Source organism: Rhododendron vialii, chromosome 7a (assembly GCF_030253575.1).
Source record: "Rhododendron vialii isolate Sample 1 chromosome 7a, ASM3025357v1".
NCBI classification, from domain to species: domain Eukaryota; kingdom Viridiplantae; phylum Streptophyta; class Magnoliopsida; order Ericales; family Ericaceae; genus Rhododendron; species Rhododendron vialii.
In genome coordinates, this window is record NC_080563.1 from 36,218,678 (window position 1) to 36,290,766 (window position 72,089).

The 72,089-nt window shown below is 42.0% G+C and overlaps 4 protein-coding genes and 1 non-coding gene across 5 annotated transcripts; 3 read left to right on the plus strand and 2 right to left on the minus strand.

Annotated features, from left to right (window-relative positions):
• Positions 1-4,685: 4,685 nt before the first annotated feature.
• LOC131333444 (RING-H2 finger protein ATL38-like) lies at positions 4,686-5,978 on the plus strand. The gene has a single exon (XM_058367973.1). The coding sequence runs from the start codon at positions 4,755-4,757 to the stop codon at positions 5,832-5,834; it is 1,080 nt and encodes a 359-aa protein (XP_058223956.1). The 5' UTR covers positions 4,686-4,754; the 3' UTR covers positions 5,835-5,978.
• Positions 5,979-8,978: 3,000 nt separating this feature from the next.
• On the minus strand, positions 8,979-47,924 carry LOC131333875 (uncharacterized). The gene is made up of 11 exons (XM_058368675.1): positions 47,845-47,924; positions 47,457-47,631; positions 21,906-21,962; positions 20,494-21,269; positions 17,037-17,210; positions 14,589-14,848; positions 14,262-14,489; positions 14,101-14,193; positions 13,770-13,958; positions 13,193-13,666; positions 8,979-9,127 (listed from the first exon to the last, which is right to left on the minus strand). The coding sequence occupies exons 4-9, from the start codon at positions 21,257-21,259 to the stop codon at positions 13,860-13,862; spliced, it is 1,620 nt and encodes a 539-aa protein (XP_058224658.1). The 5' UTR covers positions 21,260-21,269; positions 21,906-21,962; positions 47,457-47,631; positions 47,845-47,924; the 3' UTR covers positions 8,979-9,127; positions 13,193-13,666; positions 13,770-13,859.
• Positions 47,925-50,644: 2,720 nt separating this feature from the next.
• On the plus strand, positions 50,645-51,319 carry LOC131332969 (RING-H2 finger protein ATL39-like). Its single transcript, XM_058367274.1, has one exon. The coding sequence runs from the start codon at positions 50,645-50,647 to the stop codon at positions 51,317-51,319; it is 675 nt and encodes a 224-aa protein (XP_058223257.1).
• Positions 51,320-57,010: 5,691 nt separating this feature from the next.
• Positions 57,011-62,475, minus strand: LOC131333177 (3-methyl-2-oxobutanoate hydroxymethyltransferase 1, mitochondrial-like). Its single transcript, XM_058367545.1, has 5 exons — positions 60,959-62,475; positions 59,458-59,664; positions 59,182-59,328; positions 57,967-58,020; positions 57,011-57,556 (listed from the first exon to the last, which is right to left on the minus strand). Exons 1-5 carry the CDS (start codon positions 61,373-61,375, stop codon positions 57,293-57,295), a joined length of 1,089 nt encoding a protein of 362 aa, XP_058223528.1. The 5' UTR covers positions 61,376-62,475; the 3' UTR covers positions 57,011-57,292.
• Positions 57,830-57,932, plus strand: LOC131334980 (U6 spliceosomal RNA). The gene has a single exon (XR_009202376.1). It is a non-coding gene; the product is annotated as a U6 spliceosomal RNA (small nuclear RNA).
• Positions 62,476-72,089: the final 9,614 nt, after the last annotated feature.

The window sequence follows — 72,089 nt, forward strand, 5'->3', positions numbered from 1 at the left end:
ATTAATTAGATTGAATAATTAAAGTATATTATTATGTATACAATTGATATTATTTGTACTATTGTATAAGATATGTATTTAAACTTTAGATATACAAGAAATCAGGAATTCATATTCATCTCTTAGCTTTCCTATCTAAATCCTAGGTAGAACTCTATTCAAACTAACTCTCAACTTCTCTCTCTCTCTCATCCTATACATACACGCTTCCAGATACATTCTTACCTGTACATACGGGCGTCCACATACATTAGAATTGAAAACTCCCCAAATGTGGCCCTTGTCCCCTATCCTTTTATCATTATCAGTATCCCTCTCCTTCACTCTCCTTCCCATTCCACCACTTCTATACTTATCCTATCATCTTCTTATTACCTTATTCTCTCTCATTATACATATCCACATAAATCCGAAAATTGAACACCGGTATATTATTTCACTCCAAATCATATTATTGAGTCTAGAATAGATATATATATATATATATATATAGAGAGAGAGAGAGAGAGAGAGAGAGAGAGAGAGAGAGTTGTGGCCGGAGGTGTGTGCACACCGTGAGTTTCGTTGCCACACCGCCGCTGCGGGCCCTGTCGAAGTGCCGCCGGACGCTGCCTCAAGATTTCAAAACCACCACAGTGATCTACGGACACCGTACAACACTTATTCGGACTTAGAATCGCGTTTGAGGTAGATTTCTGAAAACCCGAAACTTTAATCTGCATTTTAATGGAGTTAAGATTTAGATTTAAAGTTTATTGAAGATGACGACCTGCTGTTAAATTGTTAATTTATTTTTAGCCCTGTTTGTTTTAAAATTCTGTCCGATTGTGCTGGAATGATTAGTGTTATACCCTGTGAAAATTTATGATCATTTAACAAGTGTTTGATTGTGAAATTATTATTGATGATGCATTGTTGATTTATATTTGAGTGGATGTTTACATGTTTAATAAAATTATTGGAGTAGATAAATGTTTATGAAATTAATATTAACAAGAATATTTTACTAATAAAAATTTATTTAGATTGTAAACAAGAAATATTTCAGATTATATATTAGTTAATCTTTAACTCTAATAAATATTGACTAGAATAGTCTCTCATAATTTTGTTGTTATAAAAATCTCATATTAATATTTAATATAGTTAGTAAATACTAAATTAGCAATAAGTATTTTCCAATAAAAATTAGTTTGTAAAATCTATGAATAATATGAGAGTTAAAGAAAATGTGTAAATAGTAGAAATGTTTTATAAAATTTCTAAACGAGAGAAATAGACTAAATTTTAAGTGTAGTAGAGTAATTAATTGTTTGACTGAATATTATTTTGTTACTCGCATGATTAATTCTATGGCATGATAAATTTTATCGCATGGTTATGTGTTGTTAGCATGTTAGTACATTTAGTTGAAATGTTGAACCATGTGGTATTTTGTTTTGGTTGTAGATTGGACAAATAGGCTCCCGAGGTGGTTACGAGTAGTGACTCATGTAGACGATGATAAGTAAATGAAAAATGATAAAGTGTTGAAAGTGTAAGTACTGTGTTGAAATGGGTTACCTGCGGGGCCCGGACTTGAGTCATTGTGATGGTAAGGGTAACCTATGGGATCCTGTGTTGAAATAGGTTACCTGCGGGGCCCGGTGTTGTGACACTAACGTATAATATGTCATGAAAAGTTTCTCTTTGAGGAAGGGAATGGGTCACATGAGACGGTTATAGTTAGTGAGACGCTAACGTATGATACGTCATGAGAAGTTTCTCTTTGGGGAAGAGAATGGGTCCCATGAGACGGTTATAGTTAGCGTGGGATAGTGGATATCCGACTCTAATGTACGATACGTCATGGGATGACTCGATCCTTCTGTTATGGTCTTAAGTGAGAACATGCTCGATACATAACTTAGGTGCGCTCACCTAGGACCCTGGTGCAGGATAAACAAGAGGAAATGTGGACCCATGAAACGATTGTAGTTAGTGGATGTGGGAGGAAAGGATCTCACGGAGAGGATCCTTAGATTACATGTAGGATGATGGATAGTAAAGAAAAAGACGATGTGTTATTATTCTGTATCTTCTATGTATTATGAATTATTATATTATTAATCTGCATATTATGGTATTGGGTTTTAAGATTTCTACTTGGTGAATTATCACTCAAGATACGTTTGTATCCTGGCAAATCGTTTGTTTTGGCGTTCAATTTGCCAGAGTGTGCAGGATTTCACAGTGGAGTAGTTGATACAGGTGGGACCCTTGAAACAGAGTCTGAACCAACGTTGCTTGGAATTCGTGTCAAAACTAGAGTCGCTCTGAAGTTGCTTTTGTTAAATAAATGTACATAGATTTTTGTATTATTTTGAAATTGTAATTTTTGCATAAGGATAAATAAGGGCCTAATAGTTTGTAATATTTAGTGTATTTTAGGGTTAATGCTTTCGAAATTTCTTGAAATATCAAGGCGTTACAAGTCATGCAAATCTCCCATTTAAATTGACATTCTCTGATAATCAACCGTACAAATGAAGTTTAAAAAATAAGTAGATGATAACTAAATGAATAAATATTAAACAACCGTGCTTGATTAGTTGCGGATGCAAAAACTCACTGGAAATTAGTTAGTACAAAACAAAATTGAAGAACAATGACAAGATAAATAAATACTTTCAAAAAAAATAAACTACCAATCTTTTCCAAAACAATTATCTCAGAAAGCATCATAATAATCGAAATTGTTACTCACGTAAATCTCAAAGTGTCTTTCTAAGAACCTAATTCGTATTTTTTGGTATTGGCGTCATTCACTTTTATTCTTACCCGTCAATTATTTTGACCTCACAATGGAGAAAACTTTTCCCATGACGCAAAATCGTATGATTTTGGCCGGATCACTTTTGAAGAAAGTAAATCTTACAAGAAAATTTAAAAATAAGTTTCTCACTACTTTCCTGCCAATTGAATACTACAAAAGTTATGAAAAAGTTAATTTTCCTATCATTTCCTGTATTTTCCTGACAGGTGCACAAACAAGAACGTGAGGCCCCCACTTTGGGTCCCACATGAACAATCAGAATTGTTTAATAATTTTAAAATAGTTTTTTAAACGACATTAATTAATTTAGCTGAATAAGTGTAGGTGCTTGATCTAATTTTTTAATTTTTTATTTAGATTGCAATATTAGAAACATAATCTTAAAACACAACTACGAATACAACTGCGTTTAAAACCGTTCGATGCACATGGTTTCACTCACATCGGACGACTCTGAGTACAACTGTGTATCTAAACTTTTTGAATTATTAATGGGAATTGATAATGCCAAAACTCAATTATGGGCAGTTCATTTAGGAGAGTGATTTTGTCACTTTCTTTTTTGTTACTGTCACTCCCTTTTGTGTCTTTATTGATGATTTGTTTTGTAAGAAAAGGAGAATGAAGGGGAGTGACAAAATCAATTACCTTCATTTATAACCAAAACAAAGAATTTTTTCTGTTACGTATCAGTCCATTTTTATTCATAGGCCGGTTCATGGTTGTGGAAGCCAATCATTCGTAGGCCGGTTTACGGTGGTTGTAGACGATCGATACTCGACTGGTTGTTCGGACAAATAAGTCAAAGTGGCTTATTTTTTGTCTTTATTCAAATTTTTTTCGTATCACTTGACTTATTGTCATTTTTTTTTGGGATTATTGCATCCTCACGACAAGAGAAATCTAAAAAGTAAAATTTTTTGACTGAAATTCAATTTTTTTTGAATAAAGATGAAAAAATTGGCTTATTGATTTATTTTCGTCTTTATTCAAAAAAAATTGAATTTCGGTCAAAATTTTTTACTTTTTAGATTACTCTTATCGTGAGGATGCAATAATTCTCAAAAAATTGACAATAAGTAAAGTGATACGAAAAAAAATTAAATAAAAATAAAAAATAAACCACTTTGACTTATTTGTCCAAACACCCGAGATCATCAAAAGTCTTTTAGAAAGAGTCAATTTCCACCACGTATCATTCGGTCCTTCCGATATCATCACGTCTTCTGATATCCTTACCTCAAAACCTTGAGCACATAATACTCTTACCATACGGGCCACCCGAACAACAACATGGCAAACTTCAAATGTACGTATTTAGTATTTACATACTGCCCCACTCCTCATCCCCCAGTCAAAACAACTACGCAATCACTGTGTCTTAAAACCGACTCATCCCCACAGCCACTTTTTTTTCCTTTTTCCCCTTTTAAGGCGCATACCAATAGAGGTGGAAATTTTTGATACAACAAGAATTTGACAGGAAGTTAGCGGGTTAAGATTAGCTATTTTTAACACAGAACACGAATATAACACGATATGATAACACAAAAAGTTAAACAAGTTGGGTTAGAGTTGAGAAAATTTTAAGACGAATACGAGATGACACAACACGAACACGACATGACACACCGCAGGGTGGAAATTTATGAAAGTATATGATAGCACGACACGAACCAGACATGAAGTTAATTAGCGGGTTAAGATTAACTATTTTTGACACAATACGAAAACACAAATATGACAATAATAGGAAAAGCTAAACAGATCTAATTAGATTTGAGAAAATTCTAACACGAACACGAGATAATATGATACAAACACGACTTGACACTATGTCCACCCTATTTACCAACCATTGGCCCCCCATTCCGTTTTAAATTTCTGCCCACAACCTCACCTTCAGTTAGTCCCACTCACTGTCTCACTCTTAACACAAATGAGCAAAAATAGTCTCCACCGTTGCATCCTTCAACTCTTCACCTCCAACCACCACCTCATTTGCGCCGCCCTCCTCGTCACGCTGGCCCTCTATCCGCTGCGCACCGCCGCACAAACTGACTCACCGCCGCCAAACCATATTTCCAACTCCAAGATCATGGCAACTCCAACTATGGCAGTCATAATCGCCTGCTTCATAGCCGCCTCCTTCATCACGGGCTGCCTCTCCATCTTCATGACCCTATACTGCATGGACTTCCGGCAAAGACTCACCCTCGAGTCCCACGGCGTCTCCGCCCCCCACCGCCGTCGCCGCCGCTTCCGCCACCTCATGTCCTGCGGGCTCGACCCGTGGATAATCGACACGTTCCCGACCTTGGTCTACTCCGAAGTCAAAACAGACGGCATCTCCCTAGAATGCGCCGTGTGCTTAAGCGAGTTCGAAAACACGGACACGCTCCGGCTGCTTCCCATCTGCTGCCACGTGTTCCACCACGACTGCATCGACGCGTGGCTGTCCACCCACGTCACGTGCCCCGTCTGCCGTTCCAACCTCGCCCTCGAACCCGACGACGGTTTCACTTTACCGAGTCATGAACCCAAACCAGTTGACTCGGTTGGGGTAGACAATTCGATCGTAGACGTCCGAACTAGTGAACTGAGAAGCACAGTTCGGACGTCTAGAAAGGAGCGAATGAGAATTGGCGGGAAGCTTTGGAGGTGGTACTCGGTGGTACAAGAGGGGGAGAATTGCGAAAGATTTACGCTAAGGCTACCGGAGGAGGTGCGGAGTCGGTTGGTCATGAACTCGTCGAGTTTGAGTAGGACGAGGAGTTGTGTGAATTTTCAAAGGGCGAGGAGTTCGAGGAAGGGGTATAGGAGTGGGAGTGGGGGGATTAGTAAGTTGGGGTTTATGGTGGCGACGCCGCCACAGAAGGTGGTGGTTGTGGGCGGCGGGGAGGAGGTGATTGCGACGCCGAAGGTGGTGTTGAAGTCCGTTAGGGCGCCGTTACATCGGCTGATTTGGGGGAGTGAGAGTTACAAGGAGAGAGTTAACGTTCGAGGAGCGATTGTTTAATCGGCTTATATTAGATGGCGAAGTTTAGGCGGATAAGCTTGTTACTGCTTGTTTTGATTGATTTGTTGGGCGACCTGCTATGGATTAGATAAACCAAAGGCCCTATTCGGTTTGGGTTTTAAAGTCGTCTTCAAAGATTTTGATACTCCGAAACGAACGAGGCCCAAGAGATCCTCACAAGTGCAAAAGTCCATGAGATCCTCAGAAGTGCAAAAGTCCATGCGTAGTGCTAAAGGATGGAAACTTAAAATATTCGAGGTTAGCAATCAATAAAACATTCTTGATTCTACCAATCAAAACGGGTAGCCAATGAGTTAAATTTCATGCGATATTCAAGCAATAATTTTACGAATTTAGTAGAATAATTAAAGACTGTGTCATGAAATTAGCACACGCCTTAAATTATGTCCGAATTTGAATTTTAATGTTTGAACGAGTAATTCAATCTTTACCTTATGGAGTGTCTTCTGCGCTTCCCATAATAATAATTTAGTATTCAGATCCATTAATGATTTTTTATTTTATGTTTTCTTAGTCCAAAATTGATGCCCTCAGTCGTTCTCAAAGCTCTCTAAACAAACATTAAGCTCGTAAGATAAATGGAGGGTAATTAAATAAATTTTGATATTTTATTAAGTTGCGTAAAATTGATTTGTGGTATAATCAATAAGAGATAAGAAATAAATGAGCTAATTCTTCGTACTTATCTGAAGAATCCTTATGTTGCCTAACTACCAATAGATGAGCTACCAGAACAACTACTCCATGTTTTATAAATATAAAGTCAATGAGAGATATGGAATTGTTAATTTCAAGACTTTTGCATCTCATTAGTGATCAGAAGTTTGAATTTTGCCTCCGGCGGTGTGTAGAACGTGTTCTTGCCTTCGTATTTGTTGTGATTATTTTTTTCTTCCTAATGGGGCTAGTATAGTTGGATTGGGTTGATAGTAACTCTATACTTGTGCAGTCCTGCTACACAAACAGCAAATTTGTGCACAGTGCACAAATTTCGTTGTGGGGCCCACCATGGGTTCTACACAAATCATCCAAGCCGTTTATTAAATGTAAAATATTTTTTCAAGGGTCTCCATAAAAAATAAACTCAATCCAATACCTATAGGTGTTTTATTCAACCATCTAACTTTTCATTCAGATTTTTGAATAATGAAAAGTTATATGATTGGATCGAGCACCTACGGCATTTGATGGACAAACAGCCGGGGGGGGGGGGGGGGTGTTGTGTGCGTGTGTGTGTGGGGGCAACGTTTAAATGGATAACGAATAACGGGATATCCGTTAGTTGTCGTTCAACACTGACATCCCACTAGAGAACTATTATTCAGTAGTTCGGGAGCACCGTCATATATTGCTTCGGACTATTTTTTAATCACATATTTATGTGAAAACCTTATACTTATTCCTGAATCCCACGAGGATGTGTTCTCCATCAATCTCAAAATGTTTGTCTGATCTGCAAAACGAGAACTTAAAAATAATTTTGCAATTTATTCAAAAAAAAATCACACTTTTTAAAACAATTTACTAAATATCAATGAGTACTTTTAATCTATGAAAAAAGTTCAAAAATTTTTCATGAAGAAAATGAATTATTTTAAGTCTTCGTTTTGCGGACCAGATAAATATTTTGAGACGAAAGTAGTAGTACTATATTACTTCCCCCACCTCCGGTCAAAACAACTATGTAATCACGAGTCTCAATAGTTACAACCAATTCTGATTACGTATCGTTGGATACACCATATACTATACTATGATTCTAACTATTCCGTGTACATATACTGTTATTCAACCGATTCTGATTACATATCGTTAGATACACCATATACTATACTATGATTCTAACTATTCCGTGTACATATACTGTTATTCATAACCTTCAACAACATAATAAACTTAAAAGTTACGTATGTGTATATGGTACTACGCATCGACTAGTTGGCTGTTACAACTAGGAGTTGGATGACCATCTAGCTCCAAGACAGGAACTCTTATGCCGCCGACTTTTAGAAACTGGTATCACTACAAGAAAAAACACCATTCCCGACTAAACCTTTAGTCGGCAATTGTAGGCATTTTAGTCGGCAAAAATTATTTCCGACTAAAAATTTTGGTCGGCACATTAGTCGATGGAAGAGAGTCGGCAAAGGTCGTTGCCGACTAAAAAATGTTTAGTCGGCTAAAGTATATACCTTTTACCGACTAACACATCCCGACTAAAATACTTAGTCGGTAATTTATATTTAGTCGGCAAAGATTATACTATTTGGAGACTAATTCTTTAGTCGGAGAATGTACATATTTTGCCGACTAACTGTTTAGTCGGGAACTATTTCACTATTCACCGACTAAATGTTTAGTCGGGAAATGTATTTTTATTATCACCGACTAATTGTTTAGTCGGCAAATGTCATCCGAATTTAGTTATTTTGCAGCCCATCTGGCGACCAAAGTTTAGTCGGGAGATTAATTTTCTATTGGCCGACTAATTGTTTAGTCGGCAAATGTCATCTGAATTAAGTTATTTTGGCAGCCCATTTGGCGACCAAAGTTTAGTCGAGAGATTATTTTTCTATTGGCCGACTAATTGTTTAGTCGGCAAATGTCATCCGAATTAAGTTATTTTTGCAGCCCATTTGGCGACCAAAGTTTAGTCGGGAGATATTTTCATACCAATTTATCATTCCAAAATATTCTACAAATTATTTAGTAGGCAAAACAAATCATCATTTGTGGCTGTTGGCAACTAATGTTGGCAACTAAACTGTAATCGGAAAATATTTCATACCAATTTATCATTCCAAAATATTCTACAAATTTTTTCCATATTATTATTCGCTGTAAATTTCAGCCAACAATCATTAATTCCACAAAATTGCCAACCTAATGCAATTAATACAAAATAAAAATTCCAAGAAATAAATACAAACTTTCATAAATAGGTATCCACCAAATAGTTAACAAACAACTTGCATGTATCCAAATTCCTAGAGTGCAAAATAGCAACACATCCACCATAAGAGAATATATATGTATGTATGTATGTGTGTGTATATATATATATATATATATATATATATATATATATATATATATATATATATATATATATATATATATATATATATCCAAGCTCAGAGACAATTTATCCAAACCTCGTGGACGAGTACTTGAACAAACGGATAACCAAAAAAAATCCAAGCACGACCACAACCAAAATCTTCATAGTCAATAACCAACATCCTGCACGATACTCCATTAAAACGCCGTCCCTGTAAAAAACCAAAAAAAAAAGAACAATCTATCATTAGTATTTAGAGTTTTTTATGAAAACATCTCTCAAACTATCACTCATTTTTCTACTTCATTCTTGAACTATCAAAATCACCTATTTCGTCCTCGAACTATCCATATCCCATCCTACTTGGTCCATAACCTAACGCCATCCAATATTTTGGACGGCAAACCCAACAAAAAACTACACTCTCCACCAATGTAAGGCCAGAACTGAAATTCCACCTTCCCAACACAACATATCTGTGATAGATTAACAGCAAGTAATATAAACCATTTACGCTTAAGCAACAAAACAATTACACGAAACTAACATCACCTAGTGAGCCCTGGTTGCAAAATTCATCCTGAAAACATTACAACAAAGACCACGGGAATTCATGCAAACCAGAAAAATTGACTAGTGGAATTGCAACAGAAAAGTGATCATTTAAATGCAAACATTGGAAAGTATGCAATGCCAAGACTATCGAATTGTTAAATTACGCTTAGCTTGGTTTCTGATATCAGTACTTGCAATTATCATGCACGATTGGGCACCTCTAGCCCTTACACCGCAAATTTGTCACGCATTGGCACCTCGACCAAAATCAGAATAGGCACCTCAGGCTTTTACCCAGCGAATCTAGCTCACATACGAGTATATAAAAACTGTACGGAATAAATTTTTTGCGTCTTATTGGCGACACCACGTAGACAACAGTTGTTCGCCATAAGATATCAATGTTACTCCACAGCGTTGCGTAACACATGTATCTGAATTTCTCTACACAAGTCACCACATACATATTATCATGCGACAAAAGCTTCTCCAAATAGGCAAATGCCACATATGCAACGCTACCCAACCATTGCCACTGCAGAAAAAGAACACTACAAAAAAACGACCCCACTATAAGGCAATAAAATTCAACCCATTAAGGCAACAATTCCGCGCCACTAAGGCTATGCCATTAAGGCAACAATATTCATCACAATCCTTCCAAACTAAAATAGCAATGGATACACAAAATACTAAAACTTTTCAGATTAATCGGATGCCTTTTCCCTTATAAAGAGTTCGCAGAAAACTCAACTCAAAACCCTTTTTGTTAGGGCTTCATCAAACTCCAAACAACTCTATCCAAATTTCACCATTAATAGACCATTAGTCTAGCATCAAAATCCTTCCAAACTAAACCCAAGATCAGATTGAGCACATTCAATAACGCAAGAGAATTAAAGTCAATAACATGATCATAGAGGCACCGGATTGGACAAAAGTACTTACCGTCTACTATACTACCATAGTCACAACCGCACATGATAGAAATTCTCAATGGAAAACCACACACACCTCTGATTCATTCAGCTTTGACCTATTCTGTGTTGACCTTAGCTTGTAATTCAATTTTTTTTTTCGCACTTCCACCAATAATCACAACCTTCCCACTAGTCAAATGGTCATTACTCCTACAACCATAACTAGAAGTACCAACTGAATTCTACATCATTCGTAAAAGTTGTTAAACAAACATAAACTAACAAATTAGTTGACATTCACAACCCCGATAGATCGAAACCATAGAATCATACACATCTGTATTCAAACTAAATCCCAAATTTTAAATACACCGACAATGCTCATGCATGAGTTTAGATTACTAAGCTTACACGGGCCAAATCCCCATGAATTCCCTGCAAATATGAATAATATACGCTGCTCCAGATGTAATTCATACAATTAAGTTGTAGTAGATACTTAGTTGATCCAAATCCTTTGTTTTCTTCTTCTTCTTTTTTTTTTTTTTTCAGCTAACACTTGATCCCCTTTTCTTTTCTCTATTCACTAACTCTAGAACTTATCTTTCCATTTTGTCAAAGGAACAAAAAAAAAAGACATCACGACCCTAATCATGCCATAAAAACGATTTAAACTGTAGTCAAATACTTCCTCAGCTTTAAAATTTGCCAAACCAAAATAAAGTACTACGTATCAATGGTTTACCACCACGTACACTCACCACATATAATTCTTCGGCGTGTGATTCTATACTAACCACATAGACTTTGCTTAGTTGAAACCCATTTCCAACTTTAATCCTATCAACTTCTCTTTCGAAATTCAATCTTTGTCATCAAATGAATAAATAAATTAAACAACTCAACCACAATACCAATAAATTTGCACCAAAGCACGATAACTCATTATCACTTACCCACAGGATAGCATTCGGGTATCATTCTTGAATAGTCTACAGAATCATAAAACCTAAGCTCTGATACCAATTTGTAACACCCCAAAACCGAATTCCCTAATCTCAAAAAAATTAAGGTGTTACCATACTCTCATCAAACTAGAATTAATAGCCCAATACTCAACCACTCCCACTCTTAACGAGCGCCCCTATCCTCTTTCCATAATATTCCTATTCCCTTTCCCCCCAAACTGCCCTTTTTCTTTCTCCATTTCCTCCTTAATATATACTATCCTTGTGAGTTGACTCAGGACCGGCTCTGAGATTCTTAGGGCCTAAGTCGGCTCTGAGATTCTTAGGGCCTAAGTCGAACTTATAAAATAGGGGCCCTATGTTTTCTATTAAAAAAAATAACCTCAAAAGGAAAACAAAATCATAAGAATGAAAAAAGATAGCAAGTTGCTTGGGCTGAGAATCGAACCTTGCTTCTGCTGTGTAGCAATACTTAAGACTTAGCACTTCGCCAACTACCTCCTTTGGTTGATGGAAGCACTAATTAAATATATATTACATACATAGGTATACATATTTGGGTCCCCAATTTTTGGCCAAATTTCGGGGGCTTAAGTCCGCCGCCTTGTCCGCCTTAGCTTAGGGCCGGCCCTGAGTTGACTCATCAAATATGACTATAAAGATGACATATGTCCACCCCCTTTGTCTTTTATCTCATTTTGTCTTCTTACCTTTTACCACCACACTTATCTTCTCATCACCCATGCACAGCCATTGCACTTTCACGTGCCCACCCCTCACAAAATTGCCACCTACGGCTTTTCATGCAAAATCATATATTTTTAGACTAAAAAATCTACTAATTACATGAAGCAAATTCCTTAATGCAGGGGTGAAATATTTATGAAAAGTGCAGATATTACAATCCACCAAACACGTCATAACATTCAAATTAGTAAAATATCCGGACAGGGTATCACATAAGATCACAAGTTTTACAAGTTAAATTGAACAGGAAACTAGAGCGACAGCTTAGATAGTACGGGATTTCTACAAATTAGTTATATATATACGTATATATTTGGACTTCAACTGGCCCATATTTCTCTTCAGGACTGAAACTAGACTTGCATAAATCAATCTATCAGCAAAGTCAATCTATCATTTTCTGTGAGCTAAGTAGTAACTATATCTTTTCCTCTTTTGTTTTTGTACTCTCACTCTTTGAATGGTATCCTCTGCTTCAAACTTGATCTTATGTGCATTAGTATAGGAGTCCAAGGGCTTGGCTCAATTATCCACAAAATGAAAAGGGCTCCGCTCATCAACTATATCATTCAGGGACTTTAAGAAATCCTCCTTGAACTTCTAATAAGACATCCTTCTAAATCACATTCTGAAGCTTATAATACACTCCTGAAATCTATCTTCATTAACAGTTGCCCCTCACATTTTGGCGATATGCATTATTTTTAAGAAAAGAATCATTATCATTAATAGACAGGTGGTGATACTCCTTAAATCGATCTTGGATAACAGCTGCCCCTCACACTTTGGCAGACCTAATAGGACAGTTGATCATCCACCTGTAACGCAGCTCTTGATTTGTAATCCTAATGAGGCATCACCGTCTAAATGCCGCAAAAGTTGCACTCTAACGACGCCATACTTGGCGTTAAGTTTTGGGAACTTTCCACACTCCACAGAGAGGTTTTTCTTTCGGGAGTACGAAATTACAACATTAGTAATGAAGTATTGAAAGCAACCTCAAAAAAATTAAAAAAAAATTGCAATTCCAGATTTCCTAGTTAGCATCAAAGTCAATTGTAAAAGTGATATTCTCAAATTACTTACCATATATTTGAGCCACCATCACCCAGCTCCCATGTTGCCTCGCCCACCATTTTGCATTTGGCTCATAAAGCTTTTGAATACCTCCATCTCTTTTAGAAGTATAGACCGCTCCTCATCTTGTCGTCTTTGTGTCTCCTCCCACCGCCTTTTATCCTCCTCATACTTGTCCTCACGTTGTCTTTGTTCCTCCTCGTGTCGTCTTTGTTCCTCCTCCCTTCGCGTCTTCTCCTCTTCCCTCTCTCTTCTTTGCTCTTCACGAATTAAATCCAACTCACATTGAAGTTTTTGCAGCTGGTCCTGGCGTGCTGACTGTGAGTTGGATTTGGAAAGATAGGTAGATGGCTTTGGCCCATTCCCTAATCCTCGTATGTAGTTCTTTGTCTTCGACTCCCCGAGGCACTTTATTGAAAGTTCTTCAGCTGATAGTGGAGTGCCAGACAGAGCTGCCTCGTCACGTGTTGCCACCATCATCTCCTATCATTTCGAAAGAAAGAAAACAAACAACAAAGACATAATGAAATGGACTAATTAAAAAACAGACAACAAAAGTAAATGATTGAACATTAAATGCATATACATGTTTGTCTTTGCATATTGAATTGATCCATTCGTTTGTATCTCTCAATCTATGTGATGCCTCAAACAAATCACATATATCGAGCTTCTTTCATCCCTCATTACCGCTCCCCTCATTACTGTTTGGCTCATTGTCGTTTCCAGTAGCATCATTTCCCTCATTGGCAATTCTTTGCTCTTCACGATCAGCCTAGCATATTCAAATAACCATAGCATATTAACAATCCAACAAATAGCACCGGCAGAAACCATAACAGAATAGGCACAACCCATCATCAATAGCAGCACTACAAACAAAAGTAAGTACAGCACTATGAGCCATAATGTCTCACCGCAAAAGTCAACACGGCAGCAAAGGATCGAGAGCCCGTAGTATGACCATACGGTACAGCCTCCCTATTTAATTTGCCAGCTTTTTTGCGGGCCTGAAAAAATCATTTGTTAGATATTAAGTTAGAGTTGGAAATGTAACTACAATAAGTATTCAATTAACCTCTCGATTTGGATCCTTGAATACATGATCGATCATGTACTTCCAGTCATCTTTGGGCATCGCTTGAAAAGGATGTTGATACGCGTCTAAGCCAGCATCCAATGTCTTTGTATAGAAATTGTTCATTCTCCATTTCCAATCTTTGTAGATTAGATTTGCCTTTTCATGAAAAATTTGCTCTACTAACTCTGTGCCCTCAACGTCATTTTGGGTGACTTTAAATTTGTCCTACAAACATATATGAGAGAATTCAGTAACAGAATGCAATCTGCAGTCGTTATATTATGAGGGTGTTATGCTAGTAACCATTCAAATTAGACATCTTACCCGGACAGCTTGTAGGATGTTACGTTTGATCCCATCATCAACATTTAACCACGAGGAGTAAAATCCCTGAATAGGACATATCCACCTAATTTGTGTCCCTAGTTCACTCGCCACTTTGGTTGCATTTATTCCACAAAATGCTCTCATTTTCGGCGTCACATAAGCTGAGATCCTCTCCCCTTTATTCTCAGCAATTATCCTTCGAATTCTTTTTCCACGTGTTGGCCCTCGCACACGCCGCCGCTTTGCTGAAGGTGCACCTGTAAACTAACAGAATATAAGCCAAGTGGTACAATGATCTAAGCCAAGGGCTAAAAGAAAAATGGACGGATTGGACCATAACAAACACCACATGTAATGAATGCATCTAATAGATGGGAGGGAAACACATGCAAAAGAGGGTGATTGGCAATAACTGAACTGGACAGCAGCAGCAGTAAGCATTACAAAAGTGACATGGAAGTAACGGACAAAACTGTATAGTTGCTGGACAGAACAGCAGCATCCAAAGCAGGATTCAAAGCAACAAAATACCAAAGCTGGACAGAAAATGCAGACAAGGAGATACAGACAAAACAGAATAGGAACCGATAATTACAAGGAGATACAGACAGTCAAGTTCACAAATGAAAGTGTCCATAACCCATGCAATTTTTCCAATAACTTCTCAACCAATAACATGTGCATTCCAACCAAAAAATAATCTAAGCATTCCAACAAACAAAATAATCTGGGCATTCCATAACTTGGGCATATATTTTCCAACATAATTGACACCCACAAGTAGTACATGTTACAGTTCAAACACCCACAGAAGAACAGAATAAAAACTGAATACAATGATAAAGGATTGGCAACTTCTAGAATTTCCTCTGTTAGGAGTAGAACCAGAGAACCTTTAACTTAAGCATGGCTGGTATTCTCCCCAGTGTAGGATCAGTGGATTGCAAATCCTAGATACTGATTAGTGGCAGCAACCAAAAGAGAATTTCCTTCCGCGTAGGGCTTCTTTTTATGTAATGGCATTTTTGTAATTACTTGGTCTTTCCTTCCGCATTTCTTCTATCCCGGACCAAACAATCCTAACCCCCCCCCCCCCCCCCCCCCCCCCATGGGACTATATTATACCCCCCGTATAAGGATAAATATAATCCCGGTATTAGCAATCCCACACGCTGGAGCGGGAACCAAACGAAGGAAAATGTGGGATTACATGTGTTTAGTCCTATCCCAGGCACCTAATCCATGAATCAAACGAGGCCCAAATGAATACGCTAACCATAACTAACACTACTGGACTACACAAATGTACTGACCAAAAGCAGACAAATGCCCATCAGTAATACACTTGAAAACAATAGAAGTGAACCATAATGCAACTAGCAGAAACAGTAGCAGTAGCAGATGCAGAATAGCAACAACAACAAGTTAATTAGCTCCACAATGCAACTAGCTGGACATGAAGCATAACCTGGACAGAACCATGTGTACTAGTAGAAGTAAGAATGTACAAGTACACCTCAGGTATGATCAAGTAAGAATGTTTACGTACAAGTACAAGTTCAAGTTCAACAAGAAGAATGCTGTCCGTAGCACTATATCCTCACTTTACAATATCCTCACTTTGAAATAAAAGCATTTTAATATCCATATTTGAAGAGACTCTTAAGTCAAAAACGCTGTGATTTTGTTACAATCAAAACTACATGTTAAAAGGCAATGGACGTGCCACCACAGAAAAATAGCTTCCCATATTCTCCTAGCCACGTTGCATAGGATAAGGATATGGTCAGGTGATTCTCCCATTGCATTACATAGAGAAAAGACATCACGAGTACCAACTAAGGAAGTCAAGCATCGGAAAGGTTTACAGCATTAGACTTCTTCTTTTTTGGTAAATAAGATTTTATTACTAAAAAGAAACAAGAATACAAGAGAAGCAAAGGGGCATTCGCTCCGAATACAATGAAACAGAATAGATCCAATACTAAGCCAAGCATTGCAAATCAAAGCAAAATTTTCCAGGCCCTACACAAATCCCGATTAAAATTGCTTCCTTCTATTTTCCTCCAAGAGCAAACTCTATCCCTAACATCCTTAACAATCTGCTCTATAGTACATTCAAGATTGGGATGCTTATTACCAAAAATACTCTCATTTCTTGCCTTCCATATGTATAGAACAGAGCCAACAGAACCTGCCATGGCTAATTTGTAAAAAGCTGGGGAAAACCATTTCTCATCAGGTGATGGATTGCCCAATATATCAGTCAAATACACTTTGCACACGACCTTTTTATTCTTTGCTCTCCTAATAGCTGGTCCTTCCAAATTGTTTCAAATGCTCTTATGGAGTTTCACAACCACTCAGATTTATGGCATCTTTTGGAATCACTCCTAATGTTGAAGTACAGGTCAGAGAGAGAGAGAGAGATACAAGTGCATTTACCTGAAGCGCTACCATGAGTAGAAGGAGATGCAACAGTCAAAGGAGTAGGTGTCAGAATCTCTGAAGCGGGTGTTGTAGTTGCTGTTTCAACTCGTGCTGCTGTAGTGTTATGCAATGTGCCAGTTGAGTTGGAGGATGCACTGCTCTTTTTTGATCCAGGAGGCATGATGCAATCTGTCAAATTTTGAAACACTCCATTTACATACAAGCATATCAAAGATGTGAATTATAATGAGAGATATGTAGGACAAACAATGTGCAAATTACAAGGTATGTAGCATATGATAAACAATCAATAACCATATTGCTCAAGAACTCTATCATATGTAAGCAAACACTACTTGAATTCAGCATTAGAATTCTCAACTTCAACGCAGCGCGACTAGCTAACCACAAAAGATAGTAGCCACCAACACAAACCTACATCTGATCTTCCAAGGGACATCCCCCCAAGGCTAGGAAATGAACAACATCAATTGAAGTGGACAAATCAATGGGCCACATACAACAGCAAAGTAGCTCAAACTAATTTCAACAGTTAATCTTAGGTACAAGTAGGGACCACCAATTTTCTTGGTACATTAAGCTTCTATGTCAAAATCATCAGCAGAATCACTATGATTTTCTTCCTCTTCTTCATCGTCTAGATCAGCCATTAAGTCTTCTTCATACTCGTCACTATGATCTTCTTCCTCACTAATAATTGCAGGTTCAATATCATTTCTCCGCAAAGAGGATACGATGGGAGGATCTTGAACGACAATTGTTGGAACCTCAGTAGTTATTTCCTGCTGGAAAACTTCATTGGGAGACCCGCTGGTTTCAAAACTTTCCGTCTCTGGGACATTCCAGATTCCTCGACGGTGAATTCGTTCTACTACTTTCCAGTGCACACCCAACTTGGTATCTGCAATGTAGAATACTTGTTGGACTTGACTTGGAAAAACGAATGGGTCATCCTTATACCATCGACTTCTTACATCAATACTTGACCAATGTGCATCAACCCGAAATAATCTACTACAACCGGAATTGTACCATTCGCACTGGAACAAAACAACTCGATGATTGAATAAATACGTCATTTCCCATACTTTGGTTAAGAAACCGTAAAAGTTTATTGTCTGGCCTTCGTGCTCCCCTTCCACTACCACCCCACTATTCTGAGTTGTATGTCGGTTGTCCCGTTCAATTGTAAGGAAACGGACGCCATTAGAAATGCACCCTGAATATGTGTTTATTATTGGCCCGGGTCCGTTGGCCAATGACCACAACTCATTAGTTGCTTCGGGAGACCCTTGCTTCCGCAATTCATTCACCTACATTAAAAATTACTATTATGCTACTTTAAATAAACATAGCTTACTGTGACGAGTGAGAAAATTCAATTTTGTATGTCTTACATGCCGTTTGAACCACTGAGGAAACTCTTTGCGTTGTCTCTTTGCAATGTCAAGTGTATTGCCATTTCCCAACAAATTCTTGTGTATCCTAATTAACATAGAGAATTATGAATGATGATAAAACCCCAACCAAATATAGAAAAAATATTGTAGTAAATACTTACTCTAGATATGGTTCTACTTCAGGGCTATTGTTCAAGACAAACCAATGAGCCATGTCACGTTGGTCGACAGGTACATTAGGTGCTCTCGGGATTATACTAAAGGGACGAATTTGCTGAGTGAAAGCCTTTAACCCCACTTCATGCTCACCACCATCGTCATTCCGTTCTTGGCGATTAAACACTGTCTCAATTCCATCGAGATACATAGAACAAAAGGTTGTACATTCTTTACAAACGTAAGCCTCCACAATTGAACCTTCAGGATGAGCTTTATTGCCTACTAATTTTTTCAAAACTCCAAGTAGTCTATAAAAAATACCACAGTATTAGGTTATGGTTGTAGGATTATAGCTAAATGACACAAGTAGTACAATAGGTATACATACCTTTCAATGGGGTACATCCATCGATAATGCACTGGCCCTCCTAGTTTAAGCTCGCGAGGCAGGTGAATAGCCAAGTGTACCATTACGTCAAAGAAAGCGGGAGGGAAAATCTTTTCAAACTTGCAAAGCACAAGTATAATGTTCTCTTGAAGTTGATCCAAATCGCTCTTCCTCACTGTTTTTGAGCACAACTGTTGGTAGAAGTTACTGAACTCAAATAACGCGGTTCCAATTTCATTGTTCAAATAGCCACGCATACCAATCGGGAGAAGTCTTTGCAAAAGGACATGACAATCATGACTTTTGAGCCCAGATAGCTTGCCACCACGAGTGTTCACACATTTAGAGATGTTCGCTGCATATCCATCTGGGTACTTGATCGATTTTAAGAAATTGCAAAAGCCTTCTCTCTCTTTCGATGATAATGTGTACATGGCCGGGGGCTTTTCAAATGACCCATTTGCACGCATCTTTAGGTGTAACTCCTTGCGTAATTCCTGATCCTCCAAATCCTTGCGTGCCTTTTCTGTATCCTTGTTCTTTCCATCTATGCCCAAAAATGTCCCCAACAAATTTTCACATATGTTCTTCCCTATGTGCATGACATCGAGGTTCCATCGAAGATTGAGAAACTCAAAATAAGGGAGCTCAAACAAAATGCTTTTCTTCCCCCAATTCAAATTTTTCTCAAACTCATCTCTTTTTCTTTTCTTGCTGTTACTTGGATGTTTCCCAAACGGCTCGTATGTCCCTGAGTTAATTTGTTCTAATATTTCTTGGCCCGACAACTCCACAGGTCTGGTCCTATCCTCAAATTTACCGTTAAAGAGCTTGCTCCTTCGCCAAATGTGGTTCTCAGGTAGCCAGCGGCGCGCACCCAAATATCCAATCTTACTCCTCAACTTAACTGATGAGAAATCACAATTGCAAATGGGACAAGCTAAATAACCCTTCGTAGACCACCCAGACATCATCCCATATGCAGGAAAGTCGTGGATGGTCCAAAACACACATGCACGCATCATAAATGTTTTTCCAGTAGAGGCATCATAAGTTTGTACACCATTCTTCCACAACTCCTTCAACTCATCAACTAACGGACGCAAGTAAACATCAATATCTTTTCCAATGGATGATGGACCAGGAATAAGCAGTGACATGAAGCAAAAAGGTTCTTTCATGCACTTCCACGGGGGGAGATTGTAAGGCACTATGATTACAGGCCACATACTATATGATTGACTCATGTGTCCAAAGGGATTGAAACCATCAGTAGCCATCCCGAGCCTCACATTTCGCGGTTCGGCAGCAAAATCGGGAAATCGCTCATCGAAGTTCTTCCATTCCTGAGCATCAGCCGGATGACGCAATTCGTCATCATCAACACGTTTGTCTTTATGCCATCTCATATCAGGAGCTATTTTCTCACAACAATATAGCCTTTGTAGTCTAGGAGTCAATGGTAAGTACCGCAATATCTTGCGGGGGATCTTTTTACCCGTACCATCGTTCACCTTGTACCTAGGCTCATTACACTTTGGGCAATTTTCCATATTTTCATTCTCCTTCCAAAAGAGTGCGCAGTCATTTATGCATGCATGAATAGGCACATATCCCAAACCCAAATCCCTTAAGAATTTCTTCGCTTCATAAGTGTTCCAAGGAATAGCCTTATCATAGTCTGATCGCATCCCTTTAATAACATTCATCATAATATGGAACGTGTCATTCGGCATCTTCTTGTAGACTTTAACATGAAGCATCTCAACAATAAATGTTAGCACTGTCTTTTCACATCCAGGATAAATTTTACGTTGAGCAGCATTGAACAACTTATCGAAACTCCAAACATTGCCCCTCCCAAGATTAGCAGGCAATTCATCGCTATCGTCATCCAAGAGGCCACCAACAAAGACCTGTTCCAACATATTTTGCAATTGGTTGCCATCCTTAGGGACCTCTCCTCTAGTTTCATCCCCAATACCTTCATTGGGGTCATGATGGTCATCATCATATGCTTGAGATGCGGGAACAGATTCCCCATGGTGCACCCAAGTCTTGTAAGAAGAGTCAAATCCTTTCCGTATCAAATGGATCTTAACAACTGCAAAGCTATGTTTTCTGCCATTTAGACAATCATTACATGGACACCGAATCTCAAGCTGTGGTCCTAAATTCTCCATTGCAAATTGTAGGAAAGATTCCACCCCTATGTTATACTCTCTACGTGCCAACCTATTTCTTCTTATCATCATCCAACTCTTGTCCATTACTTATAACCTACAAAATTAATTAAAGGTTACACAACATTGCTATGTTTTTTTTACAACACTACATATGGCCTAAGCATATGCACAAAATAGAAAGGAATAAATAACGAAGCATAAGAACACCGTCAAAAGAACAATTGTTATTCATTCCCTTCCAATAACAATTGTTACTATCCACATGTTCAAAACAAATGTTTTTTTTTTCCTTCCATGCAATCAGAGCAGTAAACCATTTAAGAGAATAGTGGTATATCAGTTTTTTTTGGTTTTTGAAGTTACAATTGTCATGTTTTTTGGCCCTTTTTGAACTTTAAACGTGGAACAAATAAACATACAACAAAACTAACATGCACGAATAAACCCGTTCGCAAGGTCAGCATCTATTATGTTGTTGTATGAACACATGAACCACCCAACTCAATTACAACTAGTTAGATGACAAATGGATCCTCAAGCACGCATACAAATCCACTTGAATTAACCCCCAAATCTCCAATTGAAATCATGCATTTTCCCTTTTCTTTCTGTATCGATTATAGAAGGATTAAAGAAACCAATATCAGAGATTGTAGTTTGTGTATGAATTCTAAGGGGGTTGAAAAACCATATCACAGAAACCATAGATAAATCAGAGAGAAAATCATACCTAATGAAAACTAAGCTGTGCGAGATCCGAATACTTTCAATTGTCAAGACCTTAAACCTACCAAATGAATTCATACATAAAGAATGAGTGAAGCATTCCATCAAACACGAAAAAGGCAGTCAATTGTACCTAAAAAAATCAAAGAGTAACACTACTATTCCATAAACTTAAGCACACAAAGAAATGGTAAGGCCAACAATCAAAACCAGAAAATAAATACAGCACTTGTGGGTCCAGAGAGAGAGAGAGAGGAGAAAGAGGAAAATTTGTTGTTTAGATGACGCCATTTCTTGCCACTGTTGCTAACTAGCCTTAATGGGATAAAAGTAGATATGCGTGTAACCTGGCACGAACACTTTGAGATGTCAAAATGACAAATCTCGATTGCATCTTGATATGACCCAACACACTTGCAACAGGTGTGTGGAACTCGGTTTGGACACCTTGAGCTGTCAGAAAAAGAAATTATCAAATGCATCTGGTCATGACCCCCAACACACAAGCAACATCTTGTGGGTTCCATTCACTACAAGAAAAAAAACCAATGGTGACATCTTTCGGGGACAAAATTCTATGCTTGTCACTAAAAATTCCTTGCCTTTAATATTCTCAGCATAAACTTCTCTCAGACGCCTCTCTCTCTCTCTCTCTCTCTCTCTCTCTCTCTCTCTCCACGATCCTCTACCTGTCCACAATCGTTGTTGTCATTATCATCAAGAACAGAGCAGAACTCGATTCTGTTCTAGGGTTCAAGTGCATTAAGTTTTTTTGATCAGAGGGTTCAAGTATTGACCATCCCATTGATGTTCAGGTTTAAAGAGAAGATCATGACTACATCGATGGAGGCCGTCAGGTAATATCGATTCTCCCTATTCTTTTCCATTTCTTAGCAATTCTTCCTCTTTTTGTTGTTGAGAAAAATGACAGGAACATAGAGTACAGCACCTGAACACTACGACTGATTAGCAATTCTTCCTCATTTCCATTTCTCAACCTCACTGATTGGTACCACACAAATACAAAAGCCATACACCAGCTTTTATAGCCAGAAATGGAAGAGGGGACTCAGGTGGAACTATGGCTTCATATGCCACAAGAAATAAGGGAGTCTTTAATGCACTGTGAGCTCCTTCAATTTTTTGTATTTACTGATATCCTTGCAACTGCTACTAAACCACCAATCTTCTAGAATCCTATTTGAGAGCTAACCAAAAAACACTACATGTTCGGGGTGCTACCCGTGGAATTAAAATTGAACGCTTAATTGCTGATAATGATGGCACCAAACTTGTTGCAGAGGTTTCTCGGGAGGTAGGAGCTCTAGTTGGGTAATTGCCACGAGGTTTGCCACTTGGCTTGGTGAATTAGCACACGTGCGCCATTGAAGGACATGCAGAAGTGGGATCATATTCCTACTGCTATATTAAAGCACCTACCATACAGGCTGGTCATTAATGGCAAATGTGATACAAAGAGCTCGAATGAACACAATAAGAAACATGACAATGAGAAATGTTCAACAGGCAGCACATTTTGACTCTGACCAAACAAAAAACTTAAGGAACACAAAAAAATAGCAAGGTACAACACTTGAAATGCCAAAAAAACAGCCGTGTACCGGGACTCAAGTTTCATAAAATATTATGCCAACAACTAGCATAATGGCTAAAGCAATATCCAGAACCTCACAAGGTTGGGGGTCAATAAAGGTGTGCCTTAGAATAAAGAAAAATCAGTATGAAGTTCCAGAAAGTCAAGAACAAAAATTAATCAAACACAACAAAGTGAACAAAAACTTACAAGCTAACATATTTTACTGGCTAATCGAAAATATTACTCAACCACAATGATAACCTAACAAGATCAGAAGTGCAGATCCACTTATAAGTTGAGATCCATGTGCACGTTCAGAAACACGCAGCGGCAGAATGTTTCTCAACTTGACCTTCAGTATAATTTCATTCTTTATTTTTGCCTCCTGGTGAGGGGAAAATAAAGTATCGCTCATTACATATCTTCCCATAATTATTTGTTAGCATGCCGAAATGTGTTGTGATCTACTGTACAGGACTACGGGTAGATCAATACAGTAAAAGAGAAAGATAGAGTACATGTACGACTGGGATACGGCCGGAAAATTAGAGTTCTTATATTTAGAGGTAGGTGTTACATATAGTAAGTATTCATAAAATTAAGGTAATAGTGACATCACTTAATTAAAAAGGAAAAAGGTAAGACCTAATCCAAAAATAATCCCGCTTTTCAATGCCAAACTTAAGGTACAAATAAGATTCAAATGTCATTATGCCAACCAAATAATAGACCAAAATCTTAATTCTACGAGCATGCTATGCATAGGAAAAAGTCTTGTGAAGTTAGCTTCATTTTTACGTAAAACAAAATACTATTTGGGATGTGGTACGACTTAGGTATATATTGGAAAAAGTATGAGGTAGGGCAAAAACAATACAAAAAAAACTTCGGTAACTACCGTCTGTAGACACCCCATTCTGGACTGTCCAGATAACGTTATTTGTCGATCTTATATTTCCCCAATGATGATTTTAGTCGAAAACAGTTTAAGGACAAAGGTGTGGTCGAGCTTTGAGCGTCCCGAATCTCTCTCAAACACCTTTCAAAACCCTTCAAACCAGAGCCAAACAGCCCCAGCAAAACCTAATTGGCATACGCCAGTGTCCTGGATGCGTACGCCGGTCACCTGCCACGTGTCAGTCATCGACCAGTGGCCCATCTTGTACTGGCGCACGCCAGTCAAACCCAGTCAAATCAACTTTATTCAGCCACTTGGGCGGGACTTTTGTGCCACCCTGACGTCGGCCACAGTGTCCCTGATGACCGCTTTCGGCCAGGCCCGTTCCCCCTCTCTCCTACACCCCCCATCAAGGCAAGTCCCATGCATTTAATGCATGGGAGGCTCCAACCTTACCTTAAACAGCCAAACAGGGCCTTAGACCAGACTGATCTCAGTCACTCCCCCCTCTATAAATACCCCCCTTGCATTCATTTGCAAGGGGTTGGCCTCATTAAGAAGCACAAAGCTTTCTTCACCTCTCTTCTTGCTCTTTATTTCTCTTCCTCCATTAAAAGAGAAAGTAGAACAACCCATCTCCATACACCCTGCTGACATACAGCCATCTTCTCAGCCTCCATCTTCAACCCATAAGCTCAATATCTCCTCCAAACCTCTATACAAAAAGGTATACCACCTTTACGTTCTTTTCTGTTTTCGATCCCTGAGGGGAGCCAGCAGGGCCCAGGCTAGTAAACAATACTAGTCCTGGCCTTTGAAATGGCAAAAATGTGACAATCGTATCAGATAAAACATGGCGCACGCCAGTACGTCTATGCCGTACGCCAGTAATGGAAGTATGGGCACAACTGGCGTGGGGATCATGGATCGTCATTCCTCTTATTTTATCTTTCTGTCGATCACCTTGGCATGCTAATAACTGGTTTACTGCTTTCCCTATTTTAGAACTGTTTAGTGGTAATATCCTATCTTTTTTTCATTTCTGTCATGTAAAGGCCTCTGGGATCCTTCTGGTCATGTTCCAGAACCCAGATGATGCAAAGCCTAACACTGGAATCAAATGACAAGTGGCGTACGGCAGTAATACACCGGCGTACGGCAGTAGTCCTATGGGTCCAGTGACTGGCCCTTGCACATGAAGCGTAAGCTAGGCCTATCTTATGTCCCACACTGTCTTGGGGCGTTCTGCTTTCTTTCATGGCCTAAAGCCATTCATTCTGCCTGTGACTGTGTATATTCTGCTATATTAAACTGCGTGGTTTGCCCTGGGTGTGCGCTGGTCCCTTTCCAGAGCCCAGAGGGTTGCAAACAAGGACTGAGAGATCCAAAAAGTGGAGTACGCCAGTTTATATGTGGCGTGCGCAGGTTTGTTTCACCATGCAGTGGCTCGACCAGTGCATGTTGGCAGAATCTGCTCACGTCACCTTGTGACAGCGTACCGCAGTTTGCTCGGGATACTCAGTGCTTGTTCTCAATCTATATTTAGCATTGCAATCAAACCATTCATATACACTTTGCCATAAATCGCAACTTGTTACAGTATTTTAATTCCCATTAACTGTTCCCCCGCCCTAACTGGCTAAAAAAAAATGATTAAATGAGAGAAAAGTGCAAACGCTTTATAAAAATGCCTGAGTAGAGACCGATCTCCGGATTGGGCGAGAGGGGTGCCATAAAACCCTTCCCCTCTCGTAACATGGCTCCCGAACCTCAGATCTCGAAGGTGACGACGGACCAGCCTACAAGCCTTTTTCAAAATCAAACAAACGTGGCAAACGTTTTTCGAGTTCGGTTCCTTGGGTGCTCCTACCGCTAAAACCCGAGTGGCGACTCCGAATCGAGGCGTTTCGCCGCGCTCTTTCCAAGCAAAAAGGGCCGCGCCCAATCTTACGAATAAAATTTTCGGGGGCGCGTGCCCACAGTGGCGACTCCGCTGGGGAACATTGCATTGATTGATATTTGACGATTAATACATAATTGAACAATTCTCAAAAAGCTTGTCAAAACAGTACGCTTCGCGCTGCTGAAGAACGGAATGGTAACGTAACAGGATCTCAGCATCCGACCAATCCGAACTGGGGCTTTTTACTATTGTTCTCTTGTGTAGTTTTCTCCAAAATATCAATTAATAAAAGTGAGCCAAGCTTCAAAAGGCGTTTGTTTTCAAAAGTGTTGCATTTTCTCTCATCTAATCATTCTTCGGCATTCTCCGTTCGTATCAATGGATTGGTCAGCCCCGTTGAGGTGTTTTGGGTAACCGGCACAGTTTACTGGAGCCCGGGGTCCTCGAACGCCCAACAACCTTGGACGATGATGAGTCGTACTACCGTTCGACCATTGCTTTGCTCCACGCGTTGCAATGGGAGGTATATCGCGGCTCTAGTCAGAGGAACCCCTTTAAGCCAAAACCGGCCTCTACAGCGTGTACAAAGCACTAGAACCTTTCAACCTAAGACAGGAACCCGCAGGGTAGGATTACTTGCTTCTAACCCCATATCCTGTCTATGTGTTACCGCTTTCCATATCGCATGCCTGTACATACATTCATGATCATTTTGCGTAGGAGCATGCTAGGGCGGCTTTTAGGGTGTCTTTTGTCGAGTCTGTCTTGCGCCCACTCAGCATTTGCCTTGGACCGATGACGAGTCGTGCATCTCAATGTTGCACGTTACCAGAATTTTCAAATCCTTAATCAATGAGACTTCGGGAAATCGATACTTCCTAAGTCCTTGTCTAAAACCCCATCGAGGTTTCAAGCCGAAAATTAGGAACAACGGAGAGAATGGCATGATGCTTACACCACTCGGGTTAAAAGTGCTAATCACTTACACCAGGCTCCGGCACAGTGCTGCTTACGCCATTTCGGTTACGGTATCATGACATCTACACCGAGTTGTTCCAAAGTCAAACTTTGAAACTTCGAGAGGGGAGAAAGTCAAAGGCTTAGGCTGTTTTGGCATCCCTTAGTAAACATTCGATTCAATCAAGGATACACCGTCGAAAAGAAAATCCGAGGATTCCATGGCAACTGTCCGAGTGGCGTGAAGCAGACTCCCCCTAGTTGTAGAGTCTAGGAGGACACCGACGACGTTGGCATCATCATTTTTCAATTCCCGTCTATTCTTTCAAATAAAATGACTGCAGGCTGTCACTGAGCTCTTGAACTTTGCCGTCTAGTCATGCTGATGTCAAAGCAGAATTCCGAGATCAAGAGCCAAACCTACTTGGGACCGTCCGTCGAGTCTGTTTGAGGATCTGATTTGGGGTTCGTTTTTCAGTCGACCGCAACGGAAGCTCTGGCCTGCACTGTGTCACGAGAGGATTCGCCACCGACTACTCCGCACGAGTCCTCTCCGTCTACTCCATCTCCGCCAGCATCTCCCAAACCTGTTAAAATAGAAGTACTAGCCATGGCGGATGTCCCACCTCCGAATCTTGCAATCGTCCTAGCCGATCTACAGCGCAACCTGGCCATCATGCAACAGAGAGCCGACCAGGCCGACGCCTCTATGGCCAATCTCCAAACCCTAATCGAGGAGCGACTTCCCCTGGTAGCAGGAGGGGAAGGTGGTGAAAGGCGTGAACAGGGAGCCGCCGGCCAAGAGGAACCATTGGTTGAGAACCCCGCTCCAAGCCCAGAAATGGCAGCTTTGGTCGCCAAGATGGCCAAGTTGGAAGAAGCCGTCGCCAAATCTGAAAGAAAAGGGTCGGGAGCGCTAGACATGGACCGCCTCTGCCCGTTTCCGAATGCTCGGCTGCCCGATCGGTTTAAAATGCCCGACTTTGCAAAATTCGACGGCAGCGGAGACCCGAAAACTCACTTGTTGGCCTATCATGGAGCCATGAAGCTGCATGGCGTCGAGGAGGACGCCATGGCTCAGCTATTTCCGCAAACTCTGGCCGGTCCCGCCTTCCAATGGTTTCTGTCCCTCGACATCGCCAAGAGGCGGACCTGGGAGGACATCGGCACGGCCTTCAATGCCCAGTATAGCTACAACGCCCAGCTCAAAATGACCACTCGGGAGTTGGAATCCACCAAGATGACTGCAAAGGAGTCCTTTGCAGACTTTATCCAAAGATGGAGAGCCAAGGCCGCTCTCATGCCCGACCGCCCAAGCGAGAAGGATCAGATCCGCATCATCTCCCGTAATCTGCAGCCCGACTTCGCCAAAAACCTTGTGTTGGTTCAGGGCGCAAACTTTGAAACCTTCTATGACTCCGGGCTGGCCATCGAAGAAGCCCTTCAAACCGGCGTTCTGCCTAGGAGTGACAATTCCTCCTCCACTTCAGCCTCAAAATCAAAGCCTCGTGCATACACCGGGAACAGCACTGCTTTGTTCGGTGGCAACAGCTACGCCAACGCGAACTCTGCCAACAACCCCTCTACCCAAAACTCTAACCACATTGCCGACATTAACCAAGTTCAAACCCCTCAAAGACCCCGAAACCGCAACCAACCTCGTAACTTCGCCAACTTCGAGGCACCTCTCTCCTCGGTGTTGGAGAAGCTAATCAAAACCGGGCACCTCAGGCCTCTAGCCCCAACTCCACTTCCTCAAAATCCACCCCCTAGCCATAACCCCAACGCTTTCTGTGCGTACCATCAAATGCCCGGCCATTACACCGATTCCTGCTACCGCCTCCGTCATGCGATACAGGATTTGGTGGACAATGGCACCCTTCCAACTCCACCAGCAAAGCCCAATGTCATTTCCAACTCCTTACCCAAGCATGACCCTAACCCTCGAGTGAACCAGATAAACCTTAGCTCCACCATATTCAACCCTACCGACCATATTACCTCAACCTTCAACCAAAGACCAATTGTACCCTTCCCCTCCGAACCAAGCATTAACATGATGGCGGCCGGTTGGGCCATGGAGGACAGAGCCAAGGAGTGGGAAGAACTTTGCAGTGATTGGACTGAACAGTATAATATGGGATTCCCTGCGCACCCTCAGGTCAATCAAATGTGGCTAGATCAGTGGCAGGAAGAATGGAACGCGGCGCAGGTTGACCCTCTGGATGGTCTCTCTCTGTTCACGCTCTTTTACCAGCCCGAACTAAACCCCGTCGAAGTGGAAGCCGAGGAGTACGTGTGGGATCCACAGCCTGGTGGATGGCAATTGGGTCAAGGCCTCGAGGCGGATGTGGACCAAAACGACTTTGATGAGAAGTACTGGGACCAGTTCCAAGAGGGAGAGGTTGTGCCCGAAGTTCGTCGCCCGCTAGGCGCCATGTTACCCTTGGTAAATGCTATTGCTGACACGCTCGACCGTCGCATCCATGAGTGTGATATTACCCTCGACGTTGTTTCTGTGGAACGGCCGCGTCCTGTCATTACAGCCCCCGGGGATGACTGCTCAATCATGGTTCTAGATGCGCTTCCGGCCGACCTCTGGGATGCGGAAGAAGCTATTAAGACCTCACCGCCCGCTGATATTTGGGACGTCGACAACATTGTCGACCTCAACATGGGGAACGAAGTATGGACCGTCAATACTGCTCTCGTCGATGGAGGATTTTGGGACGTTCCATTCGTCACTAACCCAGGAGCACCATTTGAAGAAGAGGCTGCACAGGATCCCGCCTTTTGGGAGGGTCTAGTGATGGAGGATTTGGAATGGGATACCGCTCTGGGGACAGATTCGACTGCAGCGGTGGCATCAACGGACAAAGGGAAGCGCAAGCTGGAAGAAGTACCGGCCGATCTGTGGGATTCTATTGACTCATCATCTTGGTGGGACGTGGCCAATGTCACTAGGAGCGGCCGAGTGTTTCAGCCCTCCAACCTCCAGGCGGGAAGCTCGTCCAATCCGCCCGGTCAGAAAGCCACTGTTCCTGCTGCTCAGCGAACTGATCCGCTCTTTCCGAATGGGGCTCCAGAAGAAGACGCCATTTTGAAACAGCTCGAACGGATTCCTGCCGCCGTCTCTATCTGGGGTCTGATATCGTCATCAAAGGAGCATCGTGAGAAGCTGTCTTCCGCATTGGCCCGGCTCACTGTACCGATCGACATTACCCCCGAGGCCATGATTGCTCTCGTGCTACCACTTCTCTCTAAACACTCCGTCACTTTCACTGAGAGGGATCTGCCCATTGAAGGAACTGCTCACAACCGCCCGCTGCACATCACCATCAAGTGCCGGGGACATTGGGTGCCAACCGTGCTAATTGACAACGGCTCAGCTATCAACGTTTGCCCGATGAGGGTTGCCTACCGTTTGGGATTCTCAAAGAGCGACCTAACGCCCTCCAATCTGGCCGTCAAGGCATATGACAGCACTCGCCGCATGGTGGAAGGAACTCTGATGCTGAAACTGGATGCTGAGGGTTTCGAAATGGATGTAGAGTTCCACGTGGTTGACGTCCCCGCCACCTTTAACCTGCTGCTGGGCAGACCTTGGCTTCATAGGGCCGACATTATGGCTGTACCTTCAACCCTACACCAGAAAGTCATGCTGGGGCTGCCTACCGGAACCTTAACAATCTGCGCGGACTCTGGGATCCGCCCGCTCACGGATGACGGCACGCCTGTCTTGGGCATTATGCACGGGGAAGAAGACTCGGACTTCGGGGGTTTCTCTTTCGACACATCTAGCTCAGTCCTCACCATTGCCATGGATGATGACTTCACCATAAGCTCAACTGTCCTCGAAATGATGAGGAAGATGTCATTCATGCCGGGCCTAGGACTCGGGGCCAACCAACAAGGGATCGCCGAGTTCCCTGTCTTTCCTTCCAACAACGGCCGCTTTGGTCTTGGTTACACTCCACCGGCCAAAGGCGCCGAAAAGAGGAAAGACACGGGAAAACCTCGAACCCTTTTTGGTAACCCCGACAGCTACTTTGTGCGAGAGGGAGGAGGTTCTGCTTATTCGGGACAGATAGAGCCGTTTTGGGATCCAGAGGCTTCCACTTGGCTGCCGGGATTTGAAATATTTGCTGCGGACACCTGGTCCGATGAAGAGACGGCCGAAGAAAAATTGGCCAAAAAGGAGTTCGAGAAGCAGCTGGGTCAGACCAAGGGAGAGTTTGACTGGCTGAAGGCTTTTGATCAAGGGGATCTGGAGATGCTGTTCTCCCAAGTAGGTTTGGTTGGCAAGGGCGAAGAAGCTGAAGTGCTGATGCTCGGGCCCGACTCCCCAGATGCTCTCGAGGATCCTACCTCCCTCATTGTGAAGGCACAGGGAAGTCTCAATAATTGCATTTTCACTCCGCGTCTAACATGCATTGACGATGAGTCTGAGTCTAACACAGAGTCTGTCAAGTCTAAGTCTAGCTCAGAGTCGGAGCTTGTGCCTCTCGGCCCTCCACGTCGTAGCTTTTACTTCGAGTTCGAGTCTGTTGTACTTGGCAACCCCGTGGGGTTTTATGAAATGCATGATCCTACTTCTGACTACTTTGCTAGCTTCTATATAAACTGTGTCGACCCTGACGATGAAGGAACAGACTTCGACGGGGATATCCCGGCTGAGTTGCGTTCCCTCATCGAAAAGGAAGACGAAAGGCGTGCTCAGCCTCTAAAAGAAGAAGTAATTTTTGTAAATTTGAAAGACGAGGATGACCCCCGCATGATGCAAATCGGTGCAAATCTATCCCCGGAAAATCATGCCGGAACTATCGAGCTTCTCAAGGAATTTCCCGAGATTTTCGCGTGGTCTCATAAGGATATGCCCGGCATCGATCCCGAGATAGTGCAGCATCGCATCCCGTTAGAGCCTGGGGCTGTCCCCGTCAAACAGAAGCTCCGCAGAATGAGGCCGGATTGGGTTCAGAAGATCAAGGAAGAGGTTACTAAACAGATTGACGCAGGATTCATAAGGGTTGCAGAATACCCCAAATGGGTGGCCAACATTGTGCCCGTTCCTAAGAAGGATGGAAAGATCCGAGTCTGCGTCGACTTTCGGGACCTAAACAAGGCAAGCCCCAAAGACAGTTTTCCCTTGCCACACATTGACGTGCTTGTGGACAACACGGCGGGGCATGCCTTGCTCTCTTTTGTCGACGGATTCTCCGGATACAACCAGATCTCTGTGGCACCCGAGGACCAAGAGAAAACGACATTTGTCACGGAATGGGGGACTTACTGCTATGTAAAGATGCCGTTTGGGCTGAAGAACGCCGGGTGCACTTTCCAACGGGCTCAAACGACCTTGTTTCACGATTTTATCCATAAGACCGTCGAGATCTACGTCGATGACATGATTGTGAAGGCAAAGGAGGAAAAAGACTATCTCCCGACACTCAGGCAATTTCTCGAAAGGCTCCGCAAATACAATGTGCGCCTGAACCCGCAAAAGTGCACGTTTGGGGTCACGTCAGGCAAAATGTTGGGGTTTCTGATCACCGCGAGGGGAATTGAAGTGGATCCTTCCAAAATCAAAGCAATCCTTGAGATGGAGCCACCCAAGTCTGAGAAAGGTGTGCGAAGTTTTCTAGGGAAGGTCCAGTTCATCAGCAGGTTCATCTCTAAGTTAACTCTAACCTGCGGGCCGTTGTTCCATTTGCTCAAAAAGGGGGTCCCATTCGAATGGACGGAGAAATGCCAGACCGCTTTCGAGTCTATTCAGAGGTATTTGCAGAACCCACCGGTGCTGATGCCGCCAACGCCGGGTCGGCCTTTGATTCTCTATCTGTCCGTTTCTTCAACAGCCATGGGGTGTCTGCTAGCACAGGAAGGAAGCAATGGGGTCGAGAAGGCTGTGTACTACCTGAGCAAGAAGATGGTCGGATCTGAGGAGCGTTATACCCCTCTGGAAAAGACGTGTTGGGCGCTAGTTTGGGCTACAAGAAAGCTTAGACACTACATGCTAGCCTATTCGGTGAGACTGATTTCTCGGATGGATCCTATCAAGTATCTGTTCGAGAAGCCGGCGCTCACCCATAAGCTAGCACGTTGGTTGCTTCTGCTGGCTGAGTTCGAACTCCAACATGTCACGAGGAAGTCTGTAAAGGGGCGCGCTGTGGCCGAATTTTTAGCTGATCACCCTATCGACGGCCCGGAAGACGTGGATTTCACATTCCCCGACGAAGAGGTTCTAACAGTGGTCGAAGAAGTATGGACGCTCTATTTTGATGGGGCTGCTAACCAAAGGGGATTCGGGATCGGAGTATTGTTGATCACGCCCGCCGGTGCACACATTCCTCTCGCCTTCAAACTGAATTTCGATGTCACCAACAATCAAGCCGAGTATGAGGCCTGCATCGTCGGAATGGAAGCTGCTATCGCTTTAGGGGTCGAGAAGTTGGAAGTAATTGGCGATTCGAACTTGGTGGTTTCCCAAGCCAATGGAGATTGGAAGGTTCGTGAGGAAAAGCTGAAGCCTTATCACCAAGATTTGGAAGAACTGATTCCTCGCTTCAATAAGGTGACTTTCACCCATGTCCCACGCTTGAGGAATCAGTTCGCCGATGCATTGGCGACTTTGGCTTCAATGATCGAACTTCCAATAGGAGTTAAGCTGCGGCCAATTGTGATTGAACAGAGGGACTTGCCCGCTTACGAGTATATCAACGCCATTGATGATGTCGATGATGGCCTACCCTGGTACCATGACATTTGGAACTTTGTGGAGCGCGGGGAGTTCCCTATTGAGGCCACGAAGAAGGACCGGATTGCCTTACAGAGGCTGGCTTCTCAGTACATCATCTGTGGGGGAAAGCTGTATCGAAGGTCGCACTGCGGGATGCACAAGCTCTGCGTCAACGGCGTCGAGGCAACAAGGATAATGGAGGCGGTTCACGAAGGAGTCTGCGGGCCTCACATGAGCGGCATCATGCTCGCTAGGAAAATCCTCAGGCAGGGTTATTACTGGTCTACAATGGAGACGCAGTGCATCGACTATGTCCGGCGCTGCTACAAGTGTCAAATCCACGCAAACTTGCAGCATGTCCCTCCGTCTAAGCTGTATGGCATGACTTCGCCGTGGCCGTTCTCTGTTTGGGGCATCGATGTTATCGGGATGATCAGACCGTCTGCTTCAAACGGCCATAAGTTTATACTAGTAGCGATAGACTATTTCACCAAATGGGTCGAGGCCGAATCCTACAAGACGCTGACAATGGTTCAAGTTGCTCAGTTCATTCGAAAGAACATCATTTACCGGTACGGAGTTCCTCAGGCATTTGTATCCGATAACGGGAGCCATTTCAAGGGGAGGGTTCTGGAGCTCTTCGAGGAATTTGGTGTCGAGATCCATCATTCAACGACCTATCGCCCGCAAACAAATGGGGCTGTCGAAGCTGCAAACAAGAATGTCGAGATGATCATCAAGAAGACTACCGAGTCTGCAAGGGATTGGCACGAGCAGCTGCCTCTCGCCCTCTGGGGGTACCGGACATCTATTCGCACTTCAACGGGTGCAACTCCTTTCTCTTTAGTCTATGGGATGGAGGCGGTACTTCCCATCGAGCTCGAGGTACCATCGCTGAGAATCATGGTCGAAAGCGGTCTTGAGGAAACTGACTGGTTAAGCGGAAGGTTTATCGAGTTGATGTTGTTTGATGAGAGAAGACTCCGGGCCTTGTATCATGTTCAGGGGTATCAGCGTCGAATTGCCCGTGCATTCAACAAAAAGGTGAAGTCCAGGGGCTTGGTCGAAGGAGACATGGTCACGAAGGAGATCCGGGCTCCAGTGTTTGATCCTCGTGGGAAATTCAGGCCGAAGCGATCCGGGCCATACATCATCAAGGCCATCCTATCCGGGGGTGCTGCTAAGCTCATCGACCTCGACGGCAATGAATTCAACACCCTGGTCAACCTGGATCAGCTCAAGCGTTATTTTCCCTGAGAGATGCTCGTTGGGTCGAAAAACCACAAGGGTGGGCGATTCCAAGCAAAAGTTAGAGCAGCCTGCTAGACCGAAAACCTAAGGAGGCGGTTCTAGGCAAAAATAAATAGGCAAAAGTCGAAAGCTCGCTAGACCGAAAACCTGCAAAGGCGGTACTAGGCAAAAGTTAGAGCGTAAAAGGAGAGGTAAAATACCCGAGTGAACCTTGGCCTGAACTACGTTCTGACCTGATTCCCTGAAAAGGGATACGTAGGCAATCTCACCTTGAGATTCGGTCACACTCTATCAAAATTTCGATCCAGGTTCGACATTTTTTTTGAGGGGGGGGGGGGGGGGGGGGTCGAGCACAAGTCAAAGGCAGCACCGAAGCGAGTCAGAAAGGGGGAAACCTGTTGTCTTTCAACTTTATTGCAAATTACTATTTCTAATACATAAGCTGAGCACAAAAAAAAAAAAAAAAAAAGTTGAAGCATGAAAAACAGAACAAAATGCTTATGAAGCCTAACGGCTCGCAGTTTATTCTAAGCATAGCAGAGTGGCCCGGAGTCAGTCAATACTTTCTCTTTCATTCACATCTGCTCTCAGCCACTGTCTGTAGCGCCTCCTCAGCCCTGTTGAAAAATCTGGCATCTCAGCCTGAAGGGCTTTAAGGCCCCAGCGCCGTTGGTAACCACCGAGTGTTTGAGCATTGAAGTTCGGGACACGGAAATCCCCAATGCTGGTGCGGTGGTTCTCTTGAGAGGCGCCCAACTGTCGAAGAACACGGCCGGGAATGTAGAAAGTGAAACTCGATAGCCCAGCAATCACCATCCGGTCGAATCCGTCGGAGGAAATAGCCATATCCGGAAGGTCCAGCCAGGGGCACCTCCAAGCAATCTCATCAGGCTGCATTTGCTGCATGAACGCATACCAGCCTTCTATGTCCATGTCCGGATACCGCATCTCCCTTTGATGGATCCTCTTCGGAAAGAGATTCCAGCCCGCTACCGGAGGATGCAAGAGATTCAACTTGTCTGACAGCCACAACTGTATGAGAGGAAAAGACAAGTAAGAGGCTAGATAAAACCTGAGCGAAAAGACAAGTAAGGAGCTAGGAAGCAACCTAAGCCGAGCGTTGAGGTAAAATGAGAACGTGTGAAAAGCCGGAAAAAGGTGAGCTGAGTGAGATTACCTGAAGCAAAAGCGGGCTGCCGCTGAAAACGGCAGACTGGCCCGTATACACCAAATCCAAACCCAAGAGAGTTTCGGCCAGGACCAGAGGGACCACGTTCCTTCGCGCCCCCATCTGTGCAGCAACGCTCACCAGTGAAGGGCTGACCCGCCCGTCGGCCGGCACAAGCAAGTAGGCGGCCAGCAAGCAGATCACCAAGGCAAAGCGGCGACGCGCCTGAGCATCATCACTAGCCAAATCGCCGTCCGGGCTGTACATTTCGATCAACCGCATGATTTTCAATTGGCCGCCCTCCAGGATGGTATTCGCCAAGCCCCGGGAAATGTTGAGTGAACTGGCCAGCAATTTGGGCATACTCACCTGGTAGGGCGGAACTACAAGCGTAGGGGACGAGAAGGTCCGAAGGTACGCCTGGAATTCTTCGACAGTCGGGCACATCTCGTCGTCGCCAAAGCGAAAGACATGGACGTCCGGATCCCAGAATCTGAGAGCTGCCTGCAGGAGCGCTGGGCGGAGTGGCACATGCCGAAGAAAGCGGAACGAGGCGAGGCCGTGGTATTGAAAATTGAGCCAGTCAACGCTTAGAAATTGCCCCAACCAGGGCCTAAGTAAAGTCAGGAGGGGGTTATCCATGGCAAATATTGAAGTATACTGGAGGAAAGGGGAAGCAGTGCACCTTGAAAAACCTTTGCAGGGCCTCTGCTTTATAGGCCTTTGCCCTTTGAATTTCTTTCCACTAATGGGGCATCCAAAGCCTCATGCTACACTCCAAATCATGTTCCTGCAAAGGACACTGCCCCCCTGAGACACCCAGAAACCGTGTGCAAACCGTGTAGGGGTGAAGACAAAGTGGCCCCCGAAAAAGGACAGTTGGTCAGTCAAGTGGATCTGGCACTCAGGACCCTGGCGTACGCCAGTTATTTACTGGCGTGTCCGTGTCCCCACATTACTGGCGTACTGCCCTCAACTTCTGGCGTACGCCAGTCGGCTTCACCAGAAACCAGTCTTGAGCAGCTACTGCCTCCGTGTGGTCGTTTTCAATTCCGGGGCTGGCTTTGGCTATTTGTTGGGTCCTACAAGTCACAAATGACATTTAAGACTATGGCCAAGCATCGGATTCCAAAAGCCACGCCCGATGAAGATTTTGGACCCTCGGTGGCCCGTGTCGAGACAAAATCAAGGATACGGATGGTCAAAACTCGTTTCCGGGGCTCTTGCCAAGTTTTGTCATACCACACAAGTTGCGTAGGACTTATGTGACTGTGTGGGGGTGTCGGTTTCAGTCCGGGACTATATCGAGTCATCTTTGGCGTCTTATGCCCGTTTTTATGGCATTTTTAGCATTTTTTTGGTATTTCCCCTTGCACCGGGACTTTTCTATTCGGTTTTGATGGCTCGTACAGGTCATTGTGCATCTATGTCACCTTTCAAAAGGGTCAGTTCCCTTCCCCGGGGAGAATCTTAGAGTTTGGCCTACCGGCGCCGAAAACTCCCGTATCCCCCGCGTGTCTGGGATACGTATGGTATCCTAGGACGTTTCTGTCCATCTTTTCTTCGAGCTAAGTCAATTATGTGCGTAGTCAAGTGTCTGTGGTCGACTCAAAGTATTCATCAATGCATGTTAGATATTAGCGGATGTTTTGTTCTTTTCCTTTACCAAGTCTCACCAAAGTAATGGGAAAGCAGTAAAACAGAAAATGCATCTATTATATACTACTGTGTCAAAGCTACTGGTGGAAATGTATCAGGTATCAAACGACACAACGGCCCGGGCAGAGCTAAATGTATCAGGGCACACTCGCCCGCAAAATCAAGAGGCACGCAGGCCCCGTCCAAAACATCGAGTATCAAAGTATCTATCCAAAAGTGGCAAGTACCGGCAAAATAGACTGAGGCTCGGTGATAGCCCTCAGTCATCAAAAAGGTCTTCCTCGTCGTCCTCGTCCTCGCTGTCCTCCACCTCCCTAGGGTCTATCCGGAACCTCGGATCGCTCGCTGAGTCAGAGCCGCTGCTGAGGGACGTCCCCTCTTCCTCTTCTTCCTCTGCCTCTTCTTCTTCTCTCCTTTTCTTCTGCGAGGGTCCCTCGGCAGGCTTCTTCTCTGCAGGCCTCTTCCTCAGCTCCCGGCGGAACTGGAGCTCCTCGCCGGCCGAAGTGATTTGCACTCCCTGTTCCACCCTTGCCACTGGCCGGGAGGAGCTCGAAGCTGCCTTCTTTGCTGGGGGAGGCCGCACGCTCTTTCTCCTAGGAGCCGCCCTAGCGTGTCCCTGCATAGTCATTCAATTCAGTTAACATACATTGTGCATATTGTATATATTGAAATGCTGAGTGCAGGAAATGTCAAAAGCAATCCCGATCAAAAGTAAAAGGAACAGTTATACCTGAGGCTGCTCAACGGGAGCTGGAACTGGTGGTGGGTACTCCAATTGCAAAGAGGCGCCGCCGGCTATCCTGTGGAACTCCTTCTCCATGGCCTTCATCAGGCGAGCTGCCTCCTGTACCCATTCTATCGGGGCCTGTGACATATTTCGGGACAGAATCAGAATGCAAGCCAAGTGTACATACTGAAAACAAATACGGGAACTACAAAAGGGTAAAGGAATGTCTTACCGGCCCTGTGATCTCTGCTGGGTCTGTCCTGGCGGGCTCGAACCGAACTATAGCCTCCTCTCCTGCAGTGTCCCGCACAGCTAGGGTCCAAGAAAGCCGAGGCAGCCCAGTCGCTGTGGCATAGTCGCTCCTCTCTCTCGGGCGGGATGCCCTGCTCTCCCGGCTCTGCCTCTCCTCACCAGCCTCAAGCGCCTCACTCTGCACGGCGACATGCTCCAGCACGCCGAGCGGCCTCGCCAGGTGCTGCCTCCGGTATACGGCGTAGTCACGCTCAGGCCTCAGAAAAGCAGCCAGCCCGGTCGGAACAGTGAAGCGCCTCAGCTCAGCCAGGGTATACTTGTCCGTGTGGGAAGCGTGAGGAGGAAGTGGCCCCGGCACCTGAAAGTCAAGAGCGCCTAGTGACTGCCGTGTCACCCGGTCACCCAGGTACCACCGCCACCCGAAGGCCGACTCCAAAAGCACCCGGCTCGCAGTCACCACCCTGCTCTCCGCCAAGTACGCAGGCTCAGGCTCAGCGCCGCTCCAAGGGTTCCAATCCACCTGCAAGGCAATGGCACAGTTTGTAAGGTATCAGCGACAGCATTAAAGCAATTCTACGGGTATAATGATCAAATTCGACATAATTGCATACCTGAGTGCCAGACAGCTCGTCGAGGTAGGTCCGGAAAGCTAGGAGGCTCCCTCTGGACTTCTTTTTCCCGCTGTACATAGGACCCCAAATCATGGCACGGGGGAGCATCCTCAGGTTCGGGCACTTGTTCTCCGGAGGGTACATCTTCAGCACCTCATAAGCCCATAGCTGCCAATGGTAAAGACAACCAAGGCGTCAGTTCATATGCAAATCAAAGTACAAATGCAATAAAGGGAAAAGCGGTAAGTAAATGATAGTCTTTGTTTCTTACCTCCCACACCCTCCAGTAGCCGGCAGTCGCCTTCTTCCTGCGAGAGAACGCCCCCATAAAGCCATAGCAGGTGCCCAGGGCAGCTCCTCCCCAGTCAAACCTCGAAGCTGCGCCTAAGTCATGGAGGGCCGGTAAGTAGGACAGGTGCACTGTGGATCGCTTGTTCGGGTACAGGGTAGCCCCGAACAAGTACAACAGGTAGGCCCTCGCCATCTGCTCCGCCTCCAACTTTGACTCCGGCTCCCTCCCGTGCAAATACAGCTTGAACTGGTCATAATGGACGGTCTCCGCCTCGCCCGCCGGCGCCTGCCCTAGAAACCACGTCAGAGCCGCCAGATCCCTGTAAATCTCTGAGTCAAATGAGATAGGCTCTCCACCTACCCTCAAGCCCGTGAGCGCTGCGAAGTCGGACGGGGTCACTGTCATTTCCCCAATCGGTAAGTGGAAGGTATTTGAGGAATCCCACCACCTCTCGGCCAGCGCTGTCAGCAGAGCGTGATCGCTTTTCACGGCCGTCAACGTGAGGATAAACGGCCGGAACCCTGCAGCGTCAACCAAGGCCCTGACACGCTCGGGCAAGCTCCTGTACAGCTCAAGCGAACTCGCCGGACCTCCGTGGCCCCGGGTGCTGGCCGCCCCCCTCTGCACAACAAAGACAGACAGACAGCAGAAAGAACTTCATCAATAAATTGCACTCCAAACAGTTAGTCGAATTCAGAATATCAAAGAGTAACTCTACAAGTCGAAAACAGGTATCATAAAGGTCGAACAAAAGCTACTAGGCACTTGTATTCTCCTATCCAGCTCTGCTATCAGTCGAATCAATTCAAGGGTGTTTTTTTTTTTTTTGGTCGAGTTCCGAGCCACTGGGCCTCTCTTTTCTCAAGGTACATCTCTCAGTCGATTACACGAGTTTTCGGTATGGCAATATGGTCGAATCAAGCTATTGGGCACGCCATCCGGGCGTCCGTCATGTCATGGCAATCTACTTAGTCGAAGTCAAGTTCAAGGGATAGCCTTATTGATCGAAGCCACTTATGGTCGATTCTAGTTTAGCGCTAACCGTCCCTCAAAGTTATGGGGCATCCTGCAAGTCGATTCAACTACTTCGATTGTTCTACCATTCAAGTCGAGTTTCTGCGTCGAGGCATATTATTCAAGGTTCCATTTTCTCAGTCGGGTTACAATCGAGGTTCCAATCTACATGCATTACGAGCTACGCTACGACAGTTCAAAACTACCTTTGGATTCAAACGATAAGACATGCATATCAAAGGAAAAAGTTCAAAGGAATACCTGTGCCCAGTCCACTGACAAGTGCCTCTGCGGGTCCCTCAGTATCAGCTCAGCGTCATAACTCCCCCTCAAAGGCGCGAGGCTCTCGACCCCGGACGGTATAAACAGGTGTGGCTCGGGCGGAGCGTATGTAGCCGCGTCAAACTGACGGCGGGGTGCCAGCCGGGCGGACTCTGCGAGCGTCACTGCCCGCTCAAGGGACCACACCTCCCCCTGAGCCTCCTCAGCTATCTCAGTCTCGCTCACAAAGGCTTCCTCATCGGCCCTGGCCCTCTCGGCCTCCTCCCTCAAGCGCTCCTCCTCCTGCGCTCTCTCCACTTGCCGGGCCCTATCTTCTCGTGCTGCCAGCACTGCAGCCACTACCCCCGGGTTCTCACGGAGCAACCGGCCGAGTTCTTCCTCGGACACAAACTCGGCAAAGTCACCCCGTGTGATGGGTACGTGCGCCGAGGACCCTGCTGCAGGCCTGAACTCCACCTCTCCCACGGGTAGCTCTCCGGAGGCTCCCTCTTCAACCGCCGGGCCCTTGCCCCTTGCCGGATCTCTCACCGGCGTCTTCGGCCGATCACCATCATCACCACTGCCGCTACCGTTGCCGCCGGCTCCAGCCGAGCCCAGACCCGTGATCACTAAGCCCTCTACCCCGCTGCTTGGATCCAATCGCCGGACCTGTGGACCCACTATCACAACAGAACCTGGCGTACGCCTCATCCCTCCTGGCGTACGCCCCTCCTCGCCACCAACCACCTCTTCTGCATGGCCACCACCGCCGTCTTCGCCGCCTGTACCGTCTGCACCAATGCTCGACGAAGCCCCTACCGTCGTTTGATCGTCGATTCGTGGCCTTGGGGCCTCGATTTCACCCCTTGTTTGGGTTCTTCCTTCTCCGGCACCGCCATTGCCGCCACCTTCACCGGGTTCTGCCATAGATGAGGTGGGCTGAATGAATAATGGATGAGATGAGAGATTGAGTGAGGGTATGATGGGTTTTGAGAGAGTTTTGAGAGTTCGGAGTTCAAAACGGAACGAATGGCGGTTTTCTGCACTGGTTCGGCATCTCATACGACGTATGGGACGGTTGGGCCGGGTCTGGACTCGGATCTGGGCTCGGATCTCTGAGCTTTATGGCGTACGCCAGTTGTTTGTACCGTACGCCAGTACTTTGTGGGCCTCAGGCCCAATCCATGTCCAATGCTGAGATTCATCCTAAAAGGAAGGCCCAGCTTCATATCGGCTCACGTGGACCCATCCCCAAGCAGAGGCTCGTCCAATTTCAAATCAACGACGATCCTCTCGTCCAATTTCAAATCAACGACGATCTATCCGTCCAATTTCAAATCAACGACGATCCTCTCGTCCAATTTCAAATCAACGACGATCTATCCGTCCAATTTCAGATCAACGACGATCTATCCGTCCAATTTCAAATCAACGACGATCCTCTCGTCCAATTTCAAATCAACGACGATCTATCCGTCCAGTTTCAAATCAACGACGATCTATCCGTCCAGTTTCAAATCAACGACGATCTATCCGTCCAACTTCAAATCAACGACGATCCTCTCGTCCAATTTCAAATCAACGACGATCTATCCGTCCAGTTTCAAATCAACGACAATCTATCCGTCCAATTTCAAATCAACGACGATCCCCTCGTCCAATTTCAAATCAACGACGATCTATCCGTCCCACAATCTGCTTTCCCCAACGGAATCAATGCTTCTGCAAAAGGGTCATTCCCCAGGGGAGTCCACATTTCTATGATCTATCAGTCTATCCGCCCCAGCGACAAGTCAAACAGGTTCTTCAAATTTCTTGCATTCCGGATAGCCTTGAAGAGGGTGTCTAGAAAACCTTTGACGTTACTTGTCTTCAGTCAATGGTGCGTCAAGTGCCGTCAAAGGGGGGCTTCTGTAGACACCCCATTCTGGACTGTCCAGATAACGTTATTTGTCGATCTTATATTTCCCCAATGATGATTTTAGTCGAAAACAGTTTAAGGACAAAGGTGTGGTCGAGCTTTGAGCGTCCCGAATCTCTCTCAAACACCTTTCAAAACCCTTCAAACCAGAGCCAAACAGCCCCAGCAAAACCTAATTGGCATACGCCAGTGTCCTGGATGCGTACGCCGGTCACCTGCCACGTGTCAGTCATCGACCAGTGGCCCATCTTGTACTGGCGCACGCCAGTTATTAGTGGCGCACGCCAGTCAAACCCAGTCAAATCAACTTTATTCAGCCACTTGGGCGGGACTTTTGTGCCACCCTGACGTCGGCCACAGTGTCCCTGATGACCGCTTTCGGCCAGGCCCGTTCCCCCTCTCTCCTACACCCCCCATCAAGGCAAGTCCCATGCATTTAATGCATGGGAGGCTCCAACCTTACCTTAAACAGCCAAACAGGGCCTTAGACCAGACTGATCTCAGTCACTCCCCCCTCTATAAATACCCCCCTTGCATTCATTTGCAAGGGGTTGGCCTCATTAAGAAGCACAAAGCTTTCTTCACCTCTCTTCTTGCTCTTTATTTCTCTTCCTCCATTAAAAGAGAAAGTAGAACAACCCATCTCCATACACCCTGCTGACATACAGCCATCTTCTCAGCCTCCATCTTCAACCCATAAGCTCAATATCTCCTCCAAACCTCCATACAAAAAGGTATACCACCTTTACGTTCTTTTCTGTTTTCGATCCCTGAGGGGAGCCAGCAGGGCCCAGGCTAGTAAACAATACTAGTCCTGGCCTTTGAAATGGCAAAAATGTGACAATCGTATCAGATAAAACATGGCGCACGCCAGTACGTCTATGCCGTACGCCAGTAATGGAAGTATGGGCACAACTGGCGTGGGGATCATGGATCGTCATTCCTCTTATTTTATCTTTCTGTCGATCACCTTGGCATGCTAATAACTGGTTTACTGCTTTCCCTATTTTAGAACTGTTTAGTGGTAATATCCTATCTTTTTTTCATTTCTGTCATGTAAAGGCCTCTGGGATCCTTCTGGTCATGTTCCAGAACCCAGATGATGCAAAGCCTAACACTGGAATCAAATGACAAGTGGCGTACGGCAGTAATACACCGGCGTACGGCAGTAGTCCTATGGGTCCAGTGACTGGCCCTTGCACATGAAGCGTAAGCTAGGCCTATCTTATGTCCCACACTGTCTTGGGGCGTTCTGCTTTCTTTCATGGCCTAAAGCCATTCATTCTGCCTGTGACTGTGTATATTCTGCTATATTAAACTGCGTGGTTTGCCCTGGGTGTGCGCTGGTCCCTTTCCAGAGCCCAGAGGGTTGCAAACAAGGACTGAGAGATCCAAAAAGTGGAGTACGCCAGTTTATATGTGGCGTGCGCAGGTTTGTTTCACCATGCAGTGGCTCGACCAGTGCATGTTGGCAGAATCTGCTCACGTCACCTTGTGACAGCGTACCGCAGTTTGCTCGGGATACTCAGTGCTTGTTCTCAATCTATATTTAGCATTGCAATCAAACCATTCATATACACTTTGCCATAAATCGCAACTTGTTACAGTATTTTAATTCCCATTAACTGTTCCCCCGCCCTAACTGGCTAAAAAAAAATGATTAAATGAGAGAAAAGTGCAAACGCTTTATAAAAATGCCTGAGTAGAGACCGATCTCCGGATTGGGCGAGAGGGGTGCCATAAAACCCTTCCCCTCTCGTAACATGGCTCCCGAACCTCAGATCTCGAAGGTGACGACGGACCAGCCTACAAGCCTTTTTCAAAATCAAACAAACGTGGCAAACGTTTTTCGAGTTCGGTTCCTTGGGTGCTCCTACCGCTAAAACCCGAATGGCGACTCCGAATCGAGGCGTTTCGCCGCGCTCTTTCCAAGCAAAAAGGGCCGCGCCCAATCTTACGAATAAAATTTCCGGGGGCGCGTGCCCACACCGTCGTGCCTCAATCCATTTAATCATTGTATCCATTACTATGAGTCTATGATTAATAACTCCCTTTTGCTTAGCCCAAAAAAAAAAAACTATCTCCTGCTCTACGAACAGCAGCACCAACTAGAAGGTTTATAGGCACCCTTCATCAGATCATAGTCTAAAGCAAGGACAAGCAGCACCAACTAGAAAGTCTATAGCCACACTTCATCACATCATCAATAGTACGAATGGAGACTCTAAAGCAGTTGGCAAGAGAGAAAATAAAACTCCACATTTATTGGTACTACATACTTCCGTGTAATCTTCTTTTCTTTTCTTTCTTGCTAAGTCCGTGCAATATTCTTAGGAAAAGGATTTCTTGTCCCCCAAAGAATCGATTATCCATAGGACCTAACCGATAATTTCATTAGTATTACAACAATTCCACCTCATCATAGGACATAGGGCCCATGCCCACATGCACAAAAGAAAAACAAAAAAAAACTGAGTAAGCCCCCAAAAAGGAAAGAAAGATAACCAAAAAAAAAAGAGACAAAGAAAAATTGGTTGGGAGGGGAGGATGTGAGTTGATCTTCCTAAGCCCAAAACACCATCTAATGACCATCACCACTCTGATACAAAAACAAAACAGTTGGTTACAATCAAAACAGATAAAAACAGAGCCTATAAAAACAGTTACTTGTATGCGTATCCCACAACCCAATCATGCAAATAACTTCAATGGGTTTGATAGGTTAATTGCAACCTCACACCACACAATCAAACAACATAAACCCATTGAAAACTCACACCGTGCATCTTACTGAAGTTGAGCTCCAACACAAGAAAATTGCGTACGTATGCAAATTGTGCAGAACCAAATCAGAAAACTAAACAGCAAGATCGATAAGCTCCAACACAAGAACCTGAGTACTATATCAGTTCATGAACTCCAAATAGTAGAAAAAATATCACGGTTAATGCAACTGCATTTGCTTTGCTTTGAATTAGGTTCCTGTTATAATCATTTCATGAAATTTCCGGCGGGTTTTGTCGTTAACGTCGCCGAAATCCAACAGAGGTGAGCATGGGTGGTTGGAAGAAGGCAAAAAAATGGGGACGTCGAATTGGTGAAAACACTAAAGAGAGGATTTGATCAAAAGACCAAGGACTTCAGTTTCTGATCTCATCGACGTTGGTGTATAGGTGGGGTGGGGGATGGTGCCGGCCGCGGTGCCATGGCTGCCATATTTGCCGGGGAGAAAGAGAGAGAACCACGATTGTTTATCTTCCAGGGTAATTTTGTCCACTCGAGGACTTCATGCAGTAATAATTCTAAAACAATGGACCCTGAACCCTATAAAATCTTAACGTGAGCTAAATGGCCAACACACCCATACTTTTGGACTTTAGCCCAATTTACTGGCACGGAATAAAATTGGTTGGTTATTTTGTCTGCATTTCTCATATAAAATTGCTGTTCGACAAAGCCAAAATTTTTTGGACGAAAAATTCCAGTACTGAAGCTTTGAGGCCCTGGGACTTGGGTAGGGGTATCAAGTACTAAGGAACCAACCCACACTAAGTCATTCAAGAAACTCACACTCATAGCCCCCAGCTCCCATTTTGGAGCGACCTAATGAAGTCTAGAATGCACACTTAGAGAAAGACACTCTCAAGTAGTATGTTACCGAGGCATCTTCGACCATCAGCAGGCACAAAACTCTCCTTCTCAACAAGTTTGGCCTACCCTTCCTAATACCATTTGACAACCCACCCCATACAACTCTAAACATCGAATGGTATTCAGCCTATGGTCGACACCAAAACTGGAATCAATCTCCAGTGGACAAATAATTTGTAGGCCCAATTACTGTAAAAGGGATCCCCACCGCATCGAGCCTCCAAATAATCTCCCTTGATTACAACTTATTTCATTTGCATAAAATCTCCCTGGATTACAACTTTGGTTGCACTTGTAGCATAGAGCATACTTATTCGTAAAGTTTGAAAATGCTTTCAAACAGTATGTTACTCGGCCACTTTTGGGTCAAAAGGTTCTTGAAACACATTTTTTTCAAGAAATTTCACACTACCGATGCTTAACAAAACTCTAACATACATCTTTGACCAATAGTTCGGCAATAGTGCAAACCAAGATTAAGAGAGCAATCAACCAAATCAGTAATTAATGTGACAGTAAATTTGGGGGTTCAATGTGGTACATTTTTCACCATATAACAGTCACATGCAAAACCCAGATTATGAGAGAAATCAACCAAATCAGTAGATAATCAATATATTCAACACATGCAAAACAAAGACTGAGCTTGGATTGTACCTGTTGACGAAAAGCAGAGCGACCTCAGCCTTGAATAACGAAGACTGGGCTCTGATTTCTGATGTAGTTCAAGGAGAGAACACAGCTACAACGAGGACGGCGTTGGGGAGACAGAGACAGCGAGCTGTGTTGGGCGTTGGAGAGAGAGAGAACTCCAGATTATGCGCCCATTCTCCTGCAATATTCATTCACGCCAACAATTATATGAAAGCTACGGTTGAGTCCTAGCCGCCAAATTGGAAAACCGAGTAAACCCAATTGATTTTTTCGTTTCAGCACTAAAAACCCAAGTCGATTTGTTCATTTGGAGCACTGAAATCCCAGATTGCAGCCGGGGGTGGGTAGAGAGAGAGAGAGAGAGAGAGAGAGAGAGAGAGAGAGTGAGTACCTAGCAGGAGCGAGCAACAGAGAGACACAGCGGCTCGACCGGGGGGCTGGAGCTGCAAAGTCGGAGGAGAGGGGTTTTCGTCAGGGGGTTTGATTGGAGGATCTGAGACCACAGTCGGAGGAGTGAGGGATTTTCGTCGAGGGTGTGGCAGCGCCGGCGGTGCTAAACGGTGGAGACCGCGCCTGGAGAGAGCGGTTGAGAGACCACGGCTGGAGCAAGGGTCGGAGGTTCGATCGAGAGTGGGATGGACTGATTGACGATGCGTGAAGGAGATGAGGGAAGGGTATAACTGGATGGGTTTCGATAATATGTAACGGCGGCGTTTCATATTATAAAATATTTACCGACTAAATATTTAGTCGGAATTACCTAAATCCCGCCATTTTTTTTCCGCAAAAAATTCAGATTGGCGCAAAAAATTCAGATTGGCGCAAAAATTGTATCATTACCGACCAAAAATTAATTAGTCGGTGATTTTTTTGTCTTGGCCGACTAAATATTTAGTAGGGAATAATTCTTTGAGTCGGAATGCCTTGCTATGTCTAAAAATATATATTAAAGTCTTATAACACACCACCCAATCCCCACTTGAGATTTTTTTGCACGATCAGAACCATTTATCTTCTCTAATATTATCAGTTAGATCATTCTTACTAATATTACAGATGATTTGTTTCCATTAGACAATTGATCGAACAAAAAATACCATTTTTCTAATGAATTCACGTCTCGATAAAGGCATATTCTAAATTTGATTGAGCCGCAAATTTACTGGAATGAATAATTCAACAAGTGCAAGAAAATCAACGATCTTGATCGTCAAGATTGTCTCGCGATCTTGTGGCTACTATAATAACAAGTACAACATAAGAATTAGTTAACTATCAAATACATCAAACACATATACAGTTAAGGTAACTGTTGAGTCATTTTTTTTAATGATCGATCTGAACCATTAGGATTTCACGTCTTACTTGTCATAGCATTGTCACTAAAATCGGAGATCATTTGGTTTTGGCAACCACATTATCAAAAGACATTTAATGCGTTTGGAGACATTTAAGTGTAATAGTGAACTAACCGAGGACCACTTGAGATATTTTTTCACGATCGAAATCATCTATCTTTGACGTAATATGAATTTGAACATTCGTACCAAGAATGACGTTTAACTGCATATGGGTAGACACTTAATCGGACAACAAAATTCTTTACATTTATGAATTTATGTCCCAATAAAGGGGCTTCGTTGGCCCGATCAAGCCAAAATTTTACTAGAATCTTATGATTATAAAGGAAAACAAAATGAGCAGACTAATTAGTCGGTAGATATATTTTATTTTTTGATTTTTAAAATTCATCAAAAATTATTTTTCCAGACTAAACTTTTTTTTTTCCTTTGTTTTGTGTGTTTTGTTCAATTTTTTGAATATTTGCTAGATTTGCAGTATATTTTTTTGACTAATCATTCGCCTCGACAAGAAATGTTCAAAAAGTAAATAAATTATGATCAGAAGTAAAAAATTCACTAAAGACGGAAAAAATACGAAATAGTTGTCTTCTTCTTTCTTTTTCTTTTTTTGTCTACGGTGTTGTTTTATATAAATTTTCATCAACACATTTTGATATTTTACAAATTCTTCTCGTTCAGACGAACGATTAACCATAAAAAATTAAGATAAAAAACAAAATAAAACATTACAAAAATTACAATTACCAAAAGATATTTTACAATATATTTTTTATTTTACAAGAATGCAAAGTGAGCTCCACTCCACAATCTCAACTATTTAAGGGTATATAAGCCTCAAGCTACCATCAGAAACCCTCATAGGCTAATACACTCTCTCCCCCCACCGCCTTGATGTCGTCGAACTTTTGTCTGAAAGATAGAGATTATTTACTCATCAGAATCGCCTGGAAAATGTACCATTCTTTTTTTCTCTCTTAAAGCTAAATTCATCTTTAATCAAGACTCTAGAAACCCCATTTAATCCTTTGGTTAGTTGGAATTAAATTCCTAATTTATTAAATTCAAAAATATAATATTTTTTGACCAAACTTTTTAGTAGGCAAAATAATTATTTTTTATTTTTTAAATTCATAGAAAAATGAATATTACCGACTAAAATTATTAAGCCAAAATTTTACGACAATCTTATGATTAAGAAGGAAAAAAAAATGAGCGGTAGTGATCGACAAGGTTGCATCGTGATCAATGTCAGTGGAACAAATATTTCATTTCTTTGAAATTTTTAAAAAGGTGGAAAAGTTGATATTCCATGACTAAATCTATTAGTTGGGAAATGTATTTGATTTCTTAATTCGGATTAAATGATATTACCCTACATTTGGTTGGAAAATGTAATTTCGTTTTCTATTTTATTAAATTAAAATATATGATACTTCACGACTAAATTCAACTTTAGTCGGCAAAAAAGAAACTTACCGACTAAATTTCTTTAGTCGGAATACATTTTCTATTTTATTAAATTCGAAAAAATGATACTTCACGACTAAATCTAACTTTAGTCGGCAAACAATAAAATTACCGACTAAATTTCTTTAGTTGGAATACATTTTCTATTTTATTAAATTCGAAAAAATGATACTTCACGACTAAATTGACTTTTAGTCGGCAAAATATATGTTTTGGCCGACTAAAATAATTTAGTCGGCAATGGTTTTATATTTTACCGACTATCAATTATTGAGTCGGTGATTTGCTTATATTTTCCGACTAAACACTGTTTAGTTGGGAAATTTTAGTCGGGAATTGTGTATTTTGTTGTAGTGTATTATGGTTCAACTCTTTACCTCCTCTCATCACCCCGTCATTCGGGCTATCCTCCTTCTCGTCGTCGCATTGGCCCTCCATCTGCCGTACGCGGCCGCGCAGGCTGACTCACCTCACGCTGCCGCGCAGGCTGACTCACCGCTGCGATCCCCGCATTGGCGAAAGCATATCTCCGACGATAAGATCAAAGTCAACCCAACCTTGATTATCGCCTCTCTCATAGGCACCTTCATTATCATGGGCTGCGTCTCCGTCCTCCTGACCCAACACTGCATCCGCCGCCAACTCACCCTCACCGCCCTCGAGTCCCACGGCGTCTCGGCCACCAACCGCCGCCGTCGCCGCCTCTTCGGCCGCCTCGCATGCACCGGCCTTGACCCGTCGATAATCGACGCGCTCCCAACCTTCGTCTACTCTGAAGTCAAAAAAGACGGCATGATCTCTCTGGAATGCACCGTGTGCTTGAGCGAATTCGAAAACGCCGAGACCCTTCGCTTGCTCCCCAGATGCTGCCACGTGTTCCACCCCGATTGCATCGAGGCGTGGCTATCCACTCACGTCACGTGCCCCGTTTGCCGTTCCAACCTCGCCCCCATACCCGACGCAGTGAGTCGTGAACCGGAAACCGAACCGGCGGACTCGGTTGGGATAAACGATTCGATCGTAGACGTCGTCTGAAGTGTTGATCAAAATTGATCAGCACCGTTCGATTGACGTCTAGGAACGAGCGAATGAGAATAGGCGAAGCTTCGGAGGTGGTACTCGGTCGTACAAGAGGGGGAGAATTGCGAGAGGTTTAAGATAAGGTCACCGGCCGGAGGAGGTAGGGCGGAGGCTGGTGAACTCAACGGGTTTGAGTAGGACGAATAGTTTTGTGAGCTTTGAAAGGGCGAGGAGTTTCGAGGAAGGGGTATGGGAGTGGAAGTAGGGGGATTAGTAAGTTGGGGTTTATGGCGGCAACGCGGCCACGGAAGGTGGTGGTTATGGGCGGCGGTGAGGAGGTGACTTCGACACAGCGGCTGATTTGGGGGAATGGGAGTAACATGGAGAAAGTTGACGATGGGAAACGGCGGTTTAGTTAGCTTTTGGTTAAATAAGTCAATTGATTTTTTTTTATGCATTTATTAGGTTTATGTCAATTTTTTTTTAGATTATTAGAGCATCTCTAATGGAAGATGTCAATTTCTACGTGAACATGTTAATGGTAACAATTGACATCAAAATTCAATCCAACCAAACAGCATTCTTTGATGCCAAAATCTATGTGGCTTTAAAGGGAATGACAACAACCACCCTCTTCCATGCTAAATTTCAAAAAATGATCGTTTGAATTGATATAAGAACTGACATTAAAGGTTGGAGAGAGATAACTTGATGTCAAATAAAAGAATTTGGCATAAGGGTTGGAAATGAAGGCTTTGATGTCAAATTAGAGATGCCAAAATACCATGTAAGCCTTCAGAAAATGTTTGACATCTCCAATATGAAGTCATGGATTGGAGATGCTCTTATGGTCCAAAATTCATTTTTTTAAATAAAGATAAAAAAAAATAATTTATTGGCTTATTTTTGTCTTAATTCAAAAAAATTGGTTTTCGATTATAATTTTTTGACTTTTTAGATTCCTCTCTTTATAATGATAAAATAATCCACAAAAAATCGACACAAAACTAACAAATGCAAAAAAAATTAATACGGAAAAAAAAGCCAATTGAAACTATAACCAGAAGGAAGTATAGGATCATAAGCTGATATTTTTGCACAATCCTAGAAAGCTATTTTTTATTTTTTTTTCCCGAATTAGGTGGTTTGGTGCACTCTTGAGTTTTGCGATGTAACCTGCCCCTTCGGACTTGAATGAATTGACTGGTTTCAAAAAAAAAAAAAAACTACCTTCATGATTACTTGTCCTTGACAGGTAGTAATTATCAAAACACGTTCTGGGCCGTCATTTTCCGAAATTCATTTATTCCGTTTATCTCAGGATTAATTTATTCCTCAAAGGGCCTAATACAACCCAAACCGGTGTGGTGGACCATGGCCCATATGCGGCTATGACTTAGAAGAGCCCATTTTGCATAAGGAAGACCATTTTGCTTAGGAACCCAATAGGAGAGTATTTGCTGTGCCCGGGCCGAGTGCAAGCCCAATTCCGGGTCTTAAAAAATATTATTGAACAAAATTGTTCATTTTGGTTGGCTAATTGGCTTGTCGAGTTTGTGGTTCATGCGAAAACTCATAACAGTCGAACACTGGTACCAACGGGATGAAAAACGAAAATATACTAGTCTTAAAAAATTTTAAAAAAAATACCCAAACAGTTTAGCACGATTTTGTAAGAAAAAAAAAAATCAACGCAAATTAATGTGTTCAGATTATGCAACTACTTATTCAAAATGCCTGAGGCTAAACTTTATTTATAGAGTCACAGCCAAAATATGAGAGGTTATGGTATACCGGTTTACATTAAGACCCATGTATGTCGCACTTTTATCATTTTAAATAACTAAACGCTGTTTTTGGGTAGCAATTACAGACTATATCCGAATCCATACACAATAATCTCACGCACCATATCGAATAAATTTTGATGGAAGTAGAAGTGGTTAATATTATAACAATATTTTTTTGGTGTTTTTCGGACAAAAAATATTCTTTTAAATGTAATACTTACGAATATGAAGTTTCGAAAAATGTACGACAATGTCTACATTACGTATTTGTTAAGAAATGAAAACAATACACATGACTGAAAATTAAACCCATCATCATCATCATCATCATCATCATCTAATTTAATGGGTCATCAACCACCCTATTGAACATTATTAATACTTGAAGCCACCATTATTCTATCCCTGATAAATGTTCCTGCAGTGCCTTACCCCCTTCAGGTGTATAGTGCACATTGCCATGATTTGAATCGTTTAATTCGTAGAATTTGCTAAAGCAAGATAAGATCAAGTTAATTGATTCTTAAATATATCATTGGTGATGACAGAGAGACATTTCTTCAATCAGACAGATAATTGGCATCCTTTGGGTGTTTTATATATACAAGAGGTATGGAGAGGCTGTAGTTGCTCAAAGGAGGAGAGCTTTACAAGCAAAAGTGGCCTCCATTATTGATAGAGGTAGAAATGGCTAAGGCAGCAAAATAGATCCATTATGGAGATTATTAGGGAAACCCCAGCTGATTTTGGACCCTTACAAAGGATGGTGTTTTTTCAGCCAAGTCGGCTTGGGAAGCTTGTAGATCGACATCGAAGTGCCTTTAAACCTTGGCATCCTCTTGTGTGGTTTGGCCAAGGGGTGTCTAGATGGAGCTTCATCAAGTGGATGGCTGTCTTGGGAAGACTATCCACCAAAGACAGATTAGTGAGCTGGGGCATGGAAGTACTGTTTCCTCAATGCTCTCTTTGTCAAAATGGGATGGAGTCCCATGCCCATCTCTTCTTCGATTTGTGCTTTTCTTCTACGATTTGGTGGCAAGTTTTAGCTCATAATGATTTAGATAGACCTCTTCTACCTTTATCCCAAGAACTAGAATAGGCTGCTTAAAACAGAAGGGGTAAATCTCTTCGTGATACAATGTATAAGCTGTCGTTAGCAACTTCCATTTATGTTCTTTGAGGGAGCGTAATCTTAGAATCTTCCAAGGAAAATCCAAGGATATGTGAATGATGTGATTTTAGAAATTTTCAACTCTGTTAGAGCAAAGGCAAGCTCTTGGTCTTCAATCCAATTCACTGCTTAGAATTGTCAAATTTGCGATGCTTGGTTGTTAGATTCCAGAATTTTCGCTATCAACAATTGTTCATAGGCTGTATTTGCTGCCTAGTTTTTGTATAGCTGGTTTTTAGACTTTGATTGATGTTGTAGTTCCGGGGGTATGACCCTGTGTTCTCTTTGCAGCTTTTCGCGCTTTTGGTGGTTCTAATAAATTTTACTTACCCAAAAAAAAAAAAAAAAGAACTTGATCAAGACAGATTTGTTTTCTGAGAATTATTTTATTGAATTATGTTGATCATCTATTTTTTAAGAAATATTCTCCGATCAAGTTGCATGGTAATTATATTTGTTAACACAATGTTTAAAAAACAATCTATTAATGGACTTTGTAAACTGAACTGCTTAAATCACGACATTAAAGTACTGATAAATTAAACTCACCAAAGTGCATATATATACTACGTGGACCCCTTATTTGAAATGAAACATGTGTATGCATATGCATTCAATTTTGGATGGGAAGTTAGTTTGCATAGGTGTATACAAAATGTTTTGTTTTCAAGTTCGATTCAAATGGGGTTGCATCAAGGTTCTAAATACCGTACCGGCTTGAGTACCAGTTTTCTTACTAGTATGGTACGTACCGGTACCGGTGAGATACTGGTTACCATTTCGGATTGATCGCTATTAGTGTTATTTTTCTACCTAAAAGAATTTATAGTATAATATACACTTTTTAAAACAAAAAAATAAATAAATAATATTCCGGTATTTGTCCGGTACCGTCCAGTATTTGCCCGGTACCGTCCGGTATTGTCCAGTACTTGAAGAAAAAAATAAATTTAAAAGTAGTTCGGTACTATCTGGTATTGGCCGGTACCAACCAATATTTGAGCCGAAACGGAATTAGAGATATAGGGTACCGGATATGGACAACCCCATTTGAATCGAAAATTCAAATTTGACATCAAGGTTCTGAATACTGTACCGGCTAGAGTACCGGTTTTTTTATTTGACATCAAGTTATCCCTCTCCAACTCTTATGTCAACCCTTTAAAATTCAAATTTTTTGAAAATTGGCATGCCACTATGTTGCTATCAAAATTGACAGGCTTGGAGCCATCTTCAATTCCAAGTGAAATTGGCATATGGAAAGACATCATGATCGGAAGGTTTGAAGTTGTCAAAAGGTTCCATTGCATTGTCCTAGTCACATTTCACGTCTTCCATTGGTGATGCTTTTTAGACAAATCATTTTCGCTATTTAAATTTTTTGTTGATATATGTGAGAAGAATGTCTTGCCTCGAAATCTATATTTTTGAACACTATGGCCGTTTATGCTTTTCGACAACAAGAGAAACTTAGGCTCCGTTTGTTTGACGTAAAATATTTTTGGGTAAAATGTTTTACTCGTAAGATATTTTCCGTCAATTAATGTAAAATGGCTTACCGGCAAAACCACCGTAAGTCATTTTACCGTTTCGTCAATCACCTCTCTGGAACCCAGCAGTTAACAACTCCTCTCCCTTTCTCCCCCAATTTCGTTCCCCACCCTCTCTCACATGAATCTCTCTCTCATGTACACCCATATCCTTTACTATAGAATAAGGATTTAAAGAAAAACTACTCCAAACCCTCCCATTAATCTATTGGGGTAAAGTATTCTCTTATGTACACCCATATCCTTTACTATAGAATATGGATTTTAAAAAAAACTACTCCAAACCCTCCCATTAATCTATTGGGGTAAAAATAATTGTAATGAAAAAGTATTTTACATCTACCAACCAAATATCGGAAAACAAATATGAAAACTTTATTTTTGTAAAAATCATTTTACATGAAAAATGTTTTTAGGCATAAAATATTTTACGTTGAAACCAACAGAGCCTAGCCAAATTTTGATACCATCATGTTTTTGTTCTGTTTAGTCTCTGTCTCATTTTTAAATAACTTCTTCTCTTCTATTGATAACTAGAGGGCTTGTTCCCGTAATTGTTTAGAAGTATTTTATTTATTCTCATTACTACTACTACTACTACTACTACTACTAGTATTTTGGTAATTCTAGAAAAGAAAAGGTTAGTTTCTTCTCCGTTGGATTGCCACCTTTTGCTGTGTATGAGTACTTCGAAATAAGAACAATAGGGATCCCTCATTTTATTAAAATGTGGGACTCCCCTTCCCGATTGAATTTCGATGATCTGAGCCGCTCAAAGTTATCAGAATGTGATTTTAAGGGTCCCCGTGAGAAATCAGCAAAAAAAATGACCGGAAAGGGCTTCATCCGAGCAGTTTTCATTGAAAGGTTAAAAAAAACTGCTAGGATGACGCCCTTCCCGGTCATTTTTTTTGCTGATCTCGGGGACCCTTAAAATTACGTTCTGCACACATTGAACGGTTCGGATTTTCAAAATTTGATCGGAAAATGAAAGTCTCTCATTTTGTTAAAATGAGGGATCCCTCACTTGAAAATTCCTATATATATATATATATATATATATATATCGTGTGTCAATCGATGGATAAAGAACGATATCATCTTAGAAAATGAAAAAGACACGGAAAAATCTGTCAAAGAAGTGCTAAAGTCAGTTCCCAACAGAGATCATGAAGCATACAACCACATAATGCACTGGAGGAAAGTGCAAGGGATATGGTTTTCATTAATTCACAGAGCAACAAAATACAGATGCAGTAAAACCTTAACTAAACTAATTCCCGACGAATGGCCAATCACATTGCAGCTATTTCCCATTTGAAATACAGGCAATTATTTCACAGGTCAGGAGTTAATTGGACAAAATGGCAAGACCTCAACAGCCACAAGAATGTTCTTGTTCCTCAAAATTTTCCTATCCGAGCAACGGTGAATGATATGAAGACCTCTTCTTTACAATTCACTGCCGAGTGCTGATTCAATTGTGTATCGGGCTCCCTCCGACGTGCAATTCAACTGTCTCAATCTTCTCAGCGGCTGTAGCAGCTGCGGATGCAGCCTTTTCCAAACCCAACCTTTGTAGCTCAGTCAAGAAACCATCAACATCAGCTGCATTAATTTTGTAAGGGGTGTGGGAAGGACCTGGGAACGACCCATTTGTTACTTCTTCCTTGTACTCTGAAAGAGCCTTGTTTATGACATCTCCCACACGCGCAAACTGCTTGCAGAACTTTGGGGTTACCTGCAAAAAGAAGAATTTAAAAATTCCAGAAGTCAGAAATATGGGTGTGCAACACAAACGGAAAACTTGTATTCGATATGAACAAAGAAGGGTGTGGCGTGTCTCAATACTATCAGTTTAAAGCAAAGACGATCCCATCGAAGTGGCTAACAGTTTCAGAAATGGCACTACCACATCATACGTGACAAAGATTTTTATGAAGAAATTCTCTAAGGATGTCATTTTTCCTTCGGAGAGATATTTACATAGGAGGAGTAATCAAGAGTGGAAATGGTCCCTTCGGGGACATCCGATAAAATTAGAACAATATAGAGAAGATTAGCATAGACCCCGCGCAAGGATGACACGCACAAATCGAGAAATGGTCCAAATTACTTATCAAAAAAGAGAGTGGAAATGATGGAATTAACCTTGGCATGATGTGGGTGTTGCATCATTCCCAATAAATCATGGTAAACTAACACCTGCATGGCAATGCGATCAAGAATTAGAAGTGTCCCAAGCCGCCAGTGTCAAGTAGTATCAAATTAACTTACAAATCTAACACGAACAATGGGGTACAGAAAATGTTAAATCCTAATTCAACCTAAAAAGTCTACTTGCGTCAATACCAATACACAAAAGTATTGGATGAAAATAGGAGAAAACATGGGAACAGAAATAGTTTTCTTCCCTTGAAAAGGAACTTTATCTACGGTCAGAGAATCCAGCCATTCAACAGTGTCAGAAATGGTTAAGATATTCCAATTTTGCCTGTGCTCGAACAAGTAAAATTGCTACAATGAAGTTAAAATGCCCCAGAAGATTTTAATTGTAACATAAGTCATTAGTTTTCTTTAGCCACAATATGTTAATTGTTTCTGCTGTGAGCAAACAAAATACATGGGGAAAGCAATAGAATGAAGTTTCAATATGCAAGAGGAAGTGAATTCATGAAGAGGCATCAAGCAGAATCATAGGCAAGGAAACCCATCAACTTGACAGGTAAACGATCTCCTCTTTCTTGCGTTCCACTTGAACACAGCTTTTACAAAGAAGTGTTCCCATTTCTAACGGAGAAATGGGAAAACAGAGAATAGTTCATAATTTGAAAGTAATGGTTGTCTGGTTATATGTTGTTCTTCCACAAGGGTAAGAAATGAATGCGGATTCCAATCATTACAAAGTTCAATTTCCGATATCTTACACACGTCCACAAGGAAGTTTAGTGTGCATTAAACCAAACCATTTAATGACAACTACTTGGACATGAGAAGTCCACAACAACTATGATGATATACCACACTGCATGATTGACAATTATTTGGACTTGGAATACCGGTTTTTCTTGTTTTGCAAAATAGATTTTACATCGTTGGTAGAGCATTAATTATTGTTTCCTAGTGCTGTATTACATTCTTCTCCAACATAGTCATGCGCCAGAAATGTGGGATGGTTCACAAAGCAAACTCCAAGTTCATTGCATGATAAGACTCCACAAATGAAGACATGATACTGCTGTTGCAGAATCAGAGAGTAGTTCATATCGCACTAAAAGCAAAAGATACTACACACAAGTCAGCGAAGTCAAATATCCCAGCAATGATAGCATATAGGGAGATGATAGATGTAAAGAATCAATCAACCTGACCACTGCAGAAAGGTCCTGCCCCAATACCAATGGTGGGTATTCGAAGAGCAGATGTCGCAGCAGCAGCCACAGGTGCAGGTACACATTCCAAAACAACAGAAAAACACCCAGCTTCCTGCAGAGCCAGTGCAGTCTCAACAACCTGCAGAAACAAAGCTAATTGAGCATCACACCAAAATAGACTACATATATCCTCCGTGAGTAATACATTAGTATATGAAATCACATAGAATCGATTGGTGTATAAATGTATGTATAAAGAGAGAGACACCTTGACAGCACTAGCGACATTCTTGCCTTGCGGCCTAAATCCACCAAGAACACTGATGGCCTGAGGAGTAAGCCCTACATGGCCCATTACAGCAATTCCGGCCTCCACAATTGCTTTAGCTGCTGTGATTCTTGACGGTGAACCCCCTTCCAATTTAATCGCATCCATTCCTCCTTCCTTGAGAACCCTAACTGCTGTATCAACTGCCTGCTCATAAGGAAAACTGCAACATCACCAACCCTAGACCATTGAAACTCAAACTTAACATCTCCAGGTGCACCCTAGTCCAAAAAATTAGGCAATATGCTCTGCGCCTTGGCACAGAGAAAGAAAGCATGAGCACACTAATAGATCAATATCATATCAAAATCATACACGATAGAGAAAGCATATGGTATCACATACTTTAGCCCGCAACTTCATTAGAACAAAATAAGACACAAACTGATCAGACTTGGACGGAAAATTTACCTTCCCAACTCTAGGGTCCCAGAACACCCAAATTCTGCCCCTGGTAGACCAATCATAATTTTTCACAAGACTCCACTCTAAGTTTAGAGCCCTAGCCCTCCTTTCGCAGTTTAACACTTTTCACTCTATTCTCGACCCAACATTAATGGTTCATGTAATATGGGCAAACAACAAGATTACAAAACCAAACCTGTGGTGTTTCATTAGCACTGAATGATTGACAGGTGATTTATTGGCACTGAGGTGATTGACAATGCCTTTTGGATAAGTCGATTAACCATAATCTGACTCCACAGCATTTATTAAATTCTAAAAGCATCTTACATTGCGTAAAACATGTGGTTGGATCCAGGCATTTAGTGGGAGGGAAACGAAATAGAGTAGTCGCAATACATTTCCCATAATGTGACAACAAACAATGGATTTTTGACAATGAATTCATCAGTTTCTCCTCATTTCCTTAACCCTGCAAAAAAACAAAAAAAAGAGGAGAGAAAACGCTTCTACTGTTCTTCCTTTTTCTTTACTTTTAGTGCCACGTTTCCCTCCACTTGATCCGAACACAAGCACAAACATGAACTCAAGAAAAACCCACTGCCAATTAGAGGACAACTACAAAAAAAAAAACATGCTTTTCAAAAACAAAAAAAAAAGGACCAGGAGAGATGAAGCACCCCAAGAGTGTAGAAGTGCTTTCAAAATGATGTTGGTTCGCTAGTATCAATGATTTTCTCTTTTGACGTCTCTAATACCACAACTAAACCAAACAATAACTTTAGCTTGGCAAGAAACGTAATACTCCATATCCATATCATAAGATATAACTTCTTCTAATGGTTCACCTAAACAACCAATCAAAGCAATCCAATTAAATAAATAGACATATGTATAGCCACCTCCGTAGTGGGTAGTTCAAGGTTCGAAATTTAACAAGCAAGCCTATCCAGAGCCAAACTTGAGTAACTATAATGAAAAGAATTTAATGAGCTTAAAGAATAGTAGATTTGTTAATTATTTAATTGATCAATACCTGACGAGTACTGGACTCGTAAGTGCCAAACGGGAGGTCCCCAACGAGCAACGGCGTCTTAGCCCCCCGCGCCACGGAGCGGCAATGGACGAGCATCTCGTCAAGTGTAATTGGTAAAGTGGTGTCGTAGCCGTGAACCACCATGGCGGCGGAGTCGCCGACGAGGCAGATATCAATGCCGGCGGTGTCGAGGTGGACCGCAGAGGGGTAATCGTAGGCAGTCACCATGGTAATAGGCTCCCCCTTGCGATGCTTCTGCTTTAAGTGTGTTAGGGTCACCCTTTGGTTAGGGTTCTGGGTCTTGGGTCCTCCATATACGGTGTTTTCTGGGACGTTGCTCATGCATCGGATGAGGTTGTGGAGGTGCAGTGTGGTGGGTTTGGTGACAGAGGCCATGGCTCTGGAGAGAAGTGCCATTGCAATTCGCAGAGAGAGAGAGAGAGAGAGAGAGAGAGAGGGAAGGGTTTAATTGGAACTGTGGTGTGGAGTTATTATTGAAGGGAATGGAGCAGCCATTAATAAAGAATGCGCCACCTGCAAGTGGGAGAAATGGGTAAATGCAGATGTATTTCTTAACAACCTCCCGGTTTCTTGATTAAACAATTTAAACTTGTACTACCTTGTGCTTTTGAATGAATGTACAAGTCCCGTTCAGCTAAATAAGTCAATTGGCTTATTTTTTTATTTTTATTCAATTTTTTTTGTATTTGTTAGTTTTTTGTTAATTTTTTAAAGATTATTACATTGTCATGACAAAAGAAATCTAAAAAGTAAAAAATTACGATCGAAACCTATTTTTTTAATAAAGACAAATAAACCAATAAGCCAATTTTTTCGTCTTTATTAAAAAAAAATTAGATTTCGATCATAATTTTTTACTTTTTAGATTCCTTCCGTCATGACGATACAATAACTCCCAAAAAATTGACAAAAAACTAACAAATACGAATTTTTTTTAATAAGAACAAAAAAATATGTCAATTAACAGGGTAGTCTTCCAACTGCTGACCCAAAATTCATATTTTTATGGTAGACTAGGTGATCGGCTCGTGATTGCACAAGGAGTTTCATGCCTGGTATCTTGAATGTGATTATTATACATTCCAAACACTAATGCGACACTAAAATCTCAAATCTCCGACTTTTGCTCAACATTCTGAACACATGTTCATCAAACATCACATGCACGAGATTTTTGCGTGCTAGCATGCGCGATCACCCCAAAATTCACAACATAATAACTTCTCTTTCCTGGAATATAAACTAATCATCATTTATAAGAAACAATTTACAATTCTTCACACACAAACGGTTAAAACTGAACTCATTAAACTCAATAGACAATCTCCTGAAATCTAGATGGGACACCTAAGCCTCATTCCACGACATGCTTTGTGCATACGCAACTACAATTGATTTTGCCAAACATCTCCCTTAGATGTTTTATCAAACAACTACGAGAAGTTTTCTACTTAAAAAACAATAATGTTACGGGCACATCAATCGGGCACACCCTACCAAATCACTCACACATACCACATCACTCACACATACGTGTGAAAAGTTTGGATTTGAGGTACCTTTTGAGTGATCAATGTACCTTCCATTTCAGCAATGGAAAGAGAATGATGCTCCTCATTCGCATTTTTTTAGGTATCCTGGGTATATTTTGTTCACCGTCATAGCATTAATATGATATGTTAATGAAAGTTATTGCGTCCCCTTGTTTAGTAATTCGCTCCATATTCTGCAAAGTTGTCAAGACAATCCAATGTTTCCAATCCATCTACTTGAATTTCATTGAATAGAAGCAAATAAGCTAATCAAAGGAAAGGAAAGGAAATTACCCCACAGTTTGATTGTCCAGCTCTTTCTGGCAATTCACTGCCACCACAGTCAGAAAGGAAATTACCCCACAGTTGGATTGTCCATTTTTACCTAAATCCAAAACTGTGTTTTGTCTTATTTACAACCAAATTTGATGACCTGAACAATCTTTGCACAATGTAGCAAAACATTATTTTAGAGGGAAACTAAATGAAGAAAAAAATTGATTTTTTTAGTATGGAAACGAAAGGACTTGCTTTCCCTACTAAATCTCTAATCAAGCAGAATCAATTATTATACCAATTGAAAAATTAGAAGCCCAACTCAAACTACCAAAAAACGAAACCATTCACAGGATCTCTGTTCAACCCAAAATTGAAGCAAAATATAACCAGGGGAAATCAGAAGCCATGACAGTTCCAAGCGCAAGTACTAAAACACTTATAATTCCCCGGGCCAACCTGATTCTGCTTTTGGGAAAAGTTTTTTTAAAGAAAAGCTGCTCGAAAACTTTGTCAAAGATGCTACCATTTCTATGCTTTTTATATTCTGCTTCTGCTTTACAAAATTAGGATTAACCCATCTTAAACTTTGACAAAACCACAACGAACCTACGTTGAACACAATCCAATATCTATGTATTATAGCGCACATACAAAAACAAGGAGAATCAACTTCAGATGCTGCTCTAAATAAAGAGTTTTTACCCATTACATGTTTTGACGAACACCCACATGGAATCCCTGTTGAACCCAATCCAAAGTCCTTCAAGTATATTCGAAAGATCGGAGAATCAATGAATAAGAGAGATAGAGAGTACCTGACCGATCATCTTATGCTTGAGAATCTTCTCCTTGTCCAAAATCTTTATAGCCACATTCTCTCCAGTCTCTAAATTCCTAGCAAACCTCACCTACTTAACTCCTAGACAGATGTGGTAATCATCCATAAAAACAATCACAATGTAGTGAGCATAAGTGCATACCCAAGAGTCACCCAAAAGTGAACAAATTCAAACAAAACACTTCTCCTTTTGTAGCATCTCAAATGGTAAATCAAACAAATCAAACCAATTCATTCAAAACCCACTCCCAGTTCGTAAAATAATAGATCCTTCCAAACTCAAACCATAATTTACTCATTAATAAGAGAACACTAATTTCTACGAGAATTCTAAATACAACTAATTTACCTATCACCAAAAATATAATAATAATATAACAAATAATCTTTACTGTAGGGTTCAAGCATACAAGTATTCTAATTCTTTCCTTCACTTTTCTATGCAACCAAACACGGCATTAGTAGTTCAAGACTACTCCCGACAGATAGAAACCTAGAGTCAGCAAGATACCTATATTCTCAAACGAATTTTCCCTCTGAAATCGGAGAGAGGAAATTGCGACATCTTCTTTCTAATGCCTCCGGCATCCATAATGTGCGACCAACACATGGTATTGGCAATCTTACTCATCTTTTGCTAAACACTTTAATGGACTGATATATAGTATGAGAAGTGAAAGGGGTTATTAAAAATCTTCAAGTGACATACAATGCGAGATCCATAATATTTGATAAACCAATCACAAGGAAAAAAAAACATATACAACTCTGAAAATTGTATTGATGGATTACAAAAGAATAAGAAGCTCTGTGAGCAAACAAAAGAGAAGCACTTACAATAAAGATGACAGAGAGTTGCTCCTCCTCCACCACGATCCGCCCATGGCTTCCGTCACTTTCTTCTCTCTCTACTCTGACGTATCCGAAACCAGACCACCAACACCACCTCTGTCAAAATATTTAACCCCGAAAGAAGAACAAAAATAAAAATAGGCAAGAAGAACTTTTCAGCCTACCGAAACCCTAGAAACATTTCCTTGACACAAAAAATTTAAATCCACACGGAAGCTCATTGTTTCCCTGACCACCAAATCGATAAGGAAAAAAAAAAAGGCCATCGAAAGAGCTCTTTCACAACGAGAAAAGCTCTTGAAAAGGGTTTTCCAAACATTGCGGTCTCTGATTATTTCAAACAAAATTCCAAAAATTACATACATAAGTAATTAATGGTAAACTTATGAAGTGTATAAACGGCAATTCAAATGTACAAAACATTAACCTCCTTAGATTCCTTCAAATTAAACACTGCCCTCCCTAAACTCCTACATCAACCAGCTTACTATAACTCTATAATGTACAAAAAGTGAGATCTCAGAGTTTTTCAACGGCATTTTCATGCATCATGTGTAGTTCCATGTCCGTTTATATAGTCAGCAATCTACGCTGCAAGTCCAACAGAATATCTACAAAATCACAGGAAGTGTATAAACGGCAATTCAAATGTGTACTACATATAGATGGTCCATGGAAGACTTTCTCATTATAGTAACGAACCAGTTACATTAGCATTTCTATTTGCAACACTCACTCAATTTCCTTGCCCCAAAACCAACGGTAAATCTTCTCCACACTATCCGAGGCAAAGACAATAACTCAAACTTCCTCTGGTTCTGCAACATTGACAGAGACGAAATCATAACAAAGCTATTTCAATGCCTTGATAAACTGTTTAAGCTACCCAAAATCGCAATTAAAAATACCATGGGGAAAGAACAAGATTAACTCTTAAGAGTTCAACTAAGTGCAAGTTAACATCGCTCGAGTGTATACAATTTGAAGCCCATGAACACAGCAGATGATAATACACAATTGGAAGTTTGTTTCTGCAAACTTTTTATACGAACCCAACCCAAACATCGAAACCAAATTGACTATTTCATCACTTATCTCTCACCTCTCAGTTGGGGTTTTGAAATGGGTATTTCTCTCTCTATGTTTCGCAAATGTAAGAAAGATACAGGAGAAAGTCACCGACCAAAACCAGATCCGGGCACATATGTATACGCATTACCCTACTTCTTTCTCCAATCATTACCTTATTTTTTCAATTATTACTTTCACATCTCTCTCTATCTCTCTCCAATCATTACCTATATTTTTAATCATTACTCTATTTCTCTCTCCACCCACTACCAAAACTAAACTAAACTAAACTCTCAACCAAACACAACCACCATTACTCTTTAAGTTTCCCTTTCACATAGTCTGAGCTTGCGCATGGCTATGACATACGTATCAAGAGTGCTATGTCCACCGCTCTGTTTCATCGCGCAATATCTTATTGTCTGTTTCGGCAATTAATAATCCAAATTTTTAAAACACTCTTCCAGATATTTTTGAACGGTGAAATTAATTAAGAACAGTGAAGAAGCGACGAGCGTAGACTCTCCATATACGTACGTAAGGAAGTACAAGTGAATAAGTGATCAGATGCGTGCATGTGATGGAATTAAAGAGTAAGGATAGTGAGGGCTAGGCTGCCAGGTAGTAGCTAGGAACTACTGCTGGATAAAGTACTCCTGAAGCTAATAAGTAGAGGTGTTGATGCTGAGATAATTAAGGAAATTCCATTATTACAACTTTGGCATCTTGCTGATTTCTGTTCCTGCTACACTTTTCGTTGGTTTTGCTACTTGACGATCTCTGATGCTGTGTTTGGAACTTGAGGAAAGGGGACGAAATTAAAGAAGAGAAAGAAAAACTTGTACTGTGCAAAATTTTGAGTTTTTATATTTTCTCTCCGAACCAAACAATGGGAGAGCCTTTTTTTTTTAAAAAAAATTTCATTCCTTTCTCTTCTTTTCTATAAGTTACAGCAAAGCATTATTTATGTCCATCATTTATCGTAGGGTTGGCTTCTCGCCAACTTTCTTCTCCTGGGATTTTGGATGACGTGCATTTGATTGTTCGAGGCTGATTTGCCAACTTATAAATTGGGATGGTCATCATGTGATGCCTTTGTACGTATCGTTCGACCTTTAGTCTTTGTGTATGCTCTATACAAAGGTTAATAAAATCTCTTCTTTTTGTTCCAAAATTAAAGGGAGTATATAGGAACAACAAACTGCTTTAGAGGGCATTAACAGAATCTCTCCACCTGTCTCTCTCTGTGGTCACTCGTTCCTCTATCTAACTTTTTATACTCATTCATTTTGGGTCATCTGCTTTATTTATTTATTTTTAAATATCTCTACAAACTAATACTTCAAACTTATACAAAGAAAATATAGTTTGGATGTTTTCTGACAATTAATTTGCTTCATTCATATTTGGTTAGTCGACGCGAACACTGAATCCGAATGAGAAAGATCGACTTGTAAGTATTTGAATTGTATCTCCGAGATGATGCTTTTGTCAAGTTCAACCGTCGAAAAGGTTGTCTTGTCATTATTTCTCATTGTTTTATATTATGACGTAATGTTTGAAAGTTCGAAATAGATCATTAAGTTTGATGTGATCATTGTTTTGTTGTCCTTATTTTTCTGGAAGAGTAGTCATAATATTAACAGTATTTACATAAATATTGTTCCACATAAATAGGTTGTTATGAGATTAGGTCACTCTATGTGGTACGAATATAAACTATCTCAACAAAAAAAATCAGACGAACCATAAAAAAATAAACAATTCCGATTATTGTCCTATGTGCTGGACCAAAAAGCCCGAGAGGAACACACAAAAGCTAAAAAATGGACTGGACCAAAAAACAAAACCCTGAACAGTGTTGGGTGGGTCCCTCCTAGTCGGTGGGTCCACAAGGGGGCTTATTAATTAAGTCCAAAATGTTATGGGGTTATCTTGTTATTCTTTGAATGACAAAGGGAGAACTTGTAATTTCTACCATGGGATTACAAAAGAAAGTCAGGAGACTTGTCTCATTTAGACTGCTGCTGGTTTCGAGAGATACAGAGAGTTCCAGAGAGCTGCCGAAAAAATGAGGGTTTTGCTTCTTAGTTCAAGCCAAGATCGGACCACCGTTGCTACTCCGATTTTGTCATTTTGATGAGATTTTGGTACATTCTTCACGTCGATGAGCTCTACGCACTGATTAGAGCAGATTGGCAAGGTTCTCTCGGGTTCTAGGAGTTTGGGAAATCCACTTGGTGAGACCTAAACTTGTACTCTTTGTTAATTTTGTTGAAATCCACCTTAGGGTGATGTTTGTATGCCTCTAGTAGCTTGCTAGGGAAGAACTCTTGTAACCCCATTATCATTAGTGGAAGATTTGGTAGCGATTACGCTCCCGTGGACGTACCTCTAATTTAGGGGGAACCATGTAAAAATTCTGGTGTCTCGTGGTTTGCTTGTTGTTGCTTATTTTACTTTCGGCTCCTAGATTGCTTGTTGTTAGTTATTGTGGTTGCGATAATTTAGCCTATTCTCTATTTGCACAAGGAGGGAAAAATATTCGTAGTGTTTCGGATAGTTTTTCCCAACAAGTGGTATCAGAGCTACTGGTTTGGGGGTGTGCTTGTCTGATTCTCGTGTGAATTTAGAATGGAGGAAAATTCGGGGGCCATGATTAAATTGACTTCCGCAAATTATGCTATATGGAAACCACGAATGGAGGATGTCCTTTACACTAAGGACTTGTATTTGCCGATCTATGGTGATACAAAGAAACCACAGGGTACAAGTGATGAGGATTGGAAGATAACGAATAGAAAAGCCGTTGCCTTAATTCGTACTTGGGTTGATCAAAGCGTGTTCCATCATGTGGCTCAAGATCAAACCAATACGTATGAGTTGTGGACGAAACTTGAGGCTATGTATGAGAGGAAAACGGCACAAAACAAAGCTTCTTTGATTTGAAGGCTTGTTAATTTGAAGTACAAAGATGGTCGTAGTGTTGCGGAGCACATGAGTGACTTCCAAGGGTTGATAAACCAGTTGACTACGATGAAACTAGTGCTAGATGAGGAGTTGCAAGCACTGTTGTTGTTGAGCTCTTTGCCTGATAGTTAGGAAACGCTGGTTGTGACAATCAGCAATTCGGCTCTAAGTGGGATGGTAACCATGGACATGGTGAAAGATGGCATGTTCAATGAAGAGGCAAGAAGAAAAGAGAAAGGTACTTCGGTTGACACTGAGGCTCTTGTTGTTCAGAATAGGGGCAGGAGCAGAACTAGAAATTCTCATGGTGATCGTAACAAGTCCAAAGACAGATCAAGAAGCAAGTCAAAAGGAACATCCAAGCCGAGGAGTGAAATCGAATGCTTCCATTGTCATAAAATGGGGCATATGAGAAAGGAGTGTCGAATACTTCAAAAGGAGCTAAAGAAAGGGAAAGGTGTCTAAAGTAGTGGTACAAAGGATACAGCCGCAGTTGCCTCCGATGGAGAAGTTATCATTGTTTGCGATGATGGTTTTGTTGGGCTCACGGGGCAAGACTTGAGTTGGGTGATTGACTCCGGTGCTTCCTTCCATGTTACTTCACAAAGGAACTTTTTCGCATCCTATACATATGGAGACTTTGGCCATGTCCGGATAGGTAATGAAGGTGTGTCCAAGATTGTGGGGGATGGGAGATGTTTACTTAGAGACCAACGCGGGTTGTAAACTTGTGCTCAAGGATGTTCGACATGTTCCCGATATTCGACTCAATTTGATCTCCGCCGGCAAACTTGATGATGAGGGGTACAAGAACCAATTTGGTGATGGAAAATGGAAGCTTTCCAAGGGTTCTTTGGTTGTTGCTAGAGGAAAGAAGAGCTCTACTCTTTATTTGATGCAATCTAAGCTAAGCAAAGGGGAGGTGAATGCAATTGGGGATGAAGCCTCCACCGAGCTATGGCACAAGCGGCTCGGTCACATGAGCGAGAAAGGAATGCAAATTCTAGCCCGGAAAGCACTTCTTCCGGAGGTGAAAGGTACGTGTTTAAAGCATTGCGTTCATTGCTTTGCTGGTAAACAACATAGAGTTACATTTAATAGAACTCTTGCATCTAGAAAGCCTAATGTTCTAGATTTGGTACACTTCGATGTTTGCGGTCCAATGAAAGTTAGAACACATAGTGGTGCACGTTACTTTGTTACTTTCATTGATGATCATTCTAGAAAAGTTTGGGCTTATGCTTTGAAAACTAAAGATGCTGTGTTGGAAGCATTTAAACTTTTTCAAGTGAATGTTGAAAGAGAAACCGGAAGGACTTTGAATGTATCCGAACTGATAATGGGGGTGAATACAAAGGCCCGTTTCACCGATATTGCATGGAAAACAGCATCAAGCATGAAAGAACCGTTCCCAAAACACCTTGACAAAATGGCGTGGCAGAAAGAATGAATAGAACAATTGTGGAAAGAGTGAGATGTATGCTCTCACATGCAAAGCTGCCTAAATCTTTTTGGGGTGAGGCAATGAGGACAGCAGTTGCCCTAATCAATCTTTCTCTCTCAGCTCCACTGAATGGTGATGTGCTGGAAAGGTTTTGGTCAGGAAAGGAAGTTTCCTATGGGCATTTGAGGGTGTTTGGGTGCAGAGCATTTGTACATGTTCCGAAGGATGAAAGGTCAAAGTTTGATGGCAAGACAAAACAGTGTATTTTTCTGGGGTATGGTGATGAAGAGTTCGGTTACAGATTGTGGGATCTAGTTGACAGGAAACTTGTGAGAAGTAATGATGTCGTCTTCTTTGAGGATCAAACCATTGAAGATTTGGACAAAAATGAGAAGCCAACACCATCACATGAGTACCCAATGAATCTTGATCCGATTCCTCCACCCATGGTGCATGATGATTATGGGGGAGATGTGCAGAATGATGATGATGTTGAGGAAACTCCTGTAGCTGAGGAAATAGAACAAGAAGTGCAACAAGAACAAGTTCTTTCCGAACCACCCGAAGAAGAACAGTTGAGAAGGTCAACTAGATAAAGGCAACCTTCAAGAAGGTATCCCGTTGATGAGTATGTGATGCTTACAGATTGTGAAGAACCTGAGTGCTACGAAGAAGCTCTAACTCACAAGCATAAGGGGGAGTGGATAAAAGCCATGCAAGAAGAGTTGAAATCCTTGCATGAGAACCACACTTATGACTTGGTGAAACTGCCTAATGGTAAGAGAGCTCTTAAAAACAAGTGTGTGTATCGCTTGAAGACTGAATAGAAAAGCTCACAGCCACGGTACAAGGCAAGGTTGGTTGTGAAAGGATTTGGCCAGAAAAAGGGCATTGACTTTGAAGAAATTTTCTCACCGATGGTGAAGATGCTGTCTATACGGGTTGTTCTTGGGTTGGCCGCTAGCTTAAATCTTGAGATTGAGCAGCTTGATGTAAAAACCGCTTTCCTTCATGGTGACTTGGAGGAAGAAATTTACATGGAACAACCGGAGTGGTTCAAAGTCAAAGGCAAGGAGAACTTAGTTTGTAAACTAAAGAAGAGCTTGTATGGGCTAAAGCAAGCACCACGACAATGGTACAAGAAGTTTGATTCGTTCATGGTTGAACATGGGTATAATAGGACTTCTTCGAATCATTGTGTGTTTATGAAGAAATTCTCCAACAGTGACTTCATCATTTTATTGCTCTATGTGGACGATATGTTGATCATTGGCCACGATGAGGGAAAAATTGAGAGGTTGAAAAAGGAGCTTGGCAAATCTTTTACTATGAAGGATTTGGGTCCCGCGAGGCAAATTCTTGGCATGAAGATCACCCGTGATAGGAAGAATGGCAAGCTTTGGCTATCACAAGAAAGGTACATTGAGAAGGTGCTTGAAAGGTTTAACATGAGTAAGGCTAAACCGGTTGGCACTCCACTTGCTAATCATTTCAAACTTAGCTCCAAGCAAAGTCCGGCAAGTGAGAAGGAAAAAATTGAAATAAAGAACGTTCCTTATGCATCGGCGGTTGGCTCGTTGATGTATGCAATGGTATGTACTAGCTCGACATTGCCTATGCGGTTGGTGTGGTAAGTCGATTTCTATCTAATTTGGGAAAGGATCATTGGGCTGCAGTGAAATGGATTTTGCGTAATCTCCGCAGTACTTCCAAAACGTATTTATGTTTTGGAAATGGTAAGCCTTTGCTTGAAGGCTATACGGATGCAGATATGGCGGGAGATGTTGACTTTAGAAAATCCACTTCAGGCTACTTGCTGACTTATTCAGGGGGAGCCGTATCTTGGCAGTCCAAGTTGCAGAAATGTGTTGCATTATCTACCACCGAGGCCGAGTACATTGTAGTAGCAGAGGGCTCCAAGGATATGCTATGGTGAAAAAGCTTCTTCAAGAATTGGGCTTTGAACAAGAAAGGTATGTTCTCAATTGTGACAATCAAAGTGCTATTCATTTGAGCAAGAACCCAACTTTTCATTCACGGTCAAAACACATTGATGTGCGTTATCATTGGATTCGTGAGGCGTTGGATGAAAAATTGCTGTGGCTTAAGAAAATCCATACGGAC

What these genes read in the sequence shown, in the direction of transcription:
- LOC131333444 (XM_058367973.1), top strand. Translation starts at nt 4,755, where the DNA reads ATGAGCAAAAATAGTCTCCACCGTTGCATCCTTCAACTCTTCACCTCC.
- LOC131333875 (XM_058368675.1), bottom strand. Translation starts at nt 21,259, where the DNA reads ATGGACAAGAGTTGGATGATGATAAGAAGAAATAGGTTGGCACGTAGA. An exon ending in ACATCCTACAAGCTGTCCGG is followed by an intron (nt 14,490 to 14,588) that starts GTAAGATGTCTA and finishes ATATGTTTGTAG; the next exon opens with GACAAATTTAAAGTCACCCA. An exon ending in TCAAGGATCCAAATCGAGAG is followed by an intron (nt 14,194 to 14,261) that starts GTTAATTGAATA and finishes TGATTTTTTCAG; the next exon opens with GCCCGCAAAAAAGCTGGCAA.
- LOC131333177 (XM_058367545.1), bottom strand. Translation starts at nt 61,375, where the DNA reads ATGGCACTTCTCTCCAGAGCCATGGCCTCTGTCACCAAACCCACCACA. An exon ending in ACGAGTCCAGTACTCGTCAG is followed by an intron (nt 59,665 to 60,958) that starts GTATTGATCAAT and finishes CCTTATGAGCAG; the next exon opens with GCAGTTGATACAGCAGTTAG. An exon ending in GACCTTTCTGCAGTGGTCAG is followed by an intron (nt 58,021 to 59,181) that starts GTTGATTGATTC and finishes ATTGCCATGCAG; the next exon opens with GTGTTAGTTTACCATGATTT.
- LOC131332969 (XM_058367274.1), top strand. Translation starts at nt 50,645, where the DNA reads ATGGTTCAACTCTTTACCTCCTCTCATCACCCCGTCATTCGGGCTATC.